Raw genomic sequence first — 72,089 nt, forward strand, 5'->3', positions numbered from 1 at the left:
ATGTTTGTTACGTCATTGATATGCTCCTAAATGTTCTTACGCTATTGATATGTATTTAAATATTTCATACGCCATTGATATGCCCCGAAATATTTCTTACATTATTGATATGCTCCTAAATATTTCTTACGACATTTATATGCACCTAAATGTTTCTTATGTCATTGATATACTCCAAAATATTATTTACTCCATTGTTATGAATAAAGTATACTTCTAATAAAATGACATTTACGATTTTGTATCTAATGAAATAATATCTATGAATTCTTATATTCTTGCCTTGCATCTTGATAATAATAGCTCATCTTATTGTTATATAAATTTTTTATAGATATAAGTTTTGTAGCTCACCTTGACATTCACTGGAATATTAGAATTGGGTTGAGGTAATATTATATTATAATATTTTAATTTTGAACTTTAATATTGTGATGCTAACAGAAGAAAACCATTACGGAGATGACTACGGATCAACTAGGGTGCCTCAATAAGAATAGTTCATACAACTACAAAATGATTACTCACTAAAATAGGTAAAACTATCCAAAATGACCTAGTATTTATATATCATGACTTATTTTCTATAGGATATAGTGCGATATAAAATATCAATCATCTCAGTACCCTAGAATCACATGGGTGACACAGGACTTGATAAGGGTATGAGGTAGTGCTAAGAGAATCTCTGAGCTCTTATTCTAATAAAACATTTGCGAGTAGTCATTATTAAGAAATCTTATTGACAAGCAAACCATTATAACAAAATTGATTATCATAAAACATATGTTATTCTATCATACAACAGTTTAACATAAGTTGTAACTTAGTGATATGGTAATGTAATAACAAAAACACTATAATCAGTGAAGAAAACACTATAAAGAGTATTAAAGAGCCATGAAAATGTGTAAATCATCTAAATGACTCCTAACCTTAGCCAATATAAACTACAAGTGTATTTGAATAGCTAAATATTTTGGACATCTCACTAAAACCATTATAAAGAGTTTAGAAAAATATTATATATCACCCTAGTGACATCTAACCTAAGACAAAACAGACTAAAAGTCTGTATAATATATTTGAATAGCTATACAGTGTTTTTGAAAAGTTATACAATGTTTTGGATATTTCACCAAAAATACTGTAATGAGTTAAGGAAAATAATATTGTAAATCACCCTCTACCCTCAGTCAAAATATACTAAAAGTCCGTACAATTGATTTTGAACCTCAGTCAAAATAAACTAAAAGCCTGTTCAAAGTATTTAAATAGCTATACAGTATTTTTTTTTATATTGTTTTTGAATAACTATATAATATTTTTGAATAGCTATATAGTGTTTTGAATACCTCACCAAAAATAATATAAAGAGTTACATAAAATATTGTAAATCACTCTAATGACTCTGAACCTCAGTCAAAACATAATATATTTAAATATATAATATTTTTTTAATAGTTATATAATATTTTTAAATAGTTATATAGTGTTTTTGAATAGTTATACAGTGTTTTGGACACCTCACTAAAAACATTGTAAAGTGATGAGGGAAACATTATAAATCACTCTAATGACTCCTAACTTCAACTAAAACAAACTAAAAGTCTGAACATTATATTTGAATAGCTATATAGTTTTTTTTTAATAGCTATATATTATTTTTGAATTACTATATAATGTTTTGGACACCTCACAAAAACACTATAAAGAGTTAAGAAAAATATTATAAATCATCGAATGACTCCTAATATCAGCCAAAACAAAATAAAAGCCAAAAGGATGTATTTGAATAGCTATACAATATATTTAAAGAGCTATATAGTATATTTAAATAGCTATACAATGTTTTGAACACCTCGTCAAAAACACTATAAAGAGTTAAGGAAAACATTATACATCGCCCTAATAACACCAAACGCTAGCTAAAACAAATTAAAGGCCTGTAGAGTATATTTGAATGGCTATATTTTTTTTAATAGCTATATAGTGTTTTTTAATAGCTAACTATAGACCCCGTAAAGTGTTAAGGAAAACATTGTAAATCACCCTAATAACTCACAATCTCTGTCAAAACAATCAACTAGCTTGTACAGTGTATTGAAATAATTATACAATACTTTTTAATTGATTTATAGTATTTTTTTAAATGCTATATAGTGTTTTGGATACATCAACAAAAACACTATAAAGACTGAATCAAAACATCATATTTCACCATAATGACTCCAAACCTCGATCAATACAAATTAGAAGCCTACAAATTTGATGTTCAAATACTCTACAATCAACGATATATTAAGAGGCAAAAGATCACTAGAGATATATTATTTTTTAATAATTATACAAAGTTTTGCTCATGATAATAAAAAATACTATAAATCATCCTATTGACTCCTACCCTCAACCAAAACAAACTAAGACTACAAATTAGTATTGTTATGTTCTACGACCATTGATATTATAATATCACGCTATCACTAGCTTTACGATGGTCTTTAAATAACTATACAATGTTTTGCCAATGACAAACAAAATACTATTAATCACCCAAATTACTGATACCATCAACTAAAATCAAATAAAAGCCTACCATGTGGTACCATGATGTTACATTATCAACTATATCATAAGACACAAGATCATGTCATTTACAGTGTGTGTATATATATATATATATATATATATATATATATATATATATATATATATATATATATATATATATATATTCCGTTGTGACAATAATAACACTATAAACACTACAAAAATTTATAAACTAACCAAATTACTACTAACGTCTGATAATGCCAAGATACAACAACAAATTCAATGGGGGAGATGCACATTACCTATGAAATCAATGGGAATAGGAACACAAACAGCCAACACAATGTTTCACCACTGGTAGAATCAAACAATATTCGATAAAGTGTTCTTAAAAAAGGCAAAGGTTATTTTAGGGTATTTTCATACTGATCTATAGTTTTTTCACATCCAACGACAGGAATATAGAGGCTCTCGGAGATCAGAGTTTTGAGGACTTTACAGTTTTAGGCATTAGAAGATAGGAAGGGGAGTTAGGGTTTATGGGTTTTTTGGATTTTGGGAGAGAGAGAGAGAGAGAGAGAGAGATGATAGGATAAAGGATTTAGGCTATCGTTGGAGAGGGAAAACCTAAGAAAAATGATAAATAAACCTAAACAAAACAAACTATGATACTAGAGCTCCTTTGACAAGAGAGGAGAAATGCCTGTTTGATTTCCTCCATCGAGAGAAGAGGAGATGAGAGTCAGTTTCGTTGAAAATGATCGATATAACTTTGACCATTTATATTTCAGTTAAGAGGATCTCTGAGCTCTTATTCTAGTAAAACATTTGCGAGTAGCCATTATTAAGAAATCTTACTGACAAACAAACCATTATAACAAAATTGATTATCATAAAACATATGTTATTCTAAAATACAACAGTTTAACAGACAAATGACCCATCAATCGCGGTCGGAGAAACCCTTAACGAGCACTTCAACTATTGCAGCCACACTTTACTTTTGGCTTTTTGTGGATAAAGCACCCGTGAGCTGTGTCCAAAATTGTCCATCCAATTTCACGGCCGTCCATTTGGAGCATCGCGTGCGTCTTCTTTTTGTGACTGATGTCTTAACAAAGGCATCGCAAATTTCTTGGCCGTCCATTTGAAACGCTACGCAAATTATTATGTTTATTACTGTACCGAGGGACTCGTGCGTTAAATCTGTCTTTAGGTCAAGATATTGTGATCCGGACGTGAAGTGAGCGAGTCATGATCCAGGTCATGTCACCTATTGATTGACCGAACACGTATCCCTTATCCAAATCCAGTCTTCTCAACTCTTCTAGCATATCCGTCTCTTTTTTTTTTTTTATCTTTGGATGAATTTAAATCAAAACAGATACAAAATAACACGCTGAGACAATGTGACTTGCCAGTCTCTGGAAAGCATTAATTCGCGCATCCACAGACGTCGTCAGCTTCATCACCCACTTTTTCCTATATAACCATGTCGCATGGCTTTGTTGATGACAGACCACCACAAGCTTGCCTTTGGTTGTGCCTAACAGAGAGAGAGAGAGACAGACCGATAGCCTCCTCATTCACTATGGCGATCCGATCGCCAGCTTCGCTGCTGTTATTTGCGTTTCTGATGCTTGCGCTCACAGGAAGACTGCAGGCCGGGCGCAGCTCATGCATTGGCGTCTACTGGGGACAAAACACAGACGAGGGAAGCTTAGCAGATGCTTGTGCCACAGGCAACTACGAATACGTGAACATCGCCACCCTTTTCAAGTTTGGCATGGGCCAAACTCCAGAGATCAACCTCGCCGGCCACTGTGACCCTCGGAACAACGGCTGCGCGCGCTTAAGCAGCGAAATCCAGTCCTGCCAGGAGCGTGGAGTCAAGGTGATGCTCTCCATCGGAGGTGGCGGGTCTTATGGCCTGAGTTCCACCGAAGACGCCAAGGACGTGGCGTCATACCTCTGGCACAGTTTCTTGGGTGGTTCTGCTGCTCGCTACTCTCGACCCCTCGGGGATGCGGTTCTGGATGGCATAGACTTCAACATCGCCGGAGGGAGCACAGAACACTATGATGAACTTGCCGCTTTCCTCAAGGCCTACAACGAGCAGGAGGCCGGAACGAAGAAAGTTCACTTGAGTGCTGCTCCGCAGTGTCCTTTCCCGGATTACTGGCTTGGCAACGCACTCAGAACAGATCTCTTCGACTTCGTGTGGGTGCAGTTCTTCAACAACCCTTCTTGCCATTTCTCCCAGAACGCTATCAATCTTGCAAATGCGTTCGACAATTGGGTCATGTCCATCCCTGCGCAAAAGCTGTTCCTTGGGCTTCCTGCTGCTCCTGAGGCTGCTCCAAGTGGTGGCTACATTCCACCCCATGAGCTCATATCTCAAGTTCTTCCGATCCTAAAGGATTCCGACAAGTACGCAGGAATCATGCTGTGGAATAGATACCACGACAGACTCTCCGGCTACAGTTCTCAAGTCAAGTCCCACGTGTGTCCAGCGCGTGGGTTCTCCAACATCTTATCTATGCCGGTGAAGTCTTCCAAGTAAACCTGAACGGCGTAGATGATCGGTGGTGTCGAAAACTCCGATCATCATGAGTCCCCCATCCTATCCGTGTGTGCTACGTATGGTGTTTCGCTTGTACTATATGTGGTCTTTTCAATAATATAATAAGGGGGTTTTGCACATCTTTATTTTGAAAGATTAAAAAAACAGCATAATTCAAGCTTCATTAGAAAAAAATTCAAGAAACCTTAAAAATAAATTTTAAAGATTAAATGACCACTTTTTATATTTTTGAGTTATAATATAATAAGGGAGGGTTTTACATATCTATATTTCGAAAGATTAAAAAAACAGTATAATTCAAGCTTTGTTGTTTTCAAAAAAAATAAAATTTTCAAGAAACCTTAAAAATAAATCATAAAGATCTAAATGACCACTTTTTCTATTTTAAGTCCTCAAAATAGATATTTTTTACTATTTTCAACCCTTAAAAATGTCGAATTTGTATTTTTCTAATTTTGATCAATTTAAGATGAATTCAAATGATCATTTTCTGTATTTTTTAAGTCCTTAAATAGGTACTTTCACTATTTTAGTATTTAAAAAACTGAGTTAATAATCACTTTGGATCAAAAACCATGGCTAAGAAGAAAAGAAGAAATTTTGAAGTTATAAGAAAGATGTTATTGTAGAAACATTAGTTATACCATTTTGGCATTTTATTCAAAATTAGTGTAACCCAAATCGAGAATCAAGTTTCAGTTTTTCAAAAAAATATTATATTTTCAGAACCTTCGGAAATGAGTTACGTAGATGATCATTTTTTTCTATTTTAATTTTTAAAATATGTTACATTATTTTTTACTTATTTCAATTTAAATTATATCAAGACCATAAAAATGTGGGTTTGAGTATGGAATTAATAGATATTCTAATCTGAAAATAGTAAATAAGATATTCAAATCTGAAAATGCTTATTTCAATTTAAGATGAATTTATAATTATTTTATGTCAAAAATCACTTAATAATTATCATAAATGGTCATTTAAAGCTTTGAGAAAAAAATTTCTTTTGGAGACCTGAGTTTTGCTGTTTTTTAATAAGATTATACTATTAAAAAATAGTGTAACTCATATTTCAATGTTTTTCGAAAATTTCTAAATTTACAATAAACCTTGAAAATCACATGGAACTAAATGATCATCTGTTTTATTTCTGAGCCTTTAAACTAGGTATTTTCACTTGATTTAGATTTTTTTGACTTATTTTAATTAGAATTCTGTCAAGATCATTAAAATAAGGGTTTGAGTATGGAATTACTAGGTATTCTAATATTAAAAATACTACATGAGATATTTATAAATAATGATTATTTTTATTTATTATTTATTTAAAATATTAGTTATAAAAATGATATTTTATTTTTTTAATTTCGTTATGTTGACTTTATGTCTAATTAATATTTAATATTTTATTTGGTTTTTTTTATATTTTATTATTATTTACTTGAGATATTCAAATAATATTATTATATTATATTTTACTTTATATTCAATAATGTGAAATTTATTTTATTCTTTTTGTCATACTTTTATTATTTTTATAATATTTTTATATTTATAATTTAATATTAATTTTAATATTTTTTTTTATTAAAATAAAACTAATATATATTAATATTATTGAATTATATTTTTTTATCTTGGTCGGAATCAAGATTTGAGTCTATCTTGAACCGGTTCAAATTGAATGAATCGATTTAATTGAGTATGTTTGAAAAGGGAGGAAAGGAAGGAAAAGGATAAAACGTGATTTGAGCAGCACTTTTGTCATATGTAAAATGAGAACACTCTCCGACTATATATATATATATATATATATATATATATGCAATTTGTATCATCACATTGAAACAATGATCTCAGTGGTAGAATACTATCGGGGGAAACTTAATGCCGGAGTCTTTGAGAAACGGTATTACCTGCGGCTGCTCAGCCAGGTCGCGGTACAAGTCATACTCCGCCTCGTAATCATGCAAGTCCAGCTCCGCCTTCTGGTTGGTGTGGTAATGGTGCTTCGCCTCCGGCAACTTCCCGAATCCGAAGACGCCAACTCTGTCGCAGATTCCCAACGCCAGCATTACCGCCTGCATGCCCGATGAGTAATGGAACGTCCTCGGGTCGTGGGCCTTCGCCCACTCCTCTGGCGCCTTCCCGGTCGTCTCCACAAATCTCTTCAGCGAGTAGTACTTGACGATGCGGGCGCAGAGCATATCGAACCGCGCGTCCGTGATGAGGAGCGGCGCCTTGTGGGAGGAGTTGCAGACGGCGTAGTCGAGGAAATGGGCGGCTTGGCAGATGTACATGACCATGGCGACGTTCTCGCCGTATGGATGGCAGAAACAGCCGTGCCGTCGAGCGCACAGGTGGAGTATGTTGCTGTTGACGAAGGAAAGGCCGGTCTTTGAGCCCACCTTGTGGCCGTACCCTTTGATGCGGGCGTTGTTGAGACGGATCACAAGCTCGTGGCCGTCGATCAGCTCGCCGTGGTCGTTGTTCAGAAGGATCCCGCTGTTGCCAACCACCGCGCAGGAGCCATAACGCTCTGCCTCGGTGTCGAGGCGGCCGTGGTGGCGATCGATGGGGCGCTTGATGTGCTCGACTAGCTCCGACATGATCCCGGGATGGAATCGGCGGCGCCGGAACCAGTCACGAAGGGGGCGGCGGAAGTCGGGCAAGGCCCTGTAGTCCTTGGGGGCGCGAAGCCGCTGGGAAAACGGCATCTCGTGCCGCCGCAGCACATCGAGGTGGTTCTCCCGCCGCCAGTCCGAATTGGTCCGGGGCCGCCCCCCGGCGCCGCCGCCGCCGTGGCCGAATAGGAAGGTCCCGTCAAGGAGGTCGTCGACGTCCTTCTGCAGCTCCGTCTCCCGTTGCTCCACAGCAGCCAGCCTGAGGAGCGTCGCGTTGACCGGTGGCGCCTCCGGAGGCTGCCGCTCGCGGCGCCTGCCGTCCTGGAGCACAGCCCGGAAGCCAAGGACTGAAAACACCCCGATCAGGATCAACAAACGGAACAACACACGCAGAGTTCCCTTCATCCTCGCCACTAAATCGGCGGATCTAAGTAGAGCTCTGCGTTCGCGGCCAAGAACGCATCTTTACATCCAGATGCGCAATTCCCCCAGTCGGGGCAACAAAAGAAGCCAACTTTGGGGCGGAGACGGGAGAGATTTCGCGGGCCGAGCTACGATTGAGGATTCTGGATCGCCATGGATGGGGGATTTCCGCATCTTCCAGCTCCAAACCGCACGGGAGAGGTTGGGATTGCTCGATGGGGTTGATTCAACTATATAAGGCTGGCCAAAGGATTGGCTGGAGTTACACTTATCCAGCGTCCTACATTACCTCATCTTCACCTTTCTTCTGATTGGGAGCAACGTGGGACCGTTGTCTGACCAGCCTCCACATCAGTAGAATTCTCTAACGAGAAGACAGGTGAGTTTTAGGGTAATTTCTAATTAGGTAAGAAGATATTTTCTTCGATTTGTATTAGGTAGAACAAGGACAGCTTTGGGAAAATAAAAATAAGAACAGTCACAAGTCGAAGAATGTTTCTTTTTTGTTTGTTTCGCGTGATGGAGATGGAAAGATGGTTGACTGATTAATCTTTCTTTTTTTATATACTTTTTTTCTCCTCACTTATGGTGGCCCCAAATAAAAAAAGTTCCTATTGTCAACTTATTGTTTTGCATGATATATGGGTTATTTATTCTAGTTTTTGGCATTGTCTTTGGGAAAAATGGAAGAACTTAAGGCTCTCATAGATAACATTTGAATATCTATATTAATCTTTTTTTCCAAAACAAAAATCAGATTTTATTATTGTAGCAGTTAGTCTCGTATTATTATAATCCGCGCCAGAGCACAAAATAGACCTCAGTGGACATCAATATATGGTGTCGATGAAGATAAAAGTTTCATTTCACTTTCTATAAATCAAATATTTTCATGGCTGTGACGACCAGCAACCATCAAACTTTATGGTTGCTATTGTGTCTAACAAATATAACCTTAGAGCTTAACAACGAAATCGTAATTACCATTTTGGCATCAAATAAATGGCACTATAAAGGAAAAATGAGTATTAACCACGGAGTAATTACAAATTTGTCACTAAAACATTTAATGGGGAAATGATTAGGATATGGAATGATGGGAGACTTGTTTGATTTCTTTCTTTCCTGTGCTGTTCAGTTCTTTGATTGTTCTTGATGAGGACCTGACGGTAGACTGAGAACCAAAGGAAGAGATTGATGATGGAAGAATTAGGTGCTTGTGGCTGTTTACCGAGCAATGAAGAAGCTGGCATGCATGGTGGACTTTGACTTGTATCGTCTTCAGTGCACTTGCATGTTAATAATGGAACTGTTCCTTTGCTGATTCAACTGTTGATTTCTGACTAAGCTGCGTAGGAAAAGTTGGATCCGATTGTTACTCTCATAATATCATGTGATTGAAAAATGATAGCTATAGGACTAAATGTAAGCTCATATGTATAAGAAGTCTAATTTAATCGAAAAGGAGGATACTCATAATATTATCTTGGTAGTTGAGAGATGTTGAATGTTTGTTTTGTGATTGATACGTACGAAGATCGAAGTCACATAGATTTTTCGACTTGAACTCTCCAATACTCAAGTTAATGACGAATGATAAAACGAAAAAAATAATATTTAATAAATAATAATAATAATAATAATAATCAAGTCAATAATAATAATAATAATCGTGACTTGACTTGATGATCTCTTATAATAGATTTTAATCAGAGGAAATATTCTATAGGAGGTGAAATATTCCCCATCCTTTCATTTAATAATATCGATAGAATATTATTATAATATTTTTTTATTTTTAATTGATGTTCATGTGACTTAATTGTTAATCTAGACTTATCTTCTCTTACTAATTGTGCTATTACATCATGATTAAGTATTTTTTTTAATTATTATATAAAATTTATTGATCATTAATTTACCAATATATTAAATAAAAATATAAAAATATATTTTTATTATATATTTAGAGACCAACATTTCAAGAATGTTAGTTAGCCTTACTATTATTATTTTTTAAAAAAATATCCCCACCGATCTTGAGATGGATTATCGACTTCATCATTTATATTTGCAAAACACAAAAAATATACATAGAGCAAATAAAGAATAGCCACTTCTTTTGTCGACAAAGTGTTAATGATTCTAATATGTCATTATAATTGTAATTAAGTATCTAATTGTTGAATTTAATCTATATTATATCAATATGACTTGTTACCTAAGTTTATACATAAACCTATCCAAATTTAATTAATAAATAATTTAAGCTAATTTAAACTGAGTAGGATAGTCAATAAATCCTCGATTAATGATCATCACTTGCGAACTTGTATCGAATTGAGACCTAATTATCCAACTAAACACTTGCATTCGGGACTTAATCCAACATGTGACATGTTCCAATATGTTATAAGACGACACGCGTCGAGGCATCGAAGGTATTAACCGGCCATAAAAGGTCAGTCTTGTCATCCGTATCGATCACCCTACGTTCGCTTCCTTCGAGCCCTAATCGCGTCTGACGCACCAATTTGCATCATCCAATTTCGTCGCCCGTCTCCCGCACTGTCCTCTCCGCCATCCCAAGGGCGCCGATCGCATCTCCCTGGGCCTACAACGATCTTTGTCCCTTCGGTGGCGCTCGCAGCTCTTTAGGAAGCTTGGATCGAAAGGTATCACAATCTCGCCCGACCTCACATCAAATGAGCTCGATATTTCGTTCAATATTTTCTTGATTCGAATTTGTGAATATTTGTTGGTGAAGCGATAAGATGAAAGGGATGAAGGGCTTTGCAGGGCTGGTAGCAAGAAGCTATTTTTCGGGTAGGACTCCAAAGCCTAATCCAAGCTTGTTCAGAGGGAGAAGCGGATGCTATCTCCATTCTTCTTGTCGTGCAATCTCTTCTTCATCTTTTTCTCTTTCTCTTCGGAACCAGTGGCCCTTTGTTCGAAATCCATCGGAGTCATGGGTCTCGGCTCCGTGGATCGGGCTTGGAGGTGAGGTTTTCTTCTGATGTGTTGTGCGCTCATTCGTCCACAAAGTTTCCGCTGTTACAAGAACTTGATTGCTTTCATCTACTTTTCACCCTTAGTTCACGTGAATTATGGCTATGAAATTATAAGAAATTGAAATTAACATCAAACGTGGTTGAACTTAAAACTGAACAAAGCAAGTACACAAAATGTCTAGACAACTTTCTAAGTTTGCTTTGAACAAAATAAAAGAACCCGGACCTCTATTATTATCGAAATAAAAAAAAATTCAAGGTTCAGCTGAACACCTGGCTAAACTACTTTAAGATATATAAATTACCTATATTTTAGAATTATTTTTTCTCACTCATGCATGATCATGATAAATAGTTGCTAATTGCCTGTATCTAGTTTGCAAAATTAGAATGTTTCCATTTTAAAGAAACAGCTTGCTGTTTACGAAGTTGAGTTGTGATGAACTGTTCGCTTAGTTGCAATACTGAAGTCATTATGCCTTTTCTTCTTGTTTTAGGCTTCTAACTTAACGCATTTCTATGCTGCCACCCTTTGAAATGGTGAAAATTTATATGGAAATGATCAGATTGAGTTCTGAGAATATGTATTTTTGGTTGGATGGCTATGATATCGGACATATGTCTGTGATAAGGATACCATAATCTTTTTGTTTTTGTTGTTACAATACAAAGCATCCCACATATTTTCTGCTACAAGTTTCTTTTGTAGTCTTAGTGGTTCATTTGAATAAGCAAAGTTTCTTATCTTGGTGACCAAGTGCTCCACATAGCACCTACAAGCAGTCAATGTGACAACATTGGTAACATGACTGTGTTATTGATCATCAAGATCTCCTGAATGGGCCACCTAGGGGGAATAGTTTGAGGGGTTTGAACTTTTTAAATACCTCAAAATTTGGCAGGCCTGTCTTCTAGCTTGCAAGAAAAGATAATGTGTGATCACACTTTCTTTGGTGTCTTATTATACTTCATTATTCTCCTATCAAATTCAGTGACACTTGTATGCCTTGTGGAATTCAACAGCATCTTCAACAATTAAAGATGTCATCCCCTGGGTCTAACTGGTCTTTGAGGCACACGGAATTTTCTGTTAATGGTCAGCTGTGAGTGTAATACTTACAGTGTCAACAATATGCATTTCTATTTACAGTGTCAACAATATGCATTTCTATTTAAGTGGCTTGCAACTGACGTGATTTGTAGAGTCAGGTACTTCTGCAGTTGTCTTGCATAAGACCTAAGTACAACAAAGTTGGCTTGATGTATTCAACAAAGTTCAGGATTGTGCCTAATAAAAAATTTATAATCATGTGGTCATGTGTAATCCATGTTTGATTACCTTACTGCTTTAGTTACCAATGCATAAAGAGTCTTATTCTGTAACATTTAAGTTCATTAATGCCCATGTATAATGGGCTTTATGTAATGCTGATGTCACATATATGATTGTGTTGCAAATGATGATGAGGTCACTTAATTTTCTGACCATTTTTTGTACAGAACAGAGGAGGGGCATGTTTATTCAAACACAGTCGACACCCAATCCACTGTCTCTCATGTTTTACCCAGGAAAATCAGTAATGGAAGTTGGAAGCGCTGATTTTCCCAATGCTCGTACAGCTATGACTTCACCACTGGCTAAATCTTTATTTGGCATTGATGGTATAGTTTTTTTTTCTATTGAGCTCTTGCTTTTTCTTAGACTTAAAATTGTCAGTTTGCTTTAAAATGTCAATGCGCTTGTTCTCGTATTGCAACTCCCTGCTGACAGTTGCTTTACGTTAAGTTTCTAGAAATTTTTCTGATGGTTGCTGAATTAACTTACCACTCTCTTGTGTCGATAACTTATCTCTTAATGTCAATATAAGTCCTCTATGCTCAATAAATATCATGTGGGGTATTTTGCCACTGTTAATGTCTTATGCTTATATGTATTTTGTTAATATATACATGCTACTTTTATTAACTTATGTCCTTCTATGAATGCTGAAAACTGACTTCCATCACTAATTACTAGGAAAATATCAATTATTGCAATTTAGGTTGTGGTTAGGAGAATATTCTAAGACAATCAAGTGTTTTGTTTTGACTTAAATATGTTCTTTACAAAGTAAGCCTGAGCCATTGACAGAATGTTGGACACTTTGAAATGCTTTTGGTGTTCTTGTCGGCCGTTGACAAATGGAAACTTCCTGCCACATGTTGGGTAGCTTAAAATAACACTTATTTAAATATGTTTAGGACTTTTAATTTATCGAGGATTTTTGTTGTACATAATTAACTTTTAAAATTTCTTTTGTTGAAGTATTTGTGAAGTAGTTGCTTATATAATTTGTTGTTATGCTTCAGAAGCATAGTTTATCTATTATATATAAGGCATACAATTACAACAGCATATGAAATGTGCACATAGCAGTTGCTGTGACTATGAATTATCTTTTATGAGATTTAGGTGATGTCTTATATCCATATCATATTGTCCATGTCCAGTTTCCTTGTCCATGCTTTATAGGTGATCGGCAATCCAATGTGGTACAACTTTCTCATCCCCGACAGAAGGGTGAGGCCCCCTGATTATTGGTCTGTAGATGTCTTTATGCTTTCATACAATCTGGAATAATTAAATATACATATCTGTCTGGCACATATCTGTAGTGCAGTCTGCTAAATGTGTCCAAAATTCTTGCCAATGGCTTGCATTACCATTTGACTGTCAGGATTCTATTCTTTTCTTTTGTAAAGCTTTGTTGGTATTAACTATTCATAATATCTTCTGTGGTACAGCCATATAAGGTCATGGACTTTTTTCTTTTTTTATCTCGAAACCAGAAAATATTAAGGGCTATGATTAAAGAACACTTCTGTCATCTCTACAGAAAAAAAGTAGCACAAAATTCAGACTGGAGATGACTTGCGAATAAACATTATGACCTGGTGGCCCCTTGGAGGTTTGCAATGTCCGACACTTAGATAATGGAAGAATAATGTGTTATCAGATGCAATTCCTATGCATTTGTGGGTGCATATAACAATTATCATACCTTAGTTGATGCATGAGCAGTTTACAAGGCTTCCACTATCTAAGTACCCATATGACATTTATTCCTTCAGTAACTACAAAAGGTTTGTACTATTAAAATGTCTGTGTGGCATGTATTGCTTCAATGGGTAGACACAAATGTTAATGCATGACTATCAAGTGAAGTTTAAATTTTCATGCATGAATATCATTGGACTGAAACTGGGCACTCTAGACTGAGACCTAATCAGTGAGTTTGACATTCATGGATGGAGTTAGGGCTTTTCGGATGTAGCTTGATATTGATTAATGAGGTGATTCTGGAGCTTGATTTGGGTCTATGGGTTTACAGGTAGGTTCTGGTTTTACAAAAGGTTCTATTGGGTATTGGTGATTTGGAGATAAGTAGTCCATCGACACCTCTAGTCATGATTGCAAGTTAGTGTAAGACAATATAAGCTGAAAACTGAAATTTGTAATAATGATTTTTTTAGAAATTCTTGTAGTCAAATTAATTGGTGGGCATGGATATGTATACCCTATGCCAAATATTTGGGAGTTAAAGGTTATTGAAACTAGAAAAAAGAATAAAGTTTATTGCGAAACATATTACTATTCTTTATATGAAATTGAGAAAAGCCGAAACAAGAATTTTTCTGTAAATGGTCAGGTTGATTCTAATAATTTGTATGAGTCGTTCTCTAAGCTGTACTATCAATGTCTCCTGTGAGGGACTGCAAAGCTCTTGCTCCTTTTTGGAAGACTATTTACCATTTTTCATTCTCAAGAATCCTCAATTTTAGAATCTTGATTCCTTGAGTAGATAATCTTATCACATTAGGACATTTCAGTGATTTAAGTATACCTTTCTGTTGATGCAATTTAAAGCTATGTGCAGTATAGTACCAGCAGGAATATTTCATTCTAGGAAGAACAGAAGTTTTGCTTCATTAAGTTTTATAAAGTTTGCCAATTCACAAGGCTTCTGCCAATATGAGATCTGAGAAGAACAATGTGCCCAATCTTACCCTTGCAAGTAGAAAGGTTGTTTCCATTGTTAGAACTCTGGTTATATAGAACACAAAAGGGCAACCTTATTATGGCACTAAGAATCATCTTCTATTAAGTTTTGGAAGGAGTCATGAAAAAAAAAGGTTTTATTATGCTTAAGTTCCTTCAATATTGGATCCACATGTCCGTATCTTGCTGGCTTTTTAATCTATATGCTTACTAGTACTGTTCCATCTCTCTTACAAAATACTGAGTGCATTACACTTGGTATGAATACTGAGTGTGTTACAATTGGACATGCTGAAATTTTATGAAACTATGGGTAACGCAGGAGTCACAAGGGTATTCTTTGGATCAGACTTTGTCACTGTAACAAAGTCAGAAGATGCTTCATGGGATTTTCTGAAGCCTGAAATTTTTGCTGCAATAATGGACTTTTATTCATCTGGGAAACCACTTTTCCTCGAGTCAAATGTTGCAGCTTCTATGGACACAGCAATTCATGAGGTTTATACTCTCTTGTTACAGATTTTTTTTATCATAACAGTTATAGAAACTTGATTGTATGCGATGACCAGAATTTTCATGCAAATTTCATTTTGGTTCTTTTTGGACTAAAAGAATCTAGTTGAACTAGTCTTAAGATTGGTTGTAATTGAAAAACAAACATCCTGGACAAGTAAATGAATTGATAAGTTCATGGTGTAATTTCAATAGAGGTTCATAGATTTAGAACCTGCTGGCTTCCAGTAGCTTTTCTCCATGAGGAGAAAAAAGTTCAGCTCAGTGCATATTAGGTCTCTATCCTGGAAGTAGAGTTCAGTATTGGGATTATAGTGAACTTCAATATTGTTAGTTTAATTTGAATGTTTGCATCTTGGAACTTATTATATGATCAGTTTGCTGTACTTTGTGGCCTTCTGAAACTAAATAATATTTTGTAGGACGATTCAGAGATTGTTGCGATGATCAAAGAATTGTTAGAGACACGAATTCGACCTGCAGTGCAAGATGATGGTGGGGATATCGAATACTGTGGATTTGATCCGTATGGCTCTTCTCTCCCGTTCATTCTCATCAGATATAAACTAGAGTTTCACATCCTGTTAATTCAGCAGTGACCTAATATTACTTGATGTTTACTTTTCAGTGAAACTGGGATAGTCAAGCTAAGAATGCAAGGTGCCTGCAGCGGCTGCCCGAGCTCATCTGTGACTTTGAAGTCAGGCATTGAGAACATGCTCATGCATTATGTGCCAGAGGTAATATTAAGATGTATGGTTGTTTATTTTATATTCTAGGATGAGGCAGAAAAATTTCTTTTCAAATTTGAGATCTTTGGAGGCAATCTCTCATCCCAAGAAGTTTTAAGAATGAGCTAGCTTTATTGAATCAGATACTAGTACATAACAGTGCCATATTGGTTGTTCAGAAACACCATAGATCTATTAGATGTTGCTATCAATTTCTTTTGTTGTTAAATTTTATTTCTAAGATATCGATTTATGGTGCTTGGTAATCTCTAAATAAACTGGCTTATAATGTCTTTAGTAATATACTATAACACTCTGTTTTCGTTGTGTGGGCATATGGAAATAGTGGTTGACCGATTGCTGCACAAGACATGTCTGCATCTGAGATCTTATAGGCAACATATGCACTATTCGTCCAGTTGCTTAGAATAGAACCGAACATATGATTTAGTCTTTGAGTTCTACTTTGCCATGTCTCAGAGTATCAAATATTTGCTAAAATAAACATGTTCTTGTGTTAAAATGTCGACTGCAGGTCAAAGGGGTTGAACAGGAGCTGGATATGGTTGCTGATGCTCCATTGAGCAGTCAATTGGAATGAAGTGTTACTGAAGTAGCGTAATTATCTAATCTTGGTTACCTTTTGTGGTTTCAGAGCTGAGTAAATTTGGAGTTGTATTGGAATGAGTAAGTGGTCGACAGGGGCAGTTTGTTGGCTTAATCCTTTGAACCAAAAGGCAAATAAATCAAAGCAATGTATGACCCCGTCACTCATCTATGATCCCGTGCTTATTTTCGGGTATGTATCGACATTTCTTTGTTGACAGTGGAGAATACGAGAGTAAAACAGTGCGACAGAAGAAAAGAAAGAAAGAAACAAACATGCATATTTCAGTTGGCCTTTTTCGCTCCAAAGTGGCAGACACAACCCCAAGTAAAAGATATTGCTCGGGGGTCGGTAAATAAAACTCCTCCTTTTCTTTTCCTTTTTAGTTGATCTGATGGTGGATGCAAGCAGATGTTTAATATGCAAATGAACAAAAAGGGGCATCATTGTAATCTTCCATGTTCATTTACTGTTGTTGGATGATGTGGCCTTTCCCAATTTTAATGCGTGGTGCACATGTCGAAATCTCGTCACAGTAGTTCACTAGCAATCCTAAGGTTTATTAGAGGCGTAACACTGGCAAAACCAAGGCTTAAAGTTTTGGTGTCACGTATCAAGTTTGGGTAGTCCACGATACTTCTTACCACCTTTTTATCACCATTGGTGATCGAGACCTTGAACAAACCACTCTCTCCTTCCTCGGCTTTGCGTGTTTCATCTTTGTTGGACAGACTGAGCTATATTGACCTGAATGAATAAACATTTTAAAATATATGTAACTTTAAGTCGAGGCATAAATCCACAAATCATTTCATGTAAACGACTAAAAGATTTAGAAACATTAAAAAAAAAAAACATTTTTCAGTAAAACAACACCATTTCCAAAATTCATGAGGGCAAGCTATAGCACCTGCTGCTTTGATTCGTCTTTTTACAGAAGCCATGAAAGCCAAGAAACCCATTTGGCTCTTTTGAGACTAAGCCACGAAAGAAAGAGTAGGAGCAGAAAGTCTACCAAACACGTCAACAGAAATATGCCACAACTACACAAATATGACACAAAACATTGCAAAAGAAAAGCTCAAACATCAAAAGCTCAAACATCACCCCTTCTAACTTGATCATGGTGGATCTAGTAGCAACATAAAGCTTCAAGTAGCCAAAATTGGTCTAAAATACCTGCTAAATTCTGATTATTACCTAAAAAAATTCAATATCAAATGTCATTGGAAAACTTGATTGCAACACCAACCCAGTGCTCATTATCAGGAGAGTTTTGATGAGGAAGCTTATAATCCCAACCCGAGTGAAACCAGATGACTCATTCTCACATTCTAAAGTGGTTTTAGGATTCCTAGGCTTGACCGAGTACTGGAAGTTTATCTAATACCTTCCTAAACCATTTGATCGTGTCTATAGGAAGTAATAGGAAACCTTCTGGTGTATTTAATTGATCACTCACGAACAAAACCATCAGAGCGAATGCTATCATGCATAGGACCTTGTCCTGATGAAACATGAAGCATAGTGAAACATCATTTAAACGTTTGCTACACTAACAATATATGCATTCCATGCATCTTGTTGCTGGAAGGATGCCACCATTTCATACTTGACATCTCGGCTGACGGTAAATTCCTCCGAGTTCTGATTGTCCGTGGTGTCTGGCATTTTTCGGATCCAAACATGTATGGATTGGAATCCAGCCTCCTCCAAGCAATCCTTGATTTCTGGTAGTGACCACCTGTAAAGACAGAGAATTTGACCACTTCAACTCTCATATCTGTTTCTTAAGCAGCGAAAAATGGATTTTAACCATAATGTTTAAAATAAAACTATCAAATACAGTTTGCACGTTGGAATGAGGTGCTTTATGAAAAGCAAATTTGATGAGTCATGGCTGAAGCTTCAGATATCTCTTGTGTGCAAGTGCTTGAAGCCTTGCATTTAGTTCAAGTTGGAGCATTAACATGTTATCAAACTGTGTTTGCCTGTAGTTTTCTCATGCACCTACGGTACATGTCCACATGAAGTGTGGAGAAGTTAATTGCATAAATTTGGTCATGAAGTGATGTGAATGGTGTTCCAACCCTTGGTTTGATTAAGTTAAGCTACTTTGTTTTCTTGCAAAAAAAAAAGGGCATGAAGCCAGATCAAGATTAAGGATAAGATGTTTCTGTGACAACCATTTTGTAGCAGCAGATCGGAACTTGCAAAAGAAATATTATCCAAGCAATAATGCTGCTAAAAAAAAGACCAAGAATAACAATAGCAGCATAGATGCATAGAAAACATCATGATTTATTGGTTGGATATCAAAGATGAAACTTACAAGCGCCAGTCATATGAAAATGCATGCCGTATTATCTGTTGCTTTCCAAGATGAAAGTGGAGGCTAATTTTTGTCCTGCGGTTTATGATATCAAAGTCTGCTTGCTCCCATACATACTGCAATCACAACAAAATACGTAAGCCACATAGAAAGGAGATAAGCTCAAACTTTGAGTGTCATCAAAAAATTTATAGCGACTATAAGCCAAAATTTTGATATAGAATTGCAAAAGTTTAGTTCCTTTAATACTTTTGTAAGTCAAGACACAATCACTGAGACAACGTTAAACTGCATTTTGTTCCAAACAACTTCCATGTCAATTACATTCTCATCCAACCATTTTAAAGGCAACATCGATTAAGTTCTCATCAATTTCTATTGCATGAAGGAACAAGCAACACAAGGTCAAGATCAGCTTGTTATTAGGTGTCCCAAATAGGAGATTCAGATATCTGCAAATTCTGCTTACTTACTAGCCAAACCTCCTTTTGTAGAGCATAGTTTGGTCATGCATAAAGTAATTCTCATGATGCAAGTACACCCACAAAAAATATGCTTCTGATGACATCAAGAACAGAACTTACTGTAAAGTTAGAGAACCTTCTACGAAGATGCAACTTGCACTCTGATGACACACCTCCATATAGATCCATCACAAAAATGCCACCCTTCTTCGATAGTGCATTAAAAGCATGCTTGAAGTACAAAACTAAGTCTTTGCGCTTTTGGAGGCAACAACAGCTGTAATTGAATGCACAGACAATGTCTCTATTTGGCAGTGCATCAATTTTGACGGATGCATAGGTGAAGCATCCTTGAACTTCAGAATCATCTCTCTCATTTGTTGTGACAGCTTCTGAAGCACCATTTTTGTCAGATAAAGCTAGATCTTTCACAAGATCTTCAACTTGGTGTTTCACAAGGCAAGCTTCCTGAGGGCACAACACATTACCGTGGAGAAGAGAGATCCTAGAACACCCATCACCTCCAACCTTATTTAGATTGTTCTCCAAGCACCAGTTAAGTGCTTCAAGGTCCAAATCAACACCAATTGCAGTTCGTCTTGGGTCACTGCGGAGCCACTCACAACTGCCAAATACAGGGAGGAAAGCAAAATTTTTCATCAAAGTCAGCAGATAAGAATCTAACAGATAAAAATAAGGAGAATCTAACAGCTGAACAATTTCATTCTATTTTGTAGACAACAATAATAACACCAACAAATTTAGATGCCAAATTTGTTAGTGATTCAAAAATATACAAGAAAAGGTGAAAGGAAGTAAAGAAATATACTAAATGTGAACAGTGACCTCAAGAGCACTTCTTGTATTTGTTATCCAACTATCTTTGGTGTTATATTTTGTAAATCATTATTCTAATGAATTTAATAATTGATGTTGCCTTCCTCATCTATTTCTACAATGATCATTAATTCAAACTTCATTAATCGACTCTTACTTGATGGTTCTAAGTTAATCACATCAAAAGAACAATGGCATAAAGCTTGTCCTCCGAAACTTCCAAAGCAAATGAACTGAAAATTAGGAGCATCAAACAAGGAAACAAGACTCTATTCAAGAACAATTACCAAGTGGTAGCAAAAATGGGCCACCTACATCTTATAAGCACTACTCCAGAAATATAGATATCAAATTTTGAGCAAGCAACATGAGTAGGATATTTGTATGAAGAGTGAAATCCACAACAATCTCAGTGAAATCCAAGTGGCTTAGAATATATCAAGATGAAGAATTCTCATCACCTCTTGCAATTGTTCATGCCTGTTGTCTCTTTTGTATCCAGATGATGATGTAGAAAAACAAGCCAAATAATTTTTTACCTTATTTTCATTGGTAGGATTAGAAACATAAATTAACTTCCAGCTACAGATTACTTCTCTCGGTTATAGCCGGGCTCCTACAGAAACTACTACACTTGGATTCACTAAACCTCCTAAAAAGATGCAGGAATTCTCTGACAGATGGGCCACCGAAGTAACTAATGAAAGGTGGATTTCTTCATTAAGTTCTAACTTAACTGTACATTATTCACATCGATTCAAGATTCTGATAGAAAATTTTCACTTGTTTGCTTCCCAAAATCAAATGCTGTCACCAAAGAACATTGCTACAAGAGCAACTATACACCTTTGAACCTAACCAAATTTCAGTGGCACTGAAGAACCAAAAAGAGGAAAAAAGACAACAAGTTTCGAACACAAATATTTGCATTTATACCTCAGAAGGGCAGTGCCGCAGAAATCTTCTTGCAAATGGAGCGGAAACCGCCCACCGACATACATCAAGAAGAACTTTTGCATGTAGCTGATATCTCCCTTGGGCGACTGCTCCGACACATCATCATCAAAGATAAAAGAAATCCAACTTTAATAGAACCTATAAACCCTAACCAGAAAGCTTTCCCGGATAATAGAGGTTTGATTTCACCTGGACCGACAGCTGATAGAGATGGAATTTGGACGGAGCAGCCGCCGCCCACGGTCTTCCTCCATCATCATCTTCTTCTTCTCCCGATTCGCTCTCTTGGTGTTCTCGATCGTTGGTCGGCGGCGGGACGTCGTAAGCTGAGGAGGGCAAGATGTCCTCCTCGTCACTAGCGTCGCCACCCCGACGTCCTTGCGGCTCCCGGTGCTTCTTCCCGCGCTTTCCCATTCCTCAGGTTTTCGTTCTCACTGTAGGGTTTCAGCAGTCGGACCTCTACTAGAGCCGTCTTCCGGTCTTCGCCGCCGTCTCACATCAAAACCGGACCCGATCGGTTTGGGTTTCTCTCTGAGCCCTTAAGGGCGCAGCACGGCGAACTCTTCTTACCACGCCCAAGAAGTCTGTCCAAAAGACTGAACCAGCCCCGGAATTATCCAGGGTTCGGTGCCACCCAAGACTTTGTGCGGGACCCAGTTTTCAGTTGACACCACACCCTTGTGTGTTCCAGGGGTGGACTCAGTGTGCAGCCGACCATAGGAAACATACTCGTGTCACCGATCAAGACACGACCGCATGATGTGGCGTGGCACCCTACAGCCCCTCTTCACCACGTAATTGTGTAGTGAGTCGTGACTCAAGTGGCTCTAGTCATTACGTAGGTGAGAGACGTACCTCGAATAGTCACCACGTAGGTAATACACATACACATATATGACCGATAGGAACGACACGTCAATTATTCGTCACGATACAACGACCTTTGTAATGCGAATCGATATGTGGTGTCAGAGGGTACAATTTCCAACGTGTAATTTTAAGTTTGCAGATTGCATGTGTATTAATTACTATATATATATATATATATATATATATATAGAGAGAGAGAGAGAGAGAGAGAGAGAGAGAGAGAGAGAGAGAGAGAGGGGGGAGAACATACCGGAGAATTTAACATTCAAATGGGTCCCACTTTACAGGTGTACAAAACCTAGTCCAGTCCCTATAAATACTCTCTCATGTCTTACTACTGCTCCTTTCTCTCTGCATCTGATCTCATCATCTTCTTCCATGGAGAGGGTCATCCTTTGTGCCTTCTCATTGGTCTTCCTCATGATGGGTAAGGCTGCCTTCGGCTCACCTCAGTTTGGTTTGCTTCTCACGCTCATCGGTGTTCAGTTCTACGAGACTCCTCATGTTGCAGGGACTACGATTACTGGTAGTGATACTGGCAAGCAGGAGGAATACCGAGCTCGTAAGCTGTTCGTCTTCGGCGACTCATACGCCGACACAGGAAACCTGGGGAAGAAGCTGGGGAGGAACATCGCGCGTTCCTGGTTTGAGCCTTACGGCATGACCTTTCCCAAGAAGCCCGCCGGCCGGTTCTCCGACGGGAAGGTCCTCACCGACTACGTTGGTCAGTCTGTTCTTTCCTTAGAGTACTAAGCTTTTGTCTTATAGATTAACTCTCTCTCTTTCTACAAAGATCTGCTTTGCTTTTTCATCTATCCACACCACGTGTAACTCTCTCTCTCTCTCTCTCTCTCTCTCTATCTATCTATTTCTAATACCGACGTTTACATCGGTCCCTGTGATTCTTCTCTTCAGCGTAGTCTAAAGTAGCTTACATCTTTACAAAAGGAACTCTCGCTTTGGCGATCTTTTTACCAACTCACTGTCTCATGACTCGATATTATTCTCCTCTCAATCAGTGGTTGCAGTTGATATGCCTTCATGCATTATTACTTCCCTTCAACACCTTGTAATCTATTGTTTCTTTTGGTTTACGCATCATGAGGCCACCACCACAGTGTGTCCATTGAATATAAAAGTACGCATCCGATTCCATAGCTTTGCTAGATTGCAAGCATATGTGTCTGAGCTCGTTTCTGGCAAAAGAACTGCAGTAATATGTAGTTGTTTCCACATGGTGTGGCAGCTTCTCTTATCAGAATCAGTTCTCCCATCCCCTATAAGATCAGAAGAGTCGGTGACAAGCTGATGCTGCTACAAAATGGCATGAACTTTGCCGTCTCCGGCTCTGGCATTTTCGACACGGGGAACTTCCAGAGAAACCTATCCGCTCAGATCGATGAGTTCCAGTCTCAGATCGACGCTGGCGTCTTCTCAGAACATGACATCAAGTTTTCTGTTGCGTTGATCGTTGCGTCCGGGAATGACTACATGCACTTCTCTCAACTCGATCCGAACTATTTGCTGGTGAGTATCCGAGAAGGAAACATGACGACGTTTCCATACGAAAGAAAGAACGACAACCATGACGACGTTCTTCCCATGCTTTTGCAGCATCTCCATCGGTTCATGGATCGTCTGTTCGCGCAGCTGAAGGCAGACCTGAAGCGCTTTGATCACATCGGGGTTCCGAAAGTGGTCGTCACCAACCTGCACCCGATCCAATGCATCCCGTACTACACCCGGCAGACGAACTACACGATTTGTCCCGCGAACATATCGGCGGCAGTGGCAGACCATAACCGCAGGGTTGATCGACTGGTGGAGGAATTGGATGGAGGTAGTAAGACAACAACCTTCCTGTCTCTTGACGTGAACACGGCCTTCTCAAACGTACTCCGTCAAGGTAATCAGTTACGCTATCTTCTCCTGATATAACAAAGTGAGAGATGTATTGCAAGAATCAGAAGTAGTTCTTTACTTGTCCAGTGAATGGAGCAGAGACGATCAAGTACTTGTTGGTGCCATGTTGCGAGAGTAGCTCCGGCACAGCAGCCTGCAGTCAGGTAGATGCCCAGGGGAACAAGTTGTATAGGGTGTGCCGCCACCCGGAGGAACACTTCTACTGGGACTCAGCACACCCGACTCAGGCCGGATGGGCTGCAGCCTTCCAGTACCTCGAGCCCTCGCTACGCAGCTTCCTCCTCCCCTGTCCTGTTTGAGATCTCATGTTGCAGAGATCAGCTTCCATTGTTTCCATTTTCTCGTCTCTTGTCAGGACGCTCGCTTGTCAGTGGAGGTCAATTCTCAGTCATCGATCGCAGGTCTAATTAGCCTATCGTTAATTTGATTACGGAGAAAGACTATTTGCGTCATCGTTAACTCCATATTTGCATCTTCTAATGAGCAGAAACTCTGAATCTAATTCGGACGGGAATCAAACATGTGTTGTCTGTATTTGCAGCTCGATCAGAATTCATATCCACGCATGCCATGCGTCTATTAATACATGCATGCAGATAAGAATAATACGAATGATGATCCAAATCTATAATTCTTATGACAAATTTCATGTGTTGGTAGTAGAAAATGGAAACCCTAACTCGTTTCTCTCCAAACAAATCTGTTGGCAAGGAAAGGAAGAGTACAACTATGGCTTTTATATAGCATATGAACATATATTAATTCTCGACTACCATATAGTTGCAGTAAGCTTTTCATGAGAATTTACAAAAAAACCTAGAAAAATATACTTGGAGAAAAATATAGATTCTTTAATATAATAATAATAATAAATATAAAATAAAACTTTAACCTTTTTCAACATCCTCTTATATAGATTTTGGAAGAATATTTCTAAAAAACCTTAAGAGTATACAGGTTCTTTTTCCTATATATCTGTCTTTTACCAAGATGAGATGGATAAATTATTTATAGAATAATAAGACTCTAAGATTGTGTTAAAAATATATTTATATTTTTAATATGCATTTAGAGAAGGAAGCTTGAGTGAATGTATAGTTGTGAAATGCTCTGAGTATTTGATAAATAATAGATAAAAATTATATTTTAAATGTGATGTGATTGTTGCTTAGTAAAATTATGTTTCAAAAGTCTATTGAATATTATGTGATAAATTTATCCTTCTAATATTTTAAATATTTATTAAAAATGAACATATATTTTTAATTTAAAATAATAAGTAAATAAACTAAAATCAATCAATCAATGTATATAATCTTACAAAAGAATTTCATATAATCTTACAAAAGAAATAGCATCTAAACCAAATACGATTTAAAAAATATTAAATTTTAAGTCACATTTAAAATATGTATTGAGTTATCAATACACATTTCATATGTTCCTAAATACACCCTAAATTTGTTATTCTTGGAATAAGCTATTTCACTTGTTAGGAAGGATGGAAACATCAAATCAGATTGGACTGAGAATTGAATAATTTAATAAGCTTAGTCTTCCTAATTTTAGTGGTGAGCCTGATTCAATGGTAGCAAAACAATGGATGATGTAGATAGAGAAAATATTTGATATCTTAAATTGCCCTAATGATTATAAGGTTTCTCTTGCTGCCTTTATGTTGGAAGGAGAGGTTGAGCACTAGTGGAGAATGATTAAAAGGATTTCTGATATTTATGGTTTGTATGATTAAATTATTAATACACATAGATAGAAAAGTATTGGCTTATAAAAGTATTACGAAGCTTGTACTTTCCATAAGCACAAAGTGATGACTCGAATACTAAATATAGCTGCTAGGTTGAAAGGTGAAATTGCAACTTGAAAATGGGCTAAAGATAGTGCACCAGTGGTAGTACCACTGGTCTGGCGGTGGCATCGCTAAAGCATACTGCCCATAGGCGGTAGCACTGCCCAGCTGGCGGTACCATCACCTGCAGCTATGCCCGATAAAAGGGCTTTTAGGGCTAGCAGTAGAATTGCCCCCAAGCCTTCCTAGACCTCTTTCCCACACCTCTAAACCTTTCTCCATCTCTTTTTCTCCTTGCTCTTCCTCTAGAAACTCAAGAAAACCCTCATCTCTTGCAAATCTAAAGATCAATCTCAACATTTCAAGAGATCACTACAAGGGTAATCCTCATAAACTTTTCTAGTTCCATGACATCTAGAAGATCCTTAAAGGACAAAGGTAAGAAGAGAGTAGATGAAATATATGATTCCACACTCTTTGATTCCCCCCAACAAGCCCTTAAATTCCCAACCTTTGAATCTAGAAATGTTCATAAGGGAAAATATGTAGATCTAGGAGAAATGGGTAATTTAGAACCAATTTAATGGTTTGCCAACTTAGATGTCCTTCCAATCCTCCTAATAAGTGAACCCATTTATCCTAGATTTGTTCGGTTGTTTTATAACAACTTACAAGTAGATGAAAATGATAGGGTGTCCACTTATCTCTTAGGGCATCACATACCTATCATGAATAGTATAATTTGTAACTTTATAGGAATTCCTGAGAATAAAAGAGGTTTTTACTTTAGAGGGCTATGGGATGAAGAATCAGTTGGGGTTACATATTCTGAGGCATTATGAATTATCTTTGGTAACCCAAATCTTTCCATTGTTCAAAAAAGTTGTGAACATTTGCTACCCTTTAGCACAAAATTACTACATCACATAGTGATAAGTATCCTACTTCTAAAGCAACACTATCATGATGAAGTTAGTCAAATGGAATTAGAAACAGTGTATTGGAATATGAGAGGACACGATAACTATTTTGGATATCTGATAAAATAAAACATGATTGAACTATCAACAAAAGATATGATGCGGTGGTTTAATCACTAGACTAATGTGTGCACATAACATAGTTATTCCATTTGATGAAGAAACCTTAAAACTAGATCGATTCAATGTCATCAATGAAAACCTATTAAGGAGATTAAGATGCATAGTAAGAAATGAAATCTGGACTAGATTACCTAGAAAGATTGAACTTGAACTTCCCCCACCTGAATCAGAACCAGAAATACTTATCTACAGGGAAAGTCATTATTCTTCTACCAGTCCCCTTGAGACAGTACCTCCAACAGAGCAAGCACCCTCTTCATCTACCGATCCAATAGTGACTCGATTGGATCGAATTGAACTATGTCAAGATCAAATTGAACTACGTTAAGATCAAATCTTAACTAAGATGCAGCAAATTCATCGATAACTGAATATTTTATTTAGACATTTTGATTTACCACTACCCAAATAGGTTATGTATTTATTTTTGCTGATAAAAGGGAGTAGAGAACTAAAAAGTACCATGATGAGTTGTACTCTTTGATATATTATACTTCTTACATTCTATAATGTACCCTTTGACGCTATGTGCTTTTCAATATTATGATGTACTTCTTGATGATGGTTTAATGCTTGCATCACTCTAAGAACTAGACTTAATAAATCTTTTGAAGGCATAAATTCCTTGATACATTCTTCAAATTTCTTAGTTGTCTTTTTAAATCAAGAACATTTTCTTTCTTGTGATATTTACAAAAGAAAAGTTTCAACTTTTGGTATTTAAAACTTGATATATTGTTATTTATAAAGTTAGGGATGTTAAATTGTCCGAATACATGAGTTTGTTATATATCTTTTCCGAACTTTCTCGATTTTTTTAAAAAGCTTTCATGAAATTTGGATTATCAATTTACTTGGTATAAAATTTATTTCATACCATTGCTCTACCAACTTAATGATTTTTGATATATTTTTTAATGAGAAATAGATTTGATTTATGAAGTTTTATTCATGGATTTTTGATCCTACATTTGATGCTCCTTACTCTTCTCATGAAAGAAAAATTTTATGAATTTTTAGCATGTGATGATCACTTGCAAGAATGGGGATTTGATTTCATATGGATATCTTGATTCTTTTCATAAATCCCTTCTTCTTGTTGAACTAGAAGCTTGATTTAATGAAACTCATTTATTTTCATTTGACTTGGTTAAAATCCTTTCATGAATTTGATTCTTGATGAATTCCTTCCATACTCTTCTTCCTCTTCTTCTTATTTTTATGACAAAGGGAGAAAGAAATTTGCACATCTCAAGAAGAACCACAAAAAGCTTTTGTGCATCCAAAGTAAAAATGTTAGCTTATCCAGAAGTAGTTATCATGTAAAGTTTTTGCTTAACTTCTCATTTTTACTAACTTGGATAAATTGGTGTGGAACTTGCTTGAATTATTTTTTACTACACTTTCATTGTTGAATGGTTCTCCTTTATGTTGATGACAAAGGGAGAGAAATATGGTAAATGTTAGGATCGGAGCGGCACTAAGAGGGGGGGGGGTGAATTAGTGTAGCGGTAAAGTGTGATAAACTTTTTACGATTTAAACACTTTCGAAAACTTCGTACGATAAAAGTAACGTTTTCGTTTGAAACCGTTTCGATTGCGTTTTAACTTGAAGAGATAAGTAAGACAGAGACAAAGAAGTAGAGCATTAAAGTGCAAATGGTTTGCAGTAATGTAATTGACAATAAGTAAATGCAAACTAGAAATCACGTCGATTTTACAGTGGTTCGGTCAAATGACCTACATCCACTTGTGAGGCCCCTCTTCGATGAGGCTCCCACCTTCCACTAGCAAATCTCTTGAAATGGAAGGGCAAATACCCCTCTTACAACCTTTTACAAGCGGTTCACTCTCTTACAGATTTTTAGCAAGAAAGAAGGAGGTGAACACTAGCAAATTGAAAACAAGACTAGCAAAGACTTTTCTAAGACCTTTCTCTCAAACAATTGCTGCTCAAAAAGTCGTAATCTCAGCTGAGATTTGAGGGTATTTATAGGCCTCAAGAGGATTCAAATTTGGGCTCCAAAATTTGAATTCTCTTTGGGTTCTCGATGCTGGCGGTGCCACCGCCTGTCACTGTCAGACATTGACAGTGCTGGGAGGTGCCACCGCCCAGTCAAGCGGTGCCACCGCCCAGCTCTCGGGTGCTGGGCGGTGCCACCGCCCAGCCTAGGCGATGCCACCGCCTAGGCCAATTCAGCTCACTGGTTGGGCTCCAAACTTGGCCCAAACCAGTCTGAACTCGGGCCCAATTGGCCCCTACTTGGGTTATAGGATTAATACCTAATCCTAATCCTAATTAACATGCTAACTATGAATTTAAAGACATTTTCTAAGCTATTACAAAGTCCGTAAGTCAAGACTTCTTCCAGCGAGCTTCCGACGAACTTCCGGCGGTCTTCCGATAAACTCTCGGAAACCATTCTGCGGACTCCCGGCAAGCTCCTAGACTTCACGATTTGATCTTGGCGAGTTCCGATGAGCTTCTTCGTCAAGCTCCGATCTTTCTCGGCGAGCTCCGCGAACTTCCAACGAACCTTCCGGCGAGCTTCCGAAAAACCCTTCGGCAAGCTCCCTACTCATTCTTGGCTAGTTCCGGCAGCATTCCCGACGAACCTTCGGACTTCCGTCGAACTCTCGAACTCACAATGAATCCTTCGTGCTTGACTCCGACACTTTGATTTGCTTTATGTCTTCATCGTTATCGTAGTTAATCCTGCACACACAAGCAAAAACTCTACTCCGATCTAGACAATTATTATAAAGAGAATTGACATTCTGTTGCCCGACACGTCATTGGTTAGCGCTTCGTCCGATTCTTTGGCGCATCATCCTCTCTTGCGGCTTGTTGCCCAATCGGCGGTTGACCTCCGCAACGCCGATATCCTTGGCGCAATTCTGCTCTTGGCCCGATGCCCGACATCCGAAGCCTTCTGCCATCCAATATCCTAATGTGATCTCCTCCGACGCAACGTCAATTCCTCCTGCCTTAATTGTCTAATCCTGATCGAGTAGACCTGCATCACTCAAAATACAGTTAAACATAAACATAATTATCAATTTGTTTCATCATCAAAATACGAGATTCAACAATCTCCCCCTTTTTGATGATGACAACCAATTGATGACGGAGATAAACTTGACTCCCGGAGTTTAAACAAACTCCCCCTATCAATATGCCATATTGATAGAACCTTGAATTCAAATTGAATTCAAGTCATTGCAATATTCATCATGAATACTTGCAACACGTCATTATGAACTCATGCATAGACTTATGCATATCATGTCATCAACATACTTCTCCCCCTTTGTCATCAACAAAAAGGAGAAGTACAACTATTCTTTGTGTTTGTAATATAAGTTCAACTCATTGCATGAAAAAACATAATATTAAGTTTTATCATCATGCAGTTTTGAAGCTAGAAAATTTAGCAAGTAATGCATCATGCTTAGGACATTCAAGCTATCAAGTTTTAGATATGCAAGTTTTACAACATACAAGATAGCACTTTTGGTAATGTTCAAGATAGCAAGTTCTACATCATGCAAGCTAGCAATATTGAGATGTTCAAGAAAGCAACTCTTGCTTCTTGAAATATGCAAATTTGTCAAGTTTTGCTAGATGTGCAAGTTAGCATTTTTGCCTCTTAAGATAGGCAAGGTAGCACATTTGCTTCTTTTGAGATAGCAACTTTTTGCTTCTCTTTAGACTACAAGCTAGCAATTTTTACGATATGTAAGTTTCACAATATACAAGCTAGCAAAAATTTCGAAAGCAAATGCAAGATAGCTTTCTTGTGTAAGCTTATAATTCTTGCTTCCTATTGCAATGTGCAAGTTGCAAGTTTTGCTTCTTGAGATAGGCAAGATAGCACTTTTGCAATTTTTGTTTCTTAAGATAGGCAAGCTTCTGATGTTCAAAATAACAAGCTCTTTATTCTAGAAGTGTCATTTTTGCTTTCTTTGCAAAGTGTAAGCTAGCAAAATGTTTGAAAAAGTGATCAAGTTTTACGACATACAAGCTAGCAAAAATGCTAAACTAGCAAGAGATAATGTTTTACATGAGGCAAGCAAACAATTTGGCAAATGTTACATTTGCATCTTCTCTTTTGAGAAGTGTAATTTTTGCTTTCATCTTGAATTGTGCAAGCTAGTTAGTTTGCCTCTTTTCATGATGTCCACGCTAGAAATTCTTGCTCCCCCTTTGTCATTGTCAAAAAGAAAGGAAGACCCTTATATCAATTTTCATATTATGACAAAGGTAAGTATCATTCTTATTTGTGCATCATTATATATTCAAATTAAAACATACACAATTTCAATAACCTTATTTTTCATGCACGATACCAAAAAATAAATCAATCATCATTAATAAGCATATCATACATGATACTCAAACATTAAAATTTTTAAACATTTATCAACATGTTGATCATGATACCAAACATTCATCATTTAAAGCATCCATGATACACATCATATGCAATAAATACATCATGTACATCATTATCATAAGTATTGCATACATCATTTAACTTTATGAATATTTCATCATTGCATGCATTATACCAAAACATTTCAAGCCATGCAAGCCATAAATACAAAGAAATCATGTCATGAAGGATAAAATCATTTGAATACCAAAAGACATGATTCATATAGTAAATATCTTCTTTAAATAAAATATCAAGAAAAATCATAGGAGTACAAAGAAGAGATCTTGTTTTAAAAGAAAAATCAAGTAATAACTCCAAGAACTCACAAGGAAAAATCATGATTCATTTAGAAAATCTCCTCTCAAGAGAATATCAAGTAAAATCGTAGAAGATCGATTAATGAGAAATTTTGATTTATAATAAAATCTCATGTATCGAATGTCGAGAAATCAAAATGATGATTTATATAAAAAAAATATCACAGTTATATTCAAGAGAAAAATCATCATTCATTTTCAACTTATTCAATTTGTCACATCAATATTTCTTAGATATGCATGATACCAAAACATGGTTTTAAATCTTTAACATATAACATGCATAAATTGAAAGGAGAAGGGAAGAATTCAAACGTACAAAGATTTCAACCATCTCATAAACAAATGTAAGACCAAGTCATGAATCCAAAATTCCATGAATCAAAATGATCATCAAAGGTAATCTCATGTTATTCCAAGAAATCAATATCATGATTTTGATAAAACTCATTTCAAATTTAAATCATCAAAATCATCAAAATATCAACATTACTTTCAAGAGATTCAAAATGGTATACATAGATTTATCATAATAAACATCAAGATCAATAGGATAGAGAAAAATAATTTTTCAAGGAAAAAATATTTTCCTCTTTTTAGTTGTTTCAATTCATATGATTTTATTTCACTTATACCAAATAAAAACATGTATAATGTTTAAAACCGAAAGTGTAAGATTTATTACAACAAAGATTAATAAGGCACTTTCATTATGGTAAAAATCAATAATCCATAAATCACAAGATTCATATGAATAATTTTGAAATTTATTAAGCATGATCATTATGCATGACACTAAAACATGGTTTCAAAATGTTTAATATTTTCATTACATCATTATGCAATGGTTTCATTGAACATAATTTTGAATGATTCTTATAGATAACTAAAACTTCTTTAGTTTTAATTTATGTGATTGACTTTATATTAGCATTCTCAAGTTTTGTTCTTATGTCAAAAACATACATCATATTTGAAAACCAAAGACAAGGTTTAAAAAAAAATCATCAAGCCTTCCATATAAAAACCATGCATCATCATTGAAGGTTAATATAGAAATCATCAAAATACACATTCTTGCTTCTCAAGCACATATATATGATTATTTAAATCTAACATTTTATTCTATTAACATAAAATATACAATTTTCAAGAAAAATAATTATTCAAAAGAAAAGAGAAAATGCATCATGGAAAACATCAGGTAATTTCAAAATAATTCAAGAGAGTTGAGTTACTTACCTTGTAGTCGAAGCCCATCAAAGCCCAATTCGCCGTTTCACCTTTGGAAGTTCTTGATTCATCCTTGGTTGCCTTCCTCTTCTTTGGCCTCTTCCTCCGTTCAAGTTCATTGTTTATTTTAGATTTTTGTTTAATAAACTTATTAAGATTTAGTGTTCGAAATTCAAGTTCATCATTGTCCTCATCACTTGAGTCATTGCTCAAGTGGTATCAATTTGTCCGGAGTTCCAAATCCTTCCTGTTCTTTGGAAGGTGATTTTGTTTATCATGTGTATTGTGCACCATTTCATATGTCATCAACAACCTAATTAGTTCTTCAAGTGGAAAAATATTTAAATCTTTTGTTTCTTGTATTGCGGTTATTTTAGAATCCCACCTTTTTGGAAGGGATCTTAAGATCTTGCTTACGAGATCAAAATTTGAAAAAGGTTTACCAAGAACTCTTAGATTATTAACGACATCCGTGAAACGGGTGTACATGTCGCCTATAGTCTCGCTTGGTTGCATTTGAAAAAGCTCAAAATCATGCAATAAAATGTTAACTTTCGAGTCTCTGACTCTACTAGTTCCCTCGTGCGTGATTTCAAGTGTTCGCCAAATATCGAAAGATGTTTCGCACGTAGAAATCCGATTGAACTCATTTTTGTCCAAAGCACAAAATAAGGCATTCATAGCTTTTGCGTTTAAAGAAAAATATTTCTTCTCCAAATCCGACCATTCGTTCATCGGTTTAGAGGGAAGTTGAAAACCATTTTCAATGATATTCCATACATCCAAATTCATAGAAATCAAGAAAACTCTCATTCGAGTTTTCCAATAAGTGTAGTCCAATCCGTTAAACAATGGTGGATGAACAACCGATAAGCCCTCTTGAAAGCCATGAAGAGCCATTTCTCTCGGGTGTAAATCTGAAATGAGAAATACCGGGCTCTGATACCAATTGTTAGGATCAGAGCAGCACTAAGAGGGGGGGGGGGGGGGGGGGGGGGGGGGGTGAATTAGTGCAGCGGTAAAGTGTGATAAACTTTTTACGATTTAAACACTTTCGAAAACTTCGAACGATAAAAGTAACATTTTCGTTTGAAACCGTTTCGATTACGTTTTAACTTGAAGAGATAAGTAAGATGGAGACAAAGAAGTAGAGCATTAAAGTGCAAATGGTTTGCAGTAATGTAATTGACAATAAGTAAATGCAAACCAGAAATCACGCCGATTTTATAGTGGTTCGGTCAAATGACCTACATCCACTTGCGAGGCCCCTCTTCGATGAGGCTCCCACCTTCCACTAGCAAATCTCTTAAAATGGAAGGGCAAATACCCCTCTTACAACCTTTTACAAGCGGTTCACTCTCTTACAGATTTTTAGCAAGAAAGAAGGAGGTGAACACTAGCAAATTGAAAACAAAACTAGCAAAGACTTTTCTAAGACCTTTCTCTCAAACAATTGCTGCTCAAAAAGTTATAATCTCAGCTGAGATTTGAGGGGTATTTATAGGCCTCAAAAGGATTCAAATTTGGGCTCCAAAATTTGAATTCTCTTTGGGTTCCCGATGCTGGCGGTGCCACCGCCTATCAGTGGCGGTGCCACCGCCTGTCAGTGGCGGTGCCACCGCCTGTCACTATCAGACATTGATAGTGTTGGGCGGTGCCACCGCCCAGCTCTCGGGTGCTAGGCGGTGCCACTGCCCAGCCTAGGCGGTGCCACTGCCTAGCCTAGGCGGTGCCACCGCCTAGGCCAATTCAGCTCACTGGTTGGGCTCTAAACTTGGCCCAAACTAGTCCGAACTCGGGCCCAATTGGTCCATACTTGGGTTATAGGATTAATACCTAATCCTAATCCTAATCCTAATTAACATGCTAACTATGAATTTAAAGATATTTTCTAAGCTATTACAAAGTCCGTAAGTCAATGCTTCTTCCAGCGAGCTTTCGGCGGTCTTCCGATAAACTCTCGGAAACCATTCTGCGGACTCCCGGCAAGCTCCTAGACTTCACGATTTGATCTTGGCGAGTTCCGATGAGCTTCTTCGGTAAGCTCCGATCTTTCTCGGTGAGCTCCGCGAACTTCCAACGAACCTTCCGGCGAGCTTCTGAAAAACCCTTCGGCAAGCTCCCTACTCATTCTTGGCTAGTTCCTGCAGCATTCCCGACGAACCTTCAGACTTCCGTCGAACTCTCGAACTCGCAATGAATCCTTCGTGCTTGACTTCGACACTTTATTTTGCTTTATGTCTTCGTCATTATCGTAGTTAATCCTGCACACACAAGCAAAAACTCTACTCCGATCTAGACAATTATTATAAAGCGAATTGACATTCTGTTGCCCGGCACGTCATTGGTTGGCGCTTCGTCCGATTCTTCGGCGCATCGTCCTCTCTTGCGGCTTGTTGCCCAATCGGCGGTTGACCTCCGCAATGCCGATATCCTTGGCGCAATTCTGCTCTTGGCCCGATGCCCGACGTCCGAAGCCTTCTGCCATCCAATATCCTAACGTGATCTCCTCCGGCGCAACGTCAATTCCTCCTGCCTTAATTATCTAATCCTGATCGAGTAGACCTGCATCACTCAAAATGCAGTTAAACATAAACATAATTATCAATTGGTTTCATCATCAAAATACGAGATTCAATAGTAAATTGATGACAAATTAGCATTATGAATGATTGAGATAAATATATAAAATGTATCTTATCGTAAATGCTTGTATGTTTTATGAATGCTTGAAATATAATTAGAATCATCAAATACATCACAACACATCAAAAATACTTGAAACATATCAAAATGTATTTCACATGCATCATATGTGTTATAGATACTTGAAATGTTTCATGAATGCTTGATAATTGTCTATCATTATGATAAGGCATCATGAGCATAACTTACTATTTACAATTGATATCATGCCTCAAAATGATGAATTGCCATCTTTTATCGAAAATTGTCATCTTGCTAAATTTTATATTTGAAATTCGTATCATACTTGAAAATGATAATTGTCTATCATTATTGGACTTGAAAATAGATGTCATGCCTTAACATTATTTTTATTAATAAATATATGGTATCGTATTTTGAATTGGTAAATCATGATAAGTATCATGATATGCATGTTGATAAGTTTAAATGAATATAACTTATTAGTTTGATGTATGAATTCAAAGGCCTTGAATTTAACAGTGTCTTTTCTCAAGTATGGTATATTGATAGGGGGAGTTAAGATTAACTTTATCATCAATTGATTTCTATCATCAAAAAAGGAGAGATTGTTGAATCTTAGATTTTGATGATGAAATCAATTGGTAAATTATTTGATCAAATCTATATGTTAAGAAAAGTATGCAAGATTAACTACGATAGCAATCAAGGCATAAAGCAAAATGAAGTGCTAGAGTTAAGATCAAGATTTCGTTGGGAGTTCAAGAGTTCGTCGGAAATTTGGACGTTTATCCAAAGTTTTACCGGAATTAACCGAGAAGTCCAGGAGCTTGACAAAGAAGCTCATCGGAACTCGCCCACTGGAACATTACCGAGAGATCGTCGAAAGTTCGCCAGAAGATCGCTGAAAGAAACCTAGACTAACCGGACTTGATTTGCTTAGTATTTGCCTTATGAACCATAGTTAGCATATAATTAAGGTTAGATTTATGAGGTAATTCCACTAATTCTGTTAGGGGCCAATTGGGCCCGTAATTAGACTAGTTTGTGCTAGATTTAAGGCCCAACCAGGAGGAGAAATCAGAAGTGGATGTAGGTCACAACGATCGAACCACTATAAATTCCAGTGTGTTCATTCCTTACTGCTTAATCTCTTTACTGCATTCAACTTTACTTCATTACAAACTATCCAAATCCCCTCTTCTCTACTGACTTAAGAAAAATAAACGGTTTTCATTAGAATCGAATTTTATCATATGAAGATTTTCAAATCGATGTAATTTTTTCGATGCACTAATTCACCCCCCTCCCTCTTTTAGTGCCACTCTTGATCCTAACAATATGTACATGTGGTATGTGGACAGATGATCATGGATCGTGTGATGTGTGTATGTGTGATGTGATTATTATTATTATTGAGGCCTATGAGCCTCTAATTTATTTCTTATTTATTGTTGGGCCTACATGCCTATGATTAAGTTGTAATTACATCAGAAGGCACAACAGGAGCATGGAAATGATAATGGAACCTACGAGACTGAGACGAATGATCGTAATGTATGAAGATGCACCGAGATGCCGACGGAACCGACGATGACGAGATGGACGATCACAAGGCATGGAGATGCACCGTTACACACATTGATCTTGATGTGAGTGATCAAGCTTACTAGCTCGGGCTTGATCATATTAGGATATGGTCCATGATCATTTGGTGTGATTACCCATATGATGTGTGATTGATTATATGCCTACTAGATATGTATATATATTTGTATACATACATATATATATATATATATATATATATATATATATATATATATATATATATATATTTGTATACATACATATATATATATATATATATATATATATATATATAAATATATATATATATATATATATATATATATTTGTATACATACATATATATATATATATATATATATATATATTTGTATACATACATATATATATATATATATATATATATATTTGTATACATACATATATATATATATATATATATATATATATATATATTTGTATACATACATATATATATATATATATATATATATATATATTTGTATACATACATATATATATATATATATATATATATATATATATATATTTGTATACATACATACATATATATATATATATATATATATATATATATATTTGTATACATACATACATATATATATATATATATATATATATATATATTTGTATACATACATACATATATATATATATATATATATATATATATATTTGTATACATACATACATATATATATATATATATATATATATATATATATATATATATATATATATATATATATATATATATATATATATATATATATATATATATATATATATATATATATATATATATGACATGTTACATTAGGAGACCAAATCAAAATCTCCTCTCTCGATAATATTAAGTCGATAAATATGAAGCAATTAGTTTAACCTATGTGGCCTTCCATTGTTATAGGTAGGGACCGATTCCCGACATAGGTTGAGTTGGTCGAGTCCCTCGAGGCTCACCTATATCGCGATTCGCTATCTTGTCTACGATCTAGAGATGTCACTGGTGACCTGAGGATATGGTATGCTTAGTCGAGTCCCTCGAGATTATATCATCGAATCAGACTCATCTTGTAACGATGGTGTTGATGTTAAATCTTGGATTTCGATGATAAAATCAATTGATAAATTATTTAATCAAATCTATATGTTAAGAAAAGTGTGCAGGATTAACTACAATAACGATTAAGGCATAAAGCAAAATGAAGTGCTAGAGTAAAGATCAAGATTTCGTTGGGAGTTCGAGAGTTCGCTAGAAGTCCAAACGTTCGTCGGAAGTTTTGCCGGAATTGACCGAAAGTCCAAGAGCTTACCGGGAGTCTGTTGGAATATTGCCAAGAGATTGTCGAAAGTTTGCTGGAAGATCGTTGGAAGCTCGTTGGAAGAAACTTAAACTAACCAGACTTGTTTTGCTTAGTGTATGCCTTAAGAATCATAGTTAGCACATAATTAGGGTTAGGTTTGGGAGGTAATCCCACTAACTTAGTTAGGGGCCAACTGGGCCCTTAATTAGACTGGTATAAGCCGAATTCAAGGCCCAACCAGATTACTAGACCCTATTTGGTCGTGGCATCGCTAGACTGGGGCGGTAGAACCGCTCAGGGAATGGTTTCCCTAGTGGTTTGGGCAGTGGTACTACCCAGACTAAGCGATGGTACCACTGGCAGTTATTACCTGCCAAGCGGTGGTACCGCCTTGTCAAGTGGTGGTACCGCCTTATTAGGCGATGGTACTACCAGAGCTCAGTATCCGAGACTCTATCAAGCAGTAGTACCGCTAGACTAGGCGGTGATACCACCTAGTGTTAAGAGTGTTAAGCGGTGGTACTGCTAGTACCTCGAAAATTCAGGATGAGACATTTTTTTGCTCTAATTTTGAAGCTATTAGGGCCTATAAATACCCCATCCCTTTTTGCATGAAAGGGTAACAAAGTGCATTCAAAAAGTGTGCAAAAAAACTCTAAGTGTTAGGGTGTTAAAAGTGTTGTAAAAGTGAGAAGAGTCCTCTCTTTTTTTAGCTTTGTAATTATCCAAGAAGAGGTGTGATGCTTGTAAGAGTTATTTCCTAAACCCATGAAAAGAAGAAAGCACTGTAAAGAGGTGGTTAGTCTTTGCCAATTGAAGGAAGACCATTGATGGATGCCGATGACCTCGACGGAGGAGGAATTAGAAGTGGATGTAGGTCACAATGACCAAACCACTATAAATTCCAATGTGTTTATTCCTTGTTGCTTAATCTCTTTACTCTATTCAAATTTACTTCATTACAAACCATCTAATCCCCTCTTCTCTACTCATTCAAGAAAAACTAAATAGTTTTCGTCGGAATTGAATTTTATCGTATGAAGATTTTCAAATCGACGTAATTTTTTCGCTGCACTAATTCACCATCCCCCCCTCTTAGTGCTGCTCTTGATTCTAACAATTAGTATCTAAGTAAGGTCACTCTCATTTTGGTTTAAAACATAAGAGAGATGACATTTGTCGGCAACTAAGAGGGTCACTCAATCATATGTCCACTCATGTTCAATGGGATGGATTACACCTATTGAAAAATTAGAATGAGAAGTTTTCTAATTTTTATGGATTTTGAGTTACGGAATATTATTGAAAATGACTTTCAAAAGTCTTCTCTTCCAATGAACGATTGGAATGAGTTAGATAAAAATACTTTCACTTTAAATGCCAAGGCTATGAATGTCTTGTTTTACGCTTTAGATAAAAATGAGTTCAATCAAATGTTTATTTATGAAATGACTTTCGATATTTGGCATACACTTGAAATTATTCACGAGCGCACTAGTAGAGTAAAGGAGTCCAAAATTAATCTTTTTGTCCATACTTATGAATTGTTTCGAATGAAACCAGGTGAGACCATTTGAGACATGTACACCCGGTTTACGGAAGTCATCAATGGTCTAAAAGGATTTGGTAAAAGTTTTTCTAATTTTGAACTTGTTAACAAAATATTAAGATTCCTCCTAAAGATTTGAGATCCTAAAGTAAGAACAATTCAAAAAGCCAAAGACTTAAACAACTTTCCTCTCGAAGAACTTATTAGGTCTTTAATGACCTACGAAATGACTTGCAATGCTCATGAAGAGCTTGAGAATAACATTCTAAAGAACAGAATGGATATGACACTAAGAACTTATTAAGACTACTTAAAAGAAAATTCAATTGATGAGGATTATGATGATAACTTCTCTTGACAAGAAAGTTCAAAAAATTTATAAAAATAAATAAATCTAAAATTAACACTAAAAATAAAATTAAACCCAAGAAAGAACAAGGTATATGCTACGAATGCAAGAAGTCGGGATATTTCAAAAGCGAATGTCCCCAAATGAAGAAAAAACAACCAAAGAAGAAGAAGGCACTCAAAGCAACGTGGGATGATTCGAGCGATTCCGAAGGTGAAGAACAAAGCAACAAGGAGATCGCTAACTATACACTAATGACTATCGGAGATGAGGTAAGCAGTTCATTAGATGTAAATTTATCTTTCAATGAGCTTTAAAGTGATTTTCATGAATTATTTGATGAATGTAGAATAACGAGCAAAAAGTATAATTCTTTGAAAAAGAGCATGCCCTTTTAAATATTAATTTAAAAAAATTTAAGCATGATAATCCTTCTTTACCTCCATGCACAAAGTGTGAACACTTAGAGACACTTGAGAAGGAAAAATTGCTACTCAAAGAAACTTTAGAAAAATTTGAGATTGGTAGCAAGACTTTAAACATGATCCTTGCCAATAAGGGTTACATTCATAGAAGAGGCAAAATCGAATTTGTGAGTAGCTCTCACTAAAATCCAACCACCTTTGTTAAAGGCCCTACCTTGCATGTATAGTTGAATCTCGGATTTTGATGATGAAATCAATTGGTAAATTATTTGATCTAATCTATATGTTGAGAAAAGTATGCAGAATTAACTACGATAGTAGTAAGACATAAAGCAAATGTTGTGTCGAAGTCAAGATCGAGATTTCGTTGGGAGTTCAAGAGTTCGTCGGAAGTTCGGACATTTGTCGGAAGTTTTGCTAGAATTAATCGAGAAGTCCATGAGCTTGCCAAAGAAGCTTGTCAGAACTTACTAAGAAGATCGTCGTGAAGTCTAGGGGCTTGTCGGAAGTCCACTGGAACATTACCGAGAGATCGTCGAAAGTTTGTCGGAAGCTCGTCGGAAGAACAATTGACATACCAGAACTAGAATGCTTTGTTAAATTTCTTAATTATCGTAGTTAGATCATAAATTGAGTTAGGATTAGGAGATAATCCCACTAACTAAATTAGGAGCTAACTGGGCCTTTAACAGGGCTAAATTGGGCTAGATTGAATAGCCTATTCAGCACCTAAAATCACGACCGGTAGTGGAACCGCTTGGGACTCGGTCTCCTAAGTGTTCTGGGTGGTGGTATTGCTAACAGTTAATACTGTTAGGTGGTGGTACCACTAGAGCTCGATCTCCGAGCTTTGTCAGGTGGTCGTACCACCCAAACTAAGTGATGGTACCACCTAGTGTCAGTCTATAGGCGGTAGTACGTCCCAATAATGGCGATGGTACCGCTAGTACCCCGAAATACAGGGAAATGATACTTTTTGGCTCAAATTCTAAAGCCATTGGGGCCTATAAATACCCCACCCTTTTCTACATGAAAGGGTAACAAAGTGCAATCAAAAGTGTGAAAAAATCTTAAGTGTTAGGGGTATTAAAAGTGTTATAAAAGTGAGAAGAGTCCTCCTCCTCCCTCTCTTAGCTTTGTAATCATCCAAGAAAGAGGAGTGAGGCTTGTAAGGGTTATCTCTTAAACCCATGAAAATGAGAAAGCATTATAAAGAGGTGGTTGGTCTTCGCCTATTGAAGGAGGACCATCAGTGGATACTGGTGACCTCGACGGAGGAGGAATCAGAAGTGGATGTAGGTCACAATGAGTGAACCACTATAAATTCCGGTGTGTTCTTTCTTTACTATAAATTCTCTTTACTGTATTCAACTTTACTACATTACAAACTCCCCAACCTTTTCTTCTCTACTAATTCAAAGTGAAGCAAATGATTTGAGTCGAAACCGATTTTTATCGTACGAAGGCTTTCAAATTGACATAATTTTTTCATTGCACTAACTCACCACTCCCCCCTCCCTCTTCCTCCTCTTAGTGCCACTCTTGATCCTAACAATTGGTATTAGAGTGAGATCACTCTTGTTTGGTTTGAAACCTAAGAGAGACGACAATTATCGATAACAAAGATGGTCATTCAATTACACATCCTCCCATGTTTAATGGGACGAATTACACATATTTGAAGACTAGAATGAAGATCTTTCTAATTTTAATAGATTTTGAGTTATAGAATCTTGTGAAAAATGACTTTAAAAAATATTTTCTTCCAATGAGTGATTGGAATGAGTTGGAGAAGAAGACTTTCACTTTAAATGCCAAGGCTATGAATAACTTGTTTTGTACTTTAGATAAAAACGAGTTCAATCAAGTGTCTATTTATGAAATGACTTTTGATATTTGACACACACTCGAAATTATTCACGAAGGCACTAGCAGAGTAAAGGAGTCAAAGATAAATCTTTTAGTTCATACTTATGAATTATTTCAGATGAAGCCAAGCGAGACTATTATCGACATGTACACCCATTTTACAGATGTCGTCAATAGTTTGAAAACTCTTGATAAATATTTTTTAAATTTTAAATTTATTAATAAAATCTTGAGATCCCATCCAAAGAGTTGGGACCCTAAAGTAACGGTCATTCAAGAGACCAATGATTTAGGCAACTTTCCTCTCGAAGAATTTATTGGGTCACTAATGACCTATGAGATGACCTGCAATGCTCATGAAGAGCTTGAGAATAGCCTTTCAAAGAACATGAAGGATATGTCACTAAGAACTCAAGAAGACCACTTGAAAGAAAATTCAAGTGATGAGGACTATGATGATGACTTGACACTTCTGACAAGAAAGTTTAAAAAATTTATAAAAAGGAATAAATTTAAAAATGACACTAAAAATAAATTTGAACCCAAGAAAGAACAAGTTATATGCTACAAATGCAAGAAGTCTGGACATTTCAAAACCGAATGTCCCCAAGCAAAGAAGAAGCAATCAAAGAAGAAGAAGACTCTTAAAACAACTTGGGACGATTCAAGTACATCCGAAGAAGAGAAGCCAACCAACATAGAGCAAGTTGCTCACTACGCACTAATGGTTATCGAGATGAGGTCAGCAGTTCATTAGATGCAAATTTATCTTTTGATGAATTACTAAGTGCTTTTCATGATTTATTTGATGAATGTAAATTAGTTAGTAAAAAATATAAACTGTTAAAAAAGGAGCATGCTTCTCTTATTAGTGATTTTGATAAATTAAAAGTTGAGCACAATGATAGTTTAGCTTATTAGAAGTTTTAGATACCCAAATGTGTTTCTAAACCATTATAATAGAAATACAAGAAAACTAATGTGGAAATGAAATAGCATACCTCTAGCCATTGTTGTCAAGAATTTCAGCAATGGTTTCTTCTTGAACTTTGACACTTCTCGACTCAGAACTCTCACTTTAGATGATATAGGAAATCCTTTAGACTTCAAAGAGACCAAAATCCTCGTTTATATAAATGTTTTCCCATTAAAAATATTTATTATCACCAACTCATAACGTTCAAGAATTAATTCAAATTTGTAACGTTTGGACCATAATTAAGAATTTTAATGATATTAAATAAAATTTTTAATAATAATGGTTACATTTAGAATGAAAAATTAAAATATTTAAACCACACTAAATGAAGAAATTGATTATAATAAATGATAAACTTAACGAGAACCATTACATTATTATTAAATAAAATATTTAATAATAACGGTTACATTCTCTCATTTTGTCTATACGTTTAGCTTAATAATTTGAATTAATCTTTATCGAATAATTTTTTTAAGAAATAAATATATGAATCATAGCGATAAGTCCTCTAAGAGCAAGTATTATCATCCATGTATCATGATATATTTAGTTTCTTAATCTTAATATGGTAATATTACTTAATGAATAAACCTTATATTTATTCTTAGTCTAGTAACAATATATTTTCTCAAAATAATATGCACATGAATGAGAAAATATCATAATATATAAGAGTTTCAATATCATTATAAAGTGGAACCAAGTCTTATGTTCTCTACATGATCCTTGAATTTCAGAGGTGGCATGCCTTTAGTCAAAGGATGAGTAATCATCAATTCAATGCTAATATGCTCAATGACCACTTTCTTTTCTTTTATATATTCTCTTATAGCTAAATATTTAGTTTCTTAATCTTAATGTGGTAATATTACTTAATGAATAAACCTTATGTTTATTTTTGATCTAGTAACAATATATTTTCTCAAAATAATGTGTATATGAATGAAAAAATATCACAATATACAAGAGTTTCAATATCATTACAAAGTGGAACCAAGTCCCATTTTCTCTACATGATCCTTGAATTTCAGAGGTGGCATGCCTTTAGTCAAAGGATGAGCAATCATCAATTCAATGCTAATATACTCAATGACCACTTTCTTTTCTTTTATATGCTCTCTTATAGCTAAATACTTAATGTCGATGTGTTTACTGCGACTTTCACTTTCATTGTTTTTAACCATAAAGACAGCAGTTGAATTATTGTAGAAAATTCTTAATGGCCTAGAAATAAAATATATGATTCTAAGCCCAGAAATGAAACTCTTAAGTCATACACCATATGAAGTAGTCTTAAATAAGAGACAAACTCAACTTCTATGGTAGAAGTAGCAATCAAGGTCTGCTAAGTGCTTCTTCAAGAAATAGCTCCTCCAGCCATCATAAAAATATATCCTGATATTGATTTACGAGAATCAACACAACCAATCACATCCAGATTATCTGTATGTCCATACATAAGCATGTAATCTTTGGTTCCTTGTAGATACCTCATCACTTTCTTTGCAGCTCTCTAGTGGTTCATACCTATATCTCTGATATCGACCTAGCATCCCCACAACAAATACAATATTAGGTCTATTACAGACCTAAGTATACATAAGGCTTCCTATGACAAAAGTATATGAGATGTTTTTTCATTGATTCCCTTTCAAGGTTGTTCTTTGGGCATTGGTTCAAACTGAACCTATCACCTTTTATAATAGGAGCAACACTTGGTGAACAATCCTTCATCCAAAATCTTTCTAAAAGTTTATCGATATAGGTTTCTTGTGATAGACTTAAAATGCCTCAAGGTCTATCTCTATAGATCTTAATACCAATGACATAAGATGCTTTACCCATATCCTTCATGTCAAAATTTTTAGAAAGGAATTATTTCACCTCATGCAGCAAACCCTTATCATTTGTTGTAAGCAAAATATTATCTATGTATAAAACAAGGAAACATATTTTACTTCCACTGACCTTCTGGTATATGTATTGATCCATGGATTTTCAACAAATCCGAATGAAGAAATCACTTCATAGAATTTAAAATACTATTAGCGGGAGACTTGTTTTAAACCGTATATATACTTCTTAAGCTTACAAACTAAATGTTCACTAACACTAGAGGAGAAACTTTCAAATTGTTTCATATAAACCTCTTCCTCTATATCTCTATTAAAAAATACTATTTTCACATCTATTTCTTGCAACTCAAGGTCAAAATGAGCAACCAATGCCAAAATGATACGAAGAAAATGTCTCTGTATAATCAATTCCCTCTTTTTGAGTAAATTTCTTTGCAACAAGTCTTTTCTTTTATCTCTCAATGTTGCCTAATGAATCTTTCTTGGTTTTAAAGACCCATTTGTAGCTAATAGCCTTTACTTCATTAGGCAACTCTATAAGATCCTAGACTCCATTGCTCATCATGGAATTCATCTCTTCTTTCATGGTATCGTGCCACAAATTTGATTCTTTGTAACTCATGGCTTGTGAAAAGGTTTTAGGATTATTTTTGGCCCCAATATTATAGTCAGATTCTTATAGATATACAATATAATCACCAGGAATTGTTGATCTTTTATTTCTAGTAGATCTTCTTAATGTTGTACTAATGTTTTCTTAAGGAACTTGTGGTTCAACTAGTTGTTCAAGATCTTGTTATAATTCCTGAACCACTTGATCTATTAGAATACTATCAGCAACTTATGGAATTTCAATGATTGGTTATTCAGCACCAGTTTGTACTTAAGGAGTGCTATGAACTATAACCAATCTATCATTTGATGTGGAAGGTTGATATTCTATATGATTATATGCATAAACTATGTTCATGAAATGATCGCTCCCACTAATCATGTCATCCTTAAGAAATTTAGCGTTTCTTGATTCCATAGTCTTAGTTGTGTGAGATGGATAATAGAACCTGTAACCTTTGGACTTTTCGGCATATGTAATAAAATACCTACTAATAGTCCTCGAGTCCAGTTTCTTCTCTTATGGATTATATATCCTGACCTCAGATAGACATCCCCAAACGTGCATATGTCGCAAACTTAGTTTCCAACCTTTCCATAATTCAAATGGTGTCTTTTAGATAGCCTTGATTGGAACTCGATTTAATATATACATAGTCGTCTTTAGTGCTTCAGTCCACAAGAACTTAGGAAGATTGGAGTTGCTAAGCATACTACACACTATGTCTAATAATGTTAGGTTTCTTCTTTCTGCAACACCATTCTGGTCTGGAGAACCAAGCATAGTGCATTGGGCAACAATCTCATGTTCTTGAAGAAACTTAGCAAAATGACTAGGTGCTTGTCCATTTTCAGTATATCTACCATAATATTCTCTACCTCTATCTGATTTCACAATTTTAATTTGCTCACCACATTGGTTCTTAACTTCAACCTTAAAGACTTTGAAGGCGTCCAATGCTTCATTTTTGTTGGTTTACCTTTCTTTTCAAGCCATTATTAGAATTTCATACATTCCTTCTTCATGTGTCCCTTTCTTTTGCAAAAGAAATACTTTGCTTCTTTCTTGATATCAGCTTAGGGTGGTATTTTACTGTTTTCTTGCTGATGAGCTTTTTGATTGGCTTATTTTTTGTCAGTTTTATTCTTCTCGCGAGTGGTTACTACCAATGCACTCTCACTCAGTTCCATCACTAGCCTCTCTTCTTTTTGAACACAAATGGTTATTAATTATCGCTCCCACTAATCATGTCATCCTTAAGAAATTTAGCGTTTCTTGATTCCATAATCTTAGTTGTGTGAGATGGATAATAGAACCTGTAACATTTGGACTTTTCAACATATGCAATAAAATACCCACTAATAGTCCTCGGGTCTAGTTTCTTCTCTTGTGGATTATATATCTTGACCTCAGATAGACATCCTTAAACGTGCATATGTCGCAAACTTAGTTTCCAACCTTTCCATAATTCAAATGGTGTTTTTTAGATAGCCTTGGTTGGAACTCGATTTAATATATACATAGTCGTCTTTAGTGCTTCAGTCCACAAGAACTTAGGAAGATTAGAGTTGCTAAGCATACTACACACCATGTCTAATAATGTTAGGTTTCTTCTTTCTGCAACACCATTCTGGTCTGGAGAACCAAGCATAGTGCATTGGGCAAAAATCTCATGTTCTTGAAGAAACTTAGCAAAATGACTAGGTGCTTGTCCATTTTTAGTATATCTACCATAATATTCTTCACCTCTATCTGATCTCACAATTTTAATTTGCTTACCACATTGGTTCTTAACTTCAACCTTAAAGACTTTGAAGGCGTCCAATGCTTTATTTTTGTTGGTTTACCTTTCTTTTCAAGCCATTGTTAGAATTTCATACATTCCTTCTTCATGTGTCCCTTTCTTTTGCAAAAGAAATACTTTGCTTCTTTTTTGATATTAGCTTAGGGTGGTATTTTACTGTTTTCTTGTTGATGAGCTTTTTGATTGGCTTATTTTTTGTCAGTTTTATTCTTCTCGCGAGTAGTTACTACCAATGCACTCTCACTCAATTCCATCACTAGCCTCTCTTCTTTTTGAACACAAATAGTTATTAATTCATTGATTGATTATTTATCCTTATATGTATTATATGAAATCTTAAAAGACCCATATTGGTGTAGAAGGGTGTTCAGAATGTAGTGCACTAGGAAGGATTCTGACATATTAACAACGAGTTTCTTAAGTTGAGCTGTAATTTATCGCATTTGTATTATATGCTCACGCACACCCTTTATGTTGGTGAGTCTAAGGGATGAGAATTTTATTATTATGGTACTTGCTAGTGCCTTTTTTGAAGTGACGAATTGCTCATCAATAGCTTGTAGCAAGTATCAGACCTTTTCATGCTGGTCAATAGAACCACGTATGCCAACACTTATCTTAGTCTTGATAAACATCACGCAGAGCTTATTGGATCGCTCTTATCGCTCATATAACGTGACCTCAGTTGGAGTGCTGGTATTAGTGACTATAGGTGGTTCGTCTTTCCTAATAAAATAATCAATATCCATCTACTATAAATGAAGGAGAACCCTCTCCTTTCATATCTTATAGTTATCACTCCTAAGTTCGGGAATGTCACATCGAATATCAGAGAAATTAATAGTTTGAGTAACTGCAAAAAATCAAATATGTTTATGTTAAAATTTGGGATTTAATAGTTTAAATTGTATGTTTTACCAATGTGAAACATGCTAAAAATATGAATCTCATGACATAAAAATTGCTTGTGGGCTAAATTCTTAATTCAAATGGTCTTTATGATAAAACCATCAAATTATATTCTAATTCATAATCCCTGTAGGTAAATTATGAAAATAATCTGATATTTTATCCTGATTATATTAGATATAATAAAAGATCCTATGGGATAATAATTATTATATTAAATATAATCAGTCATGATGTCTAATTACTTACGTGATCCTTATTTTAACTTTATATATAATTTTAGTTAATTAAGGATGTTGTAACTAATTCTTAATTAATTAAGATTATATGGATCACTAGACATTTTGGACATATAAAATTGATTCATAAGCATGAATTAATATAACCAAATATGCATATATAATATGAACATTTTATCGACTAAAAATATTGAAAATATTATATCCTCATAATTTTCAATATGAAATATATCAAGATGTTTAAAAAAGAAACCAAAATCAAATCAGATTCATAGTATAAATATGAAAACTCTTTTATATTAAGGCAGAGGTCAATTGGCTCTGATACCAATTGTTAGAAGTTTTAGATACCAAAATGTGTTTCTAAATCAATATAATAGAAACATAAGAAAACTAATGCAAAAATGAAATAGTGTACCTCCAGCCATTTGTTAGGATCGAGAGCACTAAGAGGGGGGGGGGGGGGGTGAATTAGTGCAGCGGAAATCTTTCAGCGATTAAAAACGAAAGCTGCGTTCGTTTGATAAAAACTATTTTGATGCAAAAGCCGATTCTAAGAATACTTATGATTAAGTACAGTTTATGTCTAAACACAGTTTGCGTCTAAGCGCAGTTTACACAGTTTGCGTCTAAATGCAGATTGCGTCTAAGCGCAGTTTGGCGCAGTTTGCGTTTAAGCGCAGTTTGCGTCTAAGATCAGATTGCGTCTAAGCGCAGTGCAGTTTACGTCTAAACGCAGTTTTACGTCTAAACACAGTTTTACGTCTAAACGTAGTTTTACGTCTAAACGCAGTTTTCGTCTAAACGTAGTTTTACGTCTAAACGTAGTTTTACGTCTAAACGCAGTTTGCGTCTAAACGTAGTTTTACGTCTAATCGTAGTTTTACGTTTAAAAGTAGTTTACGTCTAAAACACAGTTTTACGTCTAAACACAGTTTGCGCAGTTTACGTCAAAAACACAGTTTTACGTCTAAACACAGTTTGCGCAGTTTACGTCTAAACGCAGTTTTAAAGGAATCTGAACTTAGAAACTTCGTTCGTAAAAGCGTAGAAGACAGTTTTGCAGAATCAAAACGTAAACGTAAACTGTAATGTATGAAGACACCGATTTACGTCTGAATGCAGATTCGGAAAGATCAGCACTTAGAAACTTGTTCGTAAAGGCGCAAAGAGCAGTAGCTATGTAGGAGGTTTGCAGTAATGATAAAGTGCTCAAAATAAACGCAAACCAGAGATTTAGAGTTGTTCGGTCAGTCTTGACCTACTCCACTTTTGGCTTCCTCCACCGACGAGGTCACCGACGTCAACTAGAGGCCTTCCTTCAATAGGCGAAGGCCAACTGCCCTTTTACAGATTCACTCCTTTTGATGGGCTCAGGAGACAACCCTTACAGGACCTTTCTCTCCTCTCTTTACAACTCAAGACTTGAAGAACAGAAAGAGGAGAACTTTAGGACTTTACACAAATTTGAGCTCTTAGAATCACAGAAAAGATCAAGAATTCGGTGTAGGTCTGTATCTTTTCAGTGCTGAATGGGTGGGGTATTTATAGGCCCCAACCCAGTTCAAATTTGGAGCTCAAAACGATCAAATCCCGGAATTTCGGGATCAGGCGGTTGCACCTCCTGACTGGAGAGGTTGCACCGCTTGGCAGAGCTCGAAGACTGAGCCTCTGGGCGGTGCTACCTCTGTCAGGGGCGGTTGCACCTCTCTGCCAGAGCTCGAAGACCGAGCTCAGGCGGTTGCACCGCCTGACTGGAGAGGTTGCACCGCCTGGCAGAGCTCGAAACTTGAGCTCTGGCGGTGCTACCTCCTGACAGAGGAGGTTGCACCGCCCAGTCTCGCTCGGAGACTGAGCCCTGGGCGGTTGCACCTCTTGGCTGGGGCGGTTGCACCGCCCAGTCTCGCTGGGAGACATAGCCTGGGCGGTGCCACCTCCTGGCCTAGGCGGTTGCACCTCCTGGTGCAATCAGGGTCTGAATGGTTAGCTCCATTCGGCCCAATTTCAGTCTTTCAGGGGCCCAATTGCCCCAAGATTAAGCTAATGGGATCACCTCCCATTTTCCAACTTAATCAACGTGCTAACTACGATTAGATCTAAGACAATTCATGCAGCTTTGCTTTGGTGCGTCAATCGCTTCTTCCGGCGAGTTTCCGGCGAACTTCCGTCGATCATCCGATGAACCCTCGGTGATGCTCCTGCGGACTTCCGGCAAACTCCTGGACTTTGCGACGATCCACTTGGCGAGTTTTGACGAGCTTCGCTTGGCAAGCTTCTGGACTTCTCGGATCTGTTCTCGCAGAACCTCCGACGACCGTCCGAACTTCCGTCGAACTCTCGAACTCCCAATGTGATCATGAACTTAACTCCGACGCAACTCCTGCTGCTTGTCTAACTTTCATCGTATTTAATCCTGCACACTTATCTCAACACATAGATTAGACAACAAATGACAATTGACTTCATCATCAAAATCCGAGATTCAACAATCTCCCCCTTTTTGATGATGACAATCAATTGATAATGGAGTTATCCTTAACTCCCCCTGTCTATATGCCATAGTTGAGAGAAGTCAACCTTGAATTCAAGACCTAAGAATTCAAGTGACGTATTGATAAGTTAGATCAGTTAAACTTATCAATACTCCCATCATGATACTCATCATGATGTATCTCTTCAAAGATGATGTCAAGGCTTGACATACATCATCAAGTTTGTATGATTGTGTTTGTAACTATTCATCATGTAGTTTGAACATTATCATATAAAGCTGTGAAGCACTATTACATGATGCACACATTAGCAAGTTTTGCATTTTCTTCACATGATAAGATATCAACTTAGGGCATAATGCAAACTTTAGCACATGTTCATATATCTCTTGGTGATGCAAGGATGGCATAATCATAGCAGTGTTTATAGCATCACTCATAGTATTTCTAATCATGGCAGTGTGTATCAATTCATATATCTCCCCCTTTGTCATCAACAAAAAGCATAGTAATTATGATACCAGGAAAATAATAATAGCAAGCTTATAGAGGAATTTTATATAGATTGCTTTAAATACTTCTTCCCCTTTTTGTTATAATCCATTGTCTATGTAAAGATTTTGCAGGATGGAATACATACACATGAATCACTTCATCAAATCTATTTCAGAAACTTATTTTTCATGAAAGTGTACGAGAAAATCTGTTTTATAGCATTCGAATAAATAAGATGCATTCGGACAAGATTTTGTTGCAGATTTTCACATATAATCATAGAAGCATGGCAATCAAGTGATTTGATCATTCAATATAGTCCGAAAAATAATTTTAACAAATTTATCTATTCGGACACATCAACATTCCTAATTCTCTTTGAATGAAATCAAATTGTTCTTCACTTAGAGGTTTTGTAAAAATGTCAGCTAGTTGATGTTTAGTATTAATGAACTCTATGGTTACATCATGATTAGTGACATGATCTCGTATAAAGTGATGTCTAATATCAATATGTTTTGTTCTTGAGTGTTGTATAGGATTCTTAGTTAAGCATATTGCACTCGTGTTATCACATTTAATGGGAATATCTTTAAGATTAACTTTGTAATCTTCTAAAGTGTTTTTCATCCATACAACTTGTGCACAGCATGCACTTGCTGCAATATATTCAGCTTCGGTTGTTGATAGAGCAACCAAGCTTTGTTTCTTAGATGACCAGGAAACAAGGGCATGTCCTAAAAATTGACATGATCCTGATGTGCTTTTTCTATCTAGTCTACAGCTAGCGAAGTCCGCATCAGCATAAGCTGTTAACTCAAAATTTTCTGATTTTGGGTACCATAATCCTAGATTTGTGGTTCCATTAAAATATCTAAGTATTCTTTTAACTGCTTTTGAGATGAGATATCTTAGGGTTTGATTGAAATCTAGCACAAAGTCCTACACTGAACATGATGTCTGGTCTGGTGGCAGTGAGGTAAAGTAAACTTCCTATCATACCCCTATAAGTTTTTTGATCAAAGCTTTCTCCACTTTCATTAATTTCTAACTTAGTGGAGGTGCTCATAGGAGTGTTACTAGCCTTTGAGTTGTTCATATTAAACCTTTTTAATAAATTCATGGTATATTTAGTTTGACTAATAAAGATGTCATTGCTTAGTTGTTTGATTTGTAAACCTAAGAAGAATGTTAATTCTCCCATTAAGCTCATTTCGAATTCAAGACTCATAGTTTTAGCAAAAGATTCACACAGAGATTCATTTGTAGAGCCAAAGATAATATCATCAACATAAATCTGAGCAATGAGAAAATTATTTTCAAAATTCTTGATAAACAATATAGTATCAACCTTGCCTTTTGTAAAGTTATTTTTGATAAGAAAAGAACTAAGTCTCTCATACCAAGCCCTTGGGGCTTGTTTTAAACCATAGAGAGCTTTAGTTAATTTAAACACATGATTAGGGAGGCTATTATTTTCAAATCCAGGAGGTTGTTCAACATAAACTTCTTCGGAAATAAAGCCATTTAGAAAAGCGCTTTTAACATCCATTTGAAATAACTTAAAATTATTACTACTAGCGTAGGCAAGGAGCATCCTTGTGGCTTCCAATCGAGCCACAGGTGCGAAGGTTTCTTCGTAATCGATACCTTCTTCTTGGTTGAAACCTTTGGCCACTAATCTAGTCTTGTTTCTAACCACGATACCATTTTCATCTTGCTTGTTTCTGAAAACCCATTTAGTACCAATAACTAAATGGTCATTTGGCCTAGGAACAAGCTTCCACACCTCATTTCTCTCAAATTGATTCAATTCATCTTGCATTGCGATAATCCATGAATCATCTTTCATGGCTTCGTCAATGCATTTGAGTTCAATTTGGGAGAGAAAGGCGGCGTCTGCACAAAAAGTTTTAAGAGAAGATCGTGTTTGAACCCCCTTTGACGTGTCTCCTAAGATTAGCTCCTTGGGATGAGCATCTACATACTTCCAATCCTTGGGTAAGGATATTTCGGGAGTGGATGCATCCAAGTTGCTAGTTGGAGAAGGGGTTTCATTTAAATTCAAGGAATCAAAATTAACATCTTCGTCAAGATCATTTTTCGTGATTTCGAAAATCTCATTGAAAACAACATGAACGAATTCTTCGATAATTAAAGTTCTTTTATTGAAGATACGAAAGGCTTTAGAAACAGTAGAATAACCAAGAAAGATTCCTTCATCGGATTTAGCATCAAATTTTCCTAAGTTGTCCTTTTCATTTAAGATAAAACACTTACACCCAAAGACTTTAAAATATGAAACATTGGGTTTTTTATTGTTCCATAACTCATAGGGAGTTTTGGTTAGTAGAGGTCTTACTAGAACTCTATTCAAAATGTAGCATGCAGTATTTACAACTTCGACCCAAAAATATTTGGGTAGGTTGTGTTCATTCAACATGGTTCTTGCTATTTCTTGTAAATTTTGATTTTTTCTTTCTACAACTCCATTTTGTTGAGGATTTCTAGGAGTAGAGAAATTATGGTTATATCCATTGAGTTCACAAAATTCCTGAAAATCATGGTTTTGAAATTCACCACCATGATCACTTCTAATTGATGAAATCATAGACCCTTTCTCATTCTGAACAAGTTTGCAAAACTTGGTAAAAGATCTAAGGCACTCACTTTTCTGTTTTAAGAAGTAAGTCCATGTGTATCTGCTATAGTCATCCACGATGACGAAGGCGTATTTGCTACCTCCTAGGCTTGATGTGGAGATTGGTCTGAACAAGTCCATATGGATCAATTGTAAGGGCCTAGAGGTGCTTATTTGATTTTTAGATTTGAAGCTACTCTTAATTTGTTTACCTAATTGGCAAGCATCACATACATTATCTTTGATGAACTTGATATGAGGAATTCCTCTTACAAGTTCTTTGGATGATATTTGAGTGATTAGTTTCATGCTAGCATGACCTAATCTTCTATGCCATATCCAAGCATCCTCATTCAAAGCAGAAAAACACATTTCATTACACAAATCATTGATGTCAATAGTGTATACGTTATTTTGTTTCAATGCAATCATAGATATATTTTTGTGTGGTTTTTCAATGATGCAAGCATTAGATTCAAATCTTATAATATATCCTTTATCACATAATTGACTAATGCTCAAGAGGTTATGTTTTAAACCATCAACTAGCAAAACATCTTCAATAGAGAAGTTGGATTTGTTACCTATGGTTCCTTTGCCAATGATTTTACCCTTGTTGTTGTCTTCGAAGGTGACATATCCTTCGTCTATGCTAGTGAGCTTAGAGAATTGAGATGGATCTCCGGTCATATGCCTTGAGCATCCACTATCAAGGTACCATCTCTTGCTCCTAGCTTGCGATGGTTTAGTTTTCTACAAGAAAGGATGATGTTTAAGTACCCATTTGCTTTTGGGTGCCTCATAAATAGATCTACATTTCTTATCATGTTGCATAGAATTTGTCATGGTTCCTTTAGGAACCCAAATCAATTTGTTTGGACTTATTTTCTTGAATGGACAACAATGTGTCTTGTGTCCAAATTTACAACAGAAGTTACATTTGTCTTGATGTCGAATATGTAAGATGGAGCCTTTTATGAAGGTGGTTGGATTTTGGTGAGGACTTCTCACGAATCCAATTCCACTTCTTTTGGGAACGTGACCCTTGTTTGTAAGGATCATGTTCAATGACTTGCTACCAACCTCGAATTTCTTCAAGGTGTCCTTAAGTAGCAAGTTTTCTTTTTGGAGAGTTTCTAGATCATGGCATTTTATGCATGGGCTTAAACTATCATGATGTTCAGCATTTAACTTATCGAAATTACAAATAAGACTATCATGCTCCTTTTTTAGCAATTTGTATTTACTACTGATAGTCTTACACTCATCAAACAATTCATGGAAAGCATTTAATAATTCATCGAATGATAAATCTGCATCTATTGAATTTGTTACCTCATCTTCGATGGCCATTAAGGCGTAATGAGCAACTTGCTCGGTGTTGGACTCCTCTTCTTCGGATGCACTCGAGTCATCCCATGTTGCTTGAAGCGCCTTCTTCTTTGATGTTCTCCTTTTGACTTGGGGACAATTACTCTTGTAGTGTCCCGACTTTTTGCATTCATAGCAGATTACTTGATCCTTCTTGGGTTCAAGTTTATTTTTTGCATTATTCTTAAACTTGTTTCTTTTAAAGAACTTTTTAAACTTTCTTGTTAGAAGTGCCAAGTCATCATCACAGTCCTCATCACTTGAGTTTTCTCTCAAGTGGCATTCAGAAGTTTTGAGTGCCATATCCTTCCTGTTCTTTGGAAGGATGTCTTCTTGCTCTTCATGAGCTTTACAAGTCATTTCGTAGGTCATTAATGACCCGATTAGTTCTTCAAGAGGAAAATTTCACAGATCTTTTGCCTCTTGAATAGCAGTGACTTTAGGATCCCAACTCTTAGGAAGGGATCTTAGTATCTTATTAACAAGCTCAAAATCCGAAAAGCTCTTTCCGAGTCCTTTTAGACCGTTGACGACATCCGTGAAACGGGTAAACATGTCGCCAATGGTTTCACTCGGTTTCATCCGAAAAAGTTCGAAAGAATGTAACAGCAAATTGATTTTTGACTCTTTTACTCTACTTGTGCCTTCATGGGTCACTTCGAGTGTGTGCCAAATATCAAATGCAGTTTCACAAGTTGAAACACGGTTAAACTCGTTTTTATCAAGTGCACAAAATAAGGCATTCATAGTCTTTGCATTAAGAGCGAAAGCCTTCTTCTCCAAATCATTCCAATTGATCATTGGAAGAGAAGACTTCAAAAATCCGTTTTCGACAAGATTCCACAGTTCAAAATCCATAGAAATAAGAAAGATCCTCATTCGGGTCTTCCAATAGGTGTAGTTCGTCCCACTGAACATGGGTGGACGCGTAATAGAATGCCCCTCTTGGTTTCCGGCGTATGCCATTTCTCTTGGGTTTTAATCCGTTAGAGAGTTAACCTTGCTCTATTACCAATTCTTAGGATCGAGAGCACTAAGAGGGGGGGGGGGGGGGGGGGTGAATTAGTGCAGCGGAAATCTTTCAGCGATTAAAAACGAAAGCTGCGTTCGTTTGATAAAAACTATTTTGATGCAAAAGCCGATTCTAAGAATACTTATGATTAAGTACAGTTTATGTCTAAACACAGTTTGCGTCTAAGCGCAGTTTACGTAGTTTGCGTCTAAATGCAGTTTGCGTCTAAATGCAGATTGCGTCTAAGCACAGTTTGGCGCAGTTTGCGTTTAAGCACAGTTTGCGTCTAAGATCAGATTGCGTCTAAGCGCAGTGCAGTTTGCGTCTAAACGCAGTTTTACGTCTAAACACAGTTTTACGTCTAAACGTAGTTTTACGTCTAAACGCAATTTGCGTCTAAACGCAGTTTTACGTCTAAACGTAGTTTTACGTTTAAAAGTAGTTTACGTCTAAAAAACACAGTTTTACGTCTAAACACAGTTTGCGCAGTTTACGTCAAAAACATAGTTTTACGTCTAAACACAGTTTGCGCAGTTTACGTCTAAACGCAGTTTTAAAGGAATCTGAACTTAGAAACTTTGTTCGTAAAAGCGCAGAAGACAGTTTTGCAGAATCAAAACGTAAACGTAAACTGTAATGTATGAAAACACCAATTTACATCTGAATGCAGATTTGGAAAGATCAGCACTTAGAAACTTGTTCGTAAAGGCGCAAAGAGCAGTAGCTATGTAGGAGGTTTGCAGTAATGATAAAGTGCTCAAAATAAACGCAAACCAGAGATTTAGAGTGGTTCGGTCAGTCTTGACCTACTCCACTTTTGGCTTCCTCCACCGACGAGGTCACCGACGTCAACTAGAGGCCTTCCTTCAATAGGCGAAGGCCAACTGCCCTTTTACAGATTCACTCCTTTTGATGGGCTCATGAGACAACCCTTACAGGACCTTTCTCTCCTCTCTTTACAACTCAAGACTTGAAGAACAGAAAGAGGAGAACTTTAGGACTTTACACAAATTTGAGCTCTTAGAATCACAGAAAAGATCAAGAATTCGGTGTAGGTCTGTATCTTTTCAGTGTTGAATGGGTGGGGTATTTATAGGCCCCAACCCAGTTCAAATTTGGAGCTCAAAACGATCAAATCCCGGAATTCCGGGATCAGGCGGTTGCACCTCCTGACTGGAGAGGTTGCACCGCCTGGCAGAGCTCGAAGACTGAGCCTCTGGGCGGTGCTACCTCTGTTAGGGGCGGTTGCACCTCTCTGCCAGAGCTCGAAGACCGAGCTCAGGCGGTTGCACCGCCTGACTGGAGAGGTTGCATCGCTTGGCAGAGCTCGAAACTTGAGCTCTGGCGGTGCTACCTCCTGACAGAGGAGGTTGCACCGCCCAGTCTCGCTCGGAGACTGAGCCCTGAGCGGTTGCACCTCTTGGCTGGGGCGGTTGCACCGCCCAGTCTCACTGGGAGACATAGCCTGGGCGGTGCCACCTCCTGGCCTAGGCGGTTGCACCTCCTGGTGCAATCAGGGTCCGAATGGTTAGCTCCATTCGGCCCAATTTCAGTCTTTCAGGGGCCCAATTGCCCCAAGATTAAGCTAATGGGATCACCTCCCATTTTCCAACTTAATCAACGTGCTAACTACGATTAGATCTAAGACAATTTCTGCAGCTTTGCTTTGGTGCGTCAATCGCTTCTTCCGGTGAGTTTCCGGCGAACTTCCGTCGATCATCCGATGAACCCTCGGTGATGCTCCTGCGGACTTCCGGCAAACTCCTGGACTTTGCGACGATCCACTTGGTGAGTTCCGACGAGCTTCGCTTGGCAAGCTTCTGGACTTCTCGGATCTGTTCTCGCAGAACCTCCGACGACCGTCCGAACTTCCGTCGAACTCTTGAACTCCCAACGTGATCATGAACTTGACTCCGGCGCAACTCCTGCTGCTTGTCTAACTTTCATCGTAGTTAATCCTGCACACTTATCTCAACACATAGATTAGACAACAAATGACAATTGACTTCATCATCAAAATCCGAGATTCAACACCATTGTTATCAAGAATTTCAGCAAATGGTTTCTTCTTGAACTTTGGCACTTTTCGGCTCAGAACTCTTGCTTTAGATGGTGTAGGAAATTCTTTAAACTTCAAAGAGATGTTGAACCCAGGGATCAAAATCCTCGTTTATATAGATGTTCTCCTATCAAGAACATTTATTATCACCAACTCATAACGTTCAAGAATTAATTCAAATTTGTAATGTTTGGACCATAATTAAGAATTTTAATGATGTAAAATAAAATCTTTAATAATAATGGTTACATTTAGAATGAAAAATCAAAATATTTAAACCGCACTAAATGAAGAAATTGATTATAATGAATGATGAACTTAATAAGAATAGTTATATTATTATTAAATAAAATATTTAATAATAACGGTTACATAGCTCCTTGCACAAAATGTGATGAATTAGAAACGCTTGAAACAGAAAACTTGCTACTGAAAGAAACCTTAGAAAAGTTTGAGATTGGTAGCAAGTCCTTAAACATGATCCTTGCCAATAAGAGTCACGTTCATATAAGAGGCGGAATTAAATTTGTGAGTAGCTCTCTCCAAAATCAAACCACTTTTGTTAAAGGCCCTACATTGCATGTTTTACCCCGAAACAAATGCAACTTTTGTTACAAATTTGGACATGTTACGTACAAATATCCATTTAAGAGATATAGTCTACATAAATTGATTTGAGTTCCTAAAGGAACCTTAAATAACTCAATGCAATATGATAAGTTATGTAGATCGATTTTTGAGGCGCCCAAGGTCAAATCGGTATCTAAAAATCACCCTTTTTTGTAGAATTATCTATCATAATAAGTTAAGAGCAAGAATGATAGTTTGATAGTGGATGCTTAGAGCTTATGACCGGAGATCCAAAATAACTCATAAAGCTCTCCAGGTAAAATAACAAAGAAAAGATCATTAGAATTAAAACTACCAGTTACAAAATGATACTTATATTCTATAAGATCATGTTTAATGACTTGATGATGCAATGATTATCTGAAATCTTATATGATAAACACTTGATCTTGATCTCTCAATATTTGAAACTTGAGAATTCTTATGCATGAGTTCCTTTTTCATAGTTTTCGGATTTTTGGATTTCTCGACATTTGAAAATTGATTCTTCATTTACTATTATTTCTTCTCATTAAGGGAAATATGATTCATGGAACATTAGTATGATTGGTCTTTTATGAATTGATAATTTCAATAAAAGTTCTTCCTCCCATTTGCCAAAATTGAACTTCATTGTGACTTGATACGATATTTACGCGAATAAGCATTCGCACCACAAAATGACTATGATCTTGCTTAAAAGAGTAGGTAAGAATTCTTACCTATTGAGAAGCAATGATGCTAAATGAAGAAAAACAATAAGTTGAGAAAAACAATGCACTGGCGGTGGCACCCCTGGACTGGCGGTAGCACCGCCAATAGGCACGGGTTATAGGCAGTGGCACCACCTGCAACTCTGTCCTATAAAAAGGCTTTTAGGGTCAGTGGTAGAACCAATCCCAAGCCCTTCTACATCTGTTCCCCACACCTATAAACCCCTCTCCACCCCTCATTCTCCTTGCTCCTCCTCTAGAAACTCAAGGAAACCCTTCTCTTCTTCAAATCTAAGGATCAATCTTAACTTTTCAAAAAGATCACTATAAGGGTAATTCTCAAACCTTTTCTCTCAAATTTATTGATAAATCTTGCCTCTTATATGTAGCTCTCTCATTAATTATGTGTGTAGTGTCATGACATCTAGAAGATCCTTAAGGGACAATGGAAAGAGGAGAGTAGATGAAACCTATGACTCCCTACTCTTTGATTCTCCTCAATATACTCTTAAATTTCCTATCATAGAGTCTAGAAATATTCATAAGGGGAAATATGTAGATTTAGAGGAATTAAGCAATTTGGAACCAATTCAATGGTTTGCTAACCTAGATATCCTCCCAATCCTTCAAATAAGTGAACCTATCTATTCTAGACTTGTTAGATTATTTTACAACAACTTACATGTGGATGAACATGATAGGGTCTCCACTTATCTCTTAGGACATCATATACCCATTACGGATAGCGTAATCTGCAATCTCATAGGAATTGCTGAAAAAAGGAGAGGTTGTTATGTTAGAGGACAATGGGTCGAAGAATTAGTTGGGACCACTTATTCGCCTTAGGTACAATTTTTGGTAATCCAAACTTATCTATTCTTCCAAAAAGCTGTTAACATTTACTATCCTTCAACACCAAATTACTTCATCACATCTTGATAAATATTATACTCCCAAAACATTATCATCATGATGAAGTTAGCCAAATGGAGTTAGGTACGATGTATTAGATTATGAAGGGACATGAGAATTGTTTTGGTTACCTAATATAACAAAACATGATTGAACTATCGAAAAAAGACATGATGCTTCTATATGGTGGCCTAATCACTAGACTAATCCATGCCTATGACATAGTCATTCCACCTGATGAAGAAATAATAAAACTAGATAGGTTCAACATTATAAATAGAAACCTGCTAAGAAGATTAAGATGTATTATCAGAAATGGAATATGGACTAAACTACCTAGAAGGACTGACCTCCCCTCACCTGATCAAGAACCTGAAATACTAATATTTAGGGAAAATCAATTTTCTCCTACTAGTCCCTAGAAGGACTGACCTCCCCCCACCTGATCAAGAACCTAAAATACCAATTTGATTTAGTATGTAACGGATTTGATTTAGTGTGTAACGGATTTGATTTATGTTTGTTACACTTGATCCTTTTCATTGTTAAAGTTGAAGCATGATTTAATGAAACTCTTTTACTGTTTTGAATTTAACTTGGTTCAAATCCTTTCATGAATTTGGGTTAGATTCTTTCCTTACCCTTCTTCCTTTTCTTGTTCTTATGACAAAGGAAGAAAGAGACTTGCATAACTAAAAAAGAACCAAAAAGCCCTTGAGTAAATATGATTATCATGCAAAGTTTTTTTCATTTATTACTTGGATACATTGGTGTGAAACTTGCTTGAATTTTACCACACTTGCATTGTTGAATTATTCTCCTTTTTGTTGATGACAAAGGAGGAGAAATATAGTAAATTCTAAATTGATAACAAATTGGGATGTCTTAGATAAATGCATAAAATATATTTTATATTAGATTCTTGAATGACTTGCGAATGCTTGAAATATGATTAAATATGATTGGTATTGTCAAATACATACTTGAAAAATATCAAAATGTTTGCTTGAAATGCAACGAAATGTGGCATGATGACTTGTAAATATTTTATTCCTAGTATCATGCTTGAATTCGTATCATTTTGATATATGTCTTTCATTATGATAAGGTATCATAAGCTTAACTTGCTATTTACAATTGATATCTTGCCATGTAATGATGAATTGTTATCTTTTATCAAGAATTGTAATTTTGCTAAATTGCATATTCAAAATTCGTATCATATTTAAAAATGATGATTGTCTATCATTGGACTTGAAAATGGATGTCATGCCTTGACATCATTTTTATTGACATATACGTGGTATCGTATTTAGAATTACTAAATCATGATAAGTATCATGATGTGCATGTTGATAAGTTTAAATGAGAATAACTTATTGGTTTGATGCTTGAATTCAAAGGCCTTGAATTCAAGAATATCTTTTCTCAAGTATGGCATATAGATAAGGGGGAGTTAAGGTTAACTCAATCATCAATTGATTGTCATCATCAAAAAGAGGGAGATTATTGAATCTTGAATTTTGATGATGAAATCAATTGGTAAATTATTTGATATAATCTATATATTGAGAAAAGTGTGCAAGATTAACTACGATAGCAATAAGACAAAGCAAATGTTGTGTTGGAGTCAAGATCGAGATTTCGTTAGGAGTTCGAGAGTTAATCGGAAATCCGGACGTTCATCGGAAGTTCTGTTGGAATTAACTAAGAAGTCTAGGAGCTTGCCAAAGAAGCTCATCGGAACTCGCCAAGAAGATCATCGTGAAGTCCAGGAGCTTGCCAGAAGTCCACCAGAATATTACCGAGAGATCGTCGGAAGTTTGTCGGAAGATCGTTGGAAGCCCGTCGGAAGAACAATTGACGTACCAGAACTAGAATGCTTTGTTAAATTTCTTAATTATCGTAGTTAGATCATAAATTGAGTTAGCATTGGGAGGTAATCCCACTAACTCAATTAGGGGCTAATTGGGCCCTTAACAGGGTTGAATTGGACCAGATTGAACAGCTCATTTAGCACTTGAAATCACGGCAGGTGGTGGCACCACCTAGGACTCAATTTTTCCAAGTGTTCTAGGCAGTGGTACCAGCGACAGTTAATACCGTCAGGCGATGGTACCGCCCCTATCAGGCAGTGGTACCGCTAGAGCTCAGTCTCCTAGCCTTGTCAAGCGGTGGTACCACCTAGACTGAGTGGTGGTACCGCCCATTGTCAGTTTGCAGGTGATAGTACTATCCAATAATGGTAGTGGTATCGCCAGTACTCCGAAATCCGAGGAAATAACACTTTTTGGCTCTAATTCTGAAGTCATTGGGGCTTATAAATACCCCATCCTTTTCTGCATTAAAAGGTAACAAAGTACAATCAAAAGTGTGGAAAAATCTTAAGTGTTGAGGGTATTAAAAGTGTTATAAAAGTGAGAAGAGTCCTCTTCCTTCTCTTAGCTTTGTAATCATCCAAGAAAGAGGAGTGAGGCTTGTAAGGGTTATCTCCTAAACCCGTGAAAAGGAGAAAATACTGTAAAGAGGTGGTTGGTCTTTGCCTATTGAAGGAGGACCATTAGTGGACACTGGTGACCTCGACGGAGGAGGAATCGAAAGTGGATGTAGGTCACAACAACTAAACCACTATAAATTCCAGTATGTTATTTCTTTACTGCAAATTCTCTTTACTACATTCAACTTTACTACATTGCAAACTGCCCAACCTTCTCTTCTTTACTTATTCAAAGTGAAACAAACGATTTGAGTCGAAACCGGTTTTTATCGTATGAAGGCTTTCAAATTGACGTAATTTTTCTACTGCACTAATTCACCCCCTCTCACCCCCTCCCCCCCCCCCCCCCCCTCTTAGTGTCACTCTTGATCCTAACATGTATCACCCCGCACTAAATACAACTTTTATTATAAACTTGGACATATTACTTATAAATATCCATTTAAGAGATATAATCCATATAAATTAATTTGGGTTCTTAATGCAATATGATAAGTTGAGTAGATCGATTTATGAGGCACCCAAGGTCAAGTGGTTACCTAAAAATCGCCCTTTCTTTAGAAGTGTCTACCATCACAAGCTAGGAGCAAAAATAATATTTTGATAGTGAATGCTCAAGGCTTATGACTGAAGATCCAAGATACCTCGTAAAGCTCTCTAGCCAAAACAATAAAAGAAAGATCATTAGAATTAGAACTATCGATGACAAATTGATTTTGATTGAAGATACTTTATGTTCAATGTAACTATGCATGATGATTTTTTTATGATTTATGGCTTATTGGTCTTTATCATAATGAAAGTTTTTTTTTGGGTTTTAAATGATGATACATATTTTTGTTTAGCATAAAAGGCAAAGGCATACCTGTATGAAATCAAATCATTTAAATTGAAACAAAAAAGGGAGAATGTATGTCTTTTGAAAAAATCTCTATCTTATCGAGTTTTCATCTTAGAAATCCTTAGTGATGAATCTATTTATATTTTGAATCTCTTGAATTATGAAAGTGATTTTGATGATTATGAATTTGAATAAATTTTATTTATATCATGATCTTAATTTCTAGAAATTATAACTTAGGATTTTCCTTACATGAATCAAGATCTCTCAATTGATCTCTTATGTCTCTTTTTATCATTTTCTAAAGAGAAAAATTATCTAAATTGTTCTTTTAATTACAACTTGAAAGTTTTCTATGAATCATGATTTTTTTTTTCTTTCACTAAATATGAGATTCATCCAAATGAATCTTGATTCTTTCACTTAATATTTATAAATTAAGATTTATTATAAATCAAGATTTTTCATTAATTGTCCTCTTACGATTCCTCTTAGTATTTTCTTAAGAGGAGATTTTCTATATGAATCTTAAGAACTCTTACGCAGGAATCGAGATCATTTATTATTTATTCTCCTACAATTCTTTTGTTGTTTACTAAAGAGAATATCTTTCTTGGAATTCATGACTTAAAATTTCTTTTGAAGGATGATCTCCTAAGATTTCTTTTTGATTATTTAAGAGGTGATTTGTCAAAATGAATCATGTCTTTTGGTATTTACATGATCCTTAATATTATCTTTCATGACATGATGTATAATTCTTTTATATTTGTGATTGTAAACCTTATTTATAGGTAGAGTATTGATGTAAAAAAAAAAAAACTGTATCATTGTATTCTTCCACTCTACTTTTTTATTTACAATGACAAAGGGGAGAAAGGATATCACTAGCATTTCAAGAGATCGAAAAATCTTTTTATTTTATTTTAAATCTATTGAAAATGACTTTGTTGATTTGACAAATTGAATGAGTTGAAAATAATGATGAATGTTTTGAAAATAAATGTTTATATCATGTTTGATGATTTTACATTTTGAAATTATGCGTTATGAGTTGAAGTGATGATGGTTTAAAAATATTTATTCTTACATATGAATTGAGATATTTTATTTGTTTCTCCTATGATTCTTTTTGCTCTTTACAAAAAAGGAGTTTTATCTACGTCGTGACCTTGATTCTTTGATAATAATGACTTGAGATTCTTTTGAATCAAGATTGTTTAATACGACTCTTCTTTTCGCTATTTAAAAGAATTATAATTTGTCCCTTGATGTTCACAACTTAAAATTTATTTTCATGAAATGTATATATCATCACCAAGTTAATTTTTCTTGACATATTTCATGTGATGATTTGAAAAATGATGTAATGAGAAAAGTTTTGCACTATTGTAACTATCCCTTTTTTTCGACAATGACAAAGGGGGAGCAAAACTTGCTAGCTTGCTCATCTCAAAAGAGAAGTAAGAAGTGCTATCTTGCAAATCTCAAGAGAAGCAAAGTTTGCTAACTTACACATTTCAAGAAGATGCAAAAACATGCTATCTTGTACGTCTCAAAAAATATATATATTTTTGCTAATTTTCATATCTCTAAAACTTACTAAGTTTGCATGTTCTATAATGAAGTAGAAATTGCATGTTTCAAAAATATACTAGTTGCACTTTTCTCCTTTTTGTTGATGACAAAGGGGGAGAAAGGTATGATGATGATTTGAATCATGCATGACATGATGCACTTCTTGATGATGGTTTAATGCTTGCATCACTCTAAGAATTAAACTTGATAAATCTTTTAAATACATGAATTCCTTGATACATTCTTCGAATTTATTGATTTTCTTTTTAAATCAAGAACATTTTTTCTTTCTCATGATATTTACAAAAGAAAAGATTCGACTTTTGGTATTTTCAACTTGATGTCTTATTTCGATGATTATTTGTAAAGTTAAGAATATTAAATTGTCTGAATGCATGAGTTTGTTGAATATCTTTTCTGGACTTTCTTGATTTTTTGCAAGTAAAGCTTTCATGAATATTATTTCGCTTTCATGAAATTCAGAGTTTCAATTTACTTGGTATCAAATTTGTTTCATACCCTTGCTCCATCACTTAATAATTTTTGATACACTTAGTCCCTTCACTCATAGAATTCATTGACAAATATATTTCTTATGGATTTCACTCTTGTAAATTTTTAATGAGAAATGGATTTGATTTATGAAGTTTTATTCATGGATTTTTTTCTTATCGATCATATGATGTTACTTTCCCATGAATTATTCCTTACTCTTCTCATAAAAGAATAATTTTATGAATTTTTAGTATGTGATGATCACTTGTAAGAATGGGGATTTGATTTCATATGGATATCTTGATTCTTTTTATAAATCCCTTCTCCTTATTGAACTAGAAGCTTGATTCAATGAAACTCATTTATTTGCATTTAACTTGGTTCAAATCCTTTCATAAATTTAGTTCTTGATGAATTTCTTCCTTACCCTTCTTCCTCTTCTTCTTATTTTTATGACAAAGGAAGAAAGAAACTTGCACATCTTAAGAAGAACCACAAAGCTTTTACGCATCTAAAGTAAAAAATGTTAGTTTATCCAAAAGTAGTTATCATGCAAAGTTTTTGCTTAACTTCTTATTTTTGCTAACTTGGATAAATTGGTGTTGAACTTGCTTGAATAGTTTTTTTTTTTTAAAACACTTGCCTTGTTGAATGATTTCCTTTTTGTTGATGATAAAGGGGGAGAAATGTGGCAAATTGATAATAAATTAGCATTATGAATATTTGAAATAATATATAATATGCATCATATGTATCGTAAATACTTGAAATGCTTCATGAATGCTTGATAATTGTTTATCATTATGATAAGGTATCATGAGTTTAACTTGCTATTTATAATTGATAGCATGCCTAGGAATGATAAATTGTCATCTCTTATCGAGAATTATCATCTTGCTAAATTTCATATTTAAAATTCATATCATACTTGAAAATGATGATTGTCTATTATCATTGGACTTAAAAATAAATGTTATGCCTTGACATCATTTATATTATGATAAATACGTGGTATCATATTTTGAAATGGTAAATCATGATTAGTATCATGATGTGTATGTTGATAAGTTTAAATGCATATAACTTATTAGTTTGATGCTTGAATTCGAAAGCCTTGAATTCAAGAGTGTCTTTTCTCAAGTATGGCATATAGATAGGGGGAGTTAAGGTTAACTACATCATCAATTGTTTGTCATTATCAAAAAAAGGGAGATTATTGAATCTTGGATTTCGATGATGAAATCAATTGGTAAATTATTTGATCAAATCTATATTTTGAGAAAAGTGTGCAAGATTAACTACGATAACGATCAAGACATAAAGAAAAATGAAGTGCTGGAGTAAAGATTGAGATTTCGTTGGAAGTTCAAGAGTTCATCGGAAGTTTAGACATTTCTATTGTTGGTACCGGAGCCACACTTTTCTCGTTTGGTTTAACACCTAAGAGAAATGACTCATTTCAGCTTTCATGAGGGCTTTTCTATCGTTCATCCTCCCATGTTCAATAGGACAGACTACACTTATTGAAAAACTTGGATGAGAGTTTTCTTGTTTTCCTTGAACCTTGATTTATGGAATATTATTGAAAATGGATTTGAAAGGTCTTCTCTTCCAATGAACGATTGGAATGAGTTGGAGAAGAAGACTTTCTCTTTAAATATTAAGGCTATGAATGCCTTGTTTTGCGCTTTAGATAAAAATGAGTTCAATCAAGTGTCTATTTGTGAAACTGCTTTCAATATTTGACACACTCTTGAAATCACACACGAAGGCACTAGTAGAGTTAAAAACTCTAAAATAAAATATTTTAATGTATGATTTTGAATTATTTTGTATTAAGCCAAGAGAAACTATTGTTGACATGCACACTCATTTTATGGATATCGTCAATAGTTTAAAAGCTCTTGGCAAATATTTTTTAAATTTTGAACTTGTTAATAAGATATTAAGATCCCTTCCAAAAAGTTGGGATCCTAAAATAACGACAATATAAGAGACAAAGAACTTAAATAATTTTTCACTGGAAGAACTTATTGGTTTATTGATGACATATGAAATGACGTGCAAGGCATATGATGAACATGATGAACTTGAGAACAACCTTCCAAAGAACAGGAAGGATTTGACACTTAGAACAAATGAAGACCACTTGAGCAAAAGCTCAAGTGATGATGACTTTGAACTCTTAATAATGAAGCTTAAATTTTTTTAAAAATAAAAATTAAAAAATAAAAATGAACCTAAAAAGAAGAAGCTACAAAAGAAGAAAAAAACACTCAAGGTGGCTTGGGACAAATCGAGTTCATCCGAAGATGAAGAACAAACCAACAAAGACAAGGTGACAAACTATGCCTTAATGACTTTCGTCAATAAGATAAGTGACTCAATCGATTCTCTTTTTCCTTATCATGAAATTACTTAGTGCTTTTCATGATTATTTTATAGATATTTTTTATGACAATTGTATGTTTTGTAATAATACTTTTACATCAAATAAGATTAATTCCTTGTATGTTATAAGAAACAATTATATGTATCTTGATGATTTTGTATTGCTTTTCAGTTTTAAACATGATGGATGGTTTTCATATGAAAAACTTGAGCTTACTTATATAAAATCAATTACATAAAATGAAACACATAAAAAGAAAAATATATTATCATTGGAATTAAAATGATAAATCAAATTTCTTGTTTAAAGAAGCCTTATATTTAATGTGTTATATTTTTGGTCATGATGATAAAATTTATTTTTCGATCTTAAACAATCAAGCATGTCTTGATTCGGCATAGAAAACTTGAGCATGCTTGTGTGAAATAAATTACATAAATTTAATCAAAAAAAGAGGAGGAAAGCATTTTTCTTAAGAATCTCTCAATCCCTATCTTATCAAGTTTTCAAAAAGGGAGATTGATGAATCTATTTGTATCATATTTGATGATTTTACATTTCGAAACTATGCATGATTCCTTCACTTGATACTCTATTATTTTTATGATTCATGATGAATTAAGATATATTATGCATGAACCTATTTCTCCTATGCTTCTTCTTGTCATTTATTAAAGAGGAGAATTTTCTAGATGAGTCATGAATTTTTTTGAAATTATAACTTTTTTTTAATTAAGACATTATGTATGAATCAAGTTCTCGTGTGAATCTATCTACGTTACCTTCATTGAATTTTCTGAAAAGTATTTTAATGATGATTTTAGATTCATTTTCATATGACTCATTTTACAAATGAGATGATATATTCAACTAAATTATTTATCATATTTATGACTTGTGATATATTCAACATGAAACATCTTTCTTGATGCATATATGATTCACTCTTTTAAGAAAATATTTATCAAACCGTGATAAGTTGAGATTTTCTTTATATGAAGCAAAACTTTTCATTGTTCTCGCATGATTCTACTTACTATATATTAAAAAGAAGCATTATTGATATCATGATCTTGTATTCTTGGAATCAAAACTTGATATTTTCCTTATGTGAATCAAGATCCCTCACTTTTTATTCTCGAATTATTTCTTGTATTTTATTAAAGAAAATATTTATCAAAATAAATCATGTTTTTTGGTATTCACATGATCTTATCTTTCATGATATGATTTTCTTTGTATAATTTTTTGTATTCATGAAATATATCTCATCACCAATTTTTTTTTGATATCTTCCATATGATGACTTAAATATTTACACATTTGTACTATTTCTCTCTTTTTGCCTATGACAAAGGGGGAGAAAGAATTGCTAGTATGCACATCTCAAGAAAAGCACATTGCTAAAAAAAGCAAAACTTGCAAGCTTGCACATTAAGGGAGATAGTTTTGCTAGCTTGGATAAATTGGTGTAAAACTTGACATGCTTTCAAAAACTTGCATTGTTGAATGATTCTCCTTTTTGTTGATGACAAAGGGGGAGAAAATAAATGATGAATGTTTGGTATCATAATCAAAATGTTGATTTAATGTATAAAGCAATAAATGCTTAAAAATTTTAATGTCTTAGTATCATATATGATATGCCCATAGTGATGATTGATTTATTTTTTATATCATGCATGAAGTAAGGATAAAATGTAAGGTTTTGAAATTGTGCATATTTTAATTTGAAAGTATAATGATGCACAAATATATTGAATTAAGAATGATACTTTATCTTTGTCATGATTTGGAAATTGATGTAAAGGGAAAATAATTATAACATTGTATTCTTTCTTTCTTTTTGACAATGACAAAGGGGGAGAAAAATTGCTAGCTTGTACATTTCAAGAAGAAAACTTGCTAGGAAGCAAAAGTGTTATCTTGCACATCTAAAGAGAGGCAATATTTATGATGTATGAACACCTCATAAATTTGCTAGCTTGCATATTCGAAATTGATGTAAAACTTGTCAAAGTTGCTAACTTGCATATTATAAAATGATGTAAAATTTTTCTAGCTTGCGCTTTGCAAAAGAAGCAAAAAATTACACTTCTCAAAAGAGAAGAAAATAAATTATTAGCTTGCATGATGATAAAACTTGAGATTATGTTTATAATGCAATGATTTGAAATTGTATATCAAAAATGTGCTAGTTTCTATTCTCCTTTTTGTTGATGACTAAAGGGGAGAAGATATAATGATGATCATGCATGGAATGATATATTGAAAATTTGATTATGCATGATTTTATGATGACTTGTTGCTTAGATTTTTGAATTCAAGAATTATATTAATATGACATATTGATAGGGAGAGTTAAGGTTAACTCCATCATCAATTGGTTGTCATTATCAAAAAGGGGGAGATTGTTGAATCTCTGATTTTGA

General features: G+C 35.4%; 5 protein-coding genes across 6 annotated transcripts; 3 read left to right on the top strand and 2 right to left on the bottom strand.

Moving 5' to 3' along the window:
* Positions 1 to 4,049: 4,049 nt before the first annotated feature.
* Positions 4,050 to 5,254, top strand: LOC103973813 (acidic endochitinase). Its single transcript, XM_009388475.3, has one exon. The coding sequence runs from the start codon at positions 4,145 to 4,147 to the stop codon at positions 5,114 to 5,116; it is 972 nt and encodes a 323-aa protein (XP_009386750.2). The 5' UTR covers positions 4,050 to 4,144; the 3' UTR covers positions 5,117 to 5,254.
* Positions 5,255 to 6,875: 1,621 nt separating this feature from the next.
* Positions 6,876 to 8,394, bottom strand: LOC135598129 (sialyltransferase-like protein 1). Its single transcript, XM_065091669.1, has one exon. The coding sequence runs from the start codon at positions 8,167 to 8,169 to the stop codon at positions 6,997 to 6,999; it is 1,173 nt and encodes a 390-aa protein (XP_064947741.1). The 5' UTR covers positions 8,170 to 8,394; the 3' UTR covers positions 6,876 to 6,996.
* A 2,273-nt stretch (positions 8,395 to 10,667) lies between these two features.
* On the top strand, positions 10,668 to 17,375 carry LOC135599017 (nifU-like protein 4, mitochondrial). 2 transcript variants are annotated; one of them, XM_065093645.1, is made up of 7 exons: positions 10,668 to 10,862; positions 10,955 to 11,187; positions 12,699 to 12,860; positions 15,560 to 15,735; positions 16,173 to 16,276; positions 16,379 to 16,490; positions 17,017 to 17,375. In XM_065093645.1, exons 2-7 carry the CDS (start codon positions 10,962 to 10,964, stop codon positions 17,080 to 17,082), a joined length of 846 nt encoding a protein of 281 aa, XP_064949717.1. In that variant the 5' UTR covers positions 10,668 to 10,862; positions 10,955 to 10,961; the 3' UTR covers positions 17,083 to 17,375. The 2 variants fall into 2 exon arrangements, with proteins under 2 accessions (XP_064949717.1, XP_064949718.1); XM_065093646.1 differs by having other exon boundaries at positions 10,955 to 11,013.
* A 1,136-nt stretch (positions 17,376 to 18,511) lies between these two features.
* On the bottom strand, positions 18,512 to 22,243 carry LOC135599018 (uncharacterized). The gene is made up of 5 exons (XM_065093647.1): positions 21,868 to 22,243; positions 21,658 to 21,764; positions 20,005 to 20,509; positions 19,421 to 19,536; positions 18,512 to 18,832 (listed from the first exon to the last, which is right to left on the bottom strand). The coding sequence occupies exons 1-5, from the start codon at positions 22,090 to 22,092 to the stop codon at positions 18,628 to 18,630; spliced, it is 1,158 nt and encodes a 385-aa protein (XP_064949719.1). The 5' UTR covers positions 22,093 to 22,243; the 3' UTR covers positions 18,512 to 18,627.
* Positions 22,244 to 22,908: 665 nt separating this feature from the next.
* LOC103973809 (GDSL esterase/lipase At5g03610) lies at positions 22,909 to 24,933 on the top strand. The gene is made up of 5 exons (XM_065091670.1): positions 22,909 to 22,975; positions 23,060 to 23,272; positions 23,795 to 24,075; positions 24,163 to 24,454; positions 24,538 to 24,933. The coding sequence occupies exons 1-5, from the start codon at positions 22,927 to 22,929 to the stop codon at positions 24,768 to 24,770; spliced, it is 1,068 nt and encodes a 355-aa protein (XP_064947742.1). The 5' UTR covers positions 22,909 to 22,926; the 3' UTR covers positions 24,771 to 24,933.
* Positions 24,934 to 72,089: the final 47,156 nt, after the last annotated feature.

The sequence above is a fragment of the Musa acuminata genome, chromosome BXJ2-1, assembly GCF_036884655.1.
Source record: "Musa acuminata AAA Group cultivar baxijiao chromosome BXJ2-1, Cavendish_Baxijiao_AAA, whole genome shotgun sequence".
NCBI classification, from domain to species: Eukaryota; Viridiplantae; Streptophyta; class Magnoliopsida; order Zingiberales; family Musaceae; genus Musa; species Musa acuminata.

Excerpts from the sequence above, each read along its gene's own strand:
- LOC135598129 (XM_065091669.1), bottom strand. The coding sequence starts at position 8,169 with ATGAAGGGAACTCTGCGTGTGTTGTTCCGTTTGTTGATCCTGATCGGG.
- LOC135599017 (XM_065093645.1), top strand. The coding sequence starts at position 10,962 with ATGAAAGGGATGAAGGGCTTTGCAGGGCTGGTAGCAAGAAGCTATTTT. Across the intron at positions 12,861-15,559 it reads ATCTTTATTTGGCATTGATG|GAGTCACAAGGGTATTCTTT; the intron begins GTATAGTTTTTT and ends TGGGTAACGCAG. Across the intron at positions 15,736-16,172 it reads TGGACACAGCAATTCATGAG|GACGATTCAGAGATTGTTGC; the intron begins GTTTATACTCTC and ends AATATTTTGTAG.
- LOC103973813 (XM_009388475.3), top strand. The coding sequence starts at position 4,145 with ATGGCGATCCGATCGCCAGCTTCGCTGCTGTTATTTGCGTTTCTGATG.
- LOC103973809 (XM_065091670.1), top strand. The coding sequence starts at position 22,927 with ATGGAGAGGGTCATCCTTTGTGCCTTCTCATTGGTCTTCCTCATGATG. Across the intron at positions 23,273-23,794 it reads GGTCCTCACCGACTACGTTG|CTTCTCTTATCAGAATCAGT; the intron begins GTCAGTCTGTTC and ends ATGGTGTGGCAG. Across the intron at positions 24,455-24,537 it reads CTCAAACGTACTCCGTCAAG|TGAATGGAGCAGAGACGATC; the intron begins GTAATCAGTTAC and ends TTACTTGTCCAG.
- LOC135599018 (XM_065093647.1), bottom strand. The coding sequence starts at position 22,092 with ATGGGAAAGCGCGGGAAGAAGCACCGGGAGCCGCAAGGACGTCGGGGT. Across the intron at positions 20,510-21,657 it reads TGCGGCACTGCCCTTCTGAG|TTGTGAGTGGCTCCGCAGTG; the intron begins GTATAAATGCAA and ends TGTATTTGGCAG. Across the intron at positions 18,833-19,420 it reads TTTTCATATGACTGGCGCTT|GTGGTCACTACCAGAAATCA; the intron begins GTAAGTTTCATC and ends CTGTCTTTACAG.